The 72,089-nt window shown below is 40.5% G+C and overlaps 1 protein-coding gene and 1 pseudogene across 2 annotated transcripts; both read left to right on the forward strand.

Moving 5' to 3' along the window:
- The first annotated feature begins 17,749 nt into the window (after positions 1-17,749).
- LOC308517427 (cell surface glycoprotein CD200 receptor 2-like) lies at positions 17,750-40,754 on the forward strand. The gene is made up of 4 exons (XM_081088574.1): positions 17,750-18,061; positions 18,177-18,425; positions 39,588-39,711; positions 40,255-40,754. Exons 1-4 carry the CDS (start codon positions 17,923-17,925, stop codon positions 40,265-40,267), a joined length of 525 nt encoding a protein of 174 aa, XP_080944700.1. The 5' UTR covers positions 17,750-17,922; the 3' UTR covers positions 40,268-40,754.
- On the forward strand, positions 32,998-33,942 carry LOC308516880 (nuclear transcription factor Y subunit beta-like; annotated as a pseudogene). The gene is made up of 2 exons: positions 32,998-33,463; positions 33,834-33,942. The product of its transcript is annotated as a nuclear transcription factor Y subunit beta-like (transcript).
- Positions 40,755-72,089: the final 31,335 nt, after the last annotated feature.

Below are 72,089 nucleotides of genomic sequence, written 5' to 3' on the forward strand. Positions count from 1 at the left end.
CCATTATTTTATCAATTTTTTTTTTCTGCTCTGTTTTCTCTTCCTTCTCTTTGTGGTAACCTAACCCACATGTTAATCTTTTTTTTTTAATGTCCCACCTATTGCTGAGGCTCTGATTATTTTTATTCTTGTCTCTCCATTAATGATTAGACTATTAATATTTATCTTTAAGTTGAATAGCTATTTTTCATCTTCATTTTGATAAATTAAGTTCATTCAGTGAATTTTAATTTCCAATATTGTAATTTTTTATTTCTAGAGTTTACATTTCTTTTTTAAAATAGTGTTTTATATATCTTCTGTGATATCCTAATGTTTCATTTAATACTATCACATATTTCTTTAGCTACTTGCGAATAATTTAAACCCTTTAAGATATTTGTTTGTTGAGTCTCACATTTAGAGAATTTCAAGGGCAGTCTTTATTGTCTTTCTCTTGAGATTATGATTTTTAAAATTTTGAACATTGTGAATGACATATGGTAGAGGCTCTAATTCTCTGTTCTATTTCTCTAGTGAGTACTGCTTAATTGATTATTTCACTATTTTTGGCAAACAGTTAACTTGGATTAACATAAACTACAAACTTTCTCTTCCTTGCATTGGGTAGCAACTAAAATTCCAGACCAGTTCTTTTAGTCGTAAATTTAGCTACTTGGATTCTGTCTTCAACATATTTAGGTCAGGGATGAACCAGTGTTCTTGCACAAAATTTGGGGATCCCTCCCTCACACTGTTTTTTACTTTCCAGTTATTTATATTTTGTCTGGTTCTTTAAGTCCATAGGTTTTTCTATCAGAGTTTAACCGAGTGCAGACTTGGGCCTCAGGTCCAAAGTTTTAAAAATCAGAAATCCATTCAGTTTCATTTCCTTTATCCAGTTGTTGATCCACCCAGGACGGAGGCTTCCCTCTGGCTGCTGACACCTGGGCTTTCCCCGGCTGCTGGCAGCTGGTCCCGCTCCCCAGCCGGCAGCTGCCTTGGCCTGGTGCTACCTGCATCCACTGCCATCCCTCCCTTCCCCCTTGATTGATCGCCATGCCAGCCATTGGCCTGGGCCTCCCTCTGCAGGGCGATCATGGGGTGATGGTGGAGTCCCCTGACCAATCATATCACACCCCCCTTAGCTGGCCTGGCGCTAGTTTGTGTCATAGCATGGTCATCCAGAAGGTTGTCCCGATGGTCGTTCTGCTGTTCGGTCATTTGGCCTATTTGCATATTATGCTTTTATTATTATAGATACTTCCGTCTCACCTCCTACAGCCACTAATCTATCCTCCATTACTGTAATTTTGTCATTCCAAGAATGTTATATAAATGGGATCATAGTATATGTAACCTTTTGGGATTGCCTTTTTTCATTCAGTAAAATTCACTGGAGATTCAAGTAAGTTGCACCTAAGGATCCTAGTTAATGGCAGCAGTTCTCACTGTGATTTCTGACTTTCTGAGAAGAGCAACCACAGAGTTCTTAAATAATGTTGAGGTTTTCTTCAGAAACATTTCTCACAGTCATGGTGAAAGGTCACCAGGGTGAATGAGCTGGTCTTACATGATAATTATAATTTAATATTTCAATATCCATTAGTCTTTAGATACCTCCCTCTACAGTATACCAAGGCAGTTTTGGTATTAATTTTCACTTAGTATAGGCCACCATTTGGTCCATATTTTAACCCATCAAATGAATAAACTATTTCAGTCTTTTCTTACCCCTCAAGCTACTGCATTCAATCCAGAATCTCTGCTTAGTGGATCATATAAATACATTTAGCCTAATTTTATGCTTCTTTCATCATTATCTCGCATATTTAATATCAAATCCCACACTTATTCTTAGATTTATAAGTATATAAATTGGAAAAATTATATAGTGTGTAGTGCACTTTCTTGTGGGATACACTTTGTACCTCCTTTTAGAACCTGGCTGGGACTTGAGTCTAGTTATCTATACTAATAAAAGAGTAATATGGTAATTAGACTGGGAGACCTTCCAGAGACCTTCCGGATATCCTTCCAGACAAAGCCGGGGGCTTAGCTGGCCTGTAAACCACCCCCAAATGGCCCTCAACCCCTCACCCAGGCCAGCCCTGCCCCCAGTGGGGACCACCACCCTGATCTGGGACCCCCTTCAGGGCAGACCAGCCAGCCCCCACCCATGCACCAGGCCTCTATACTAATAAAAGGGTAATTTGCTAATTAGACTGGGAGACCTTCCTGACAACCTTCTGGACAAAGCCATGGTGGTGGGGCCGAGGCAGAGGTAGTTGGGGTGATCAGGCCAGGAGGAGAGGGCAGTTGGGGATTATCAGGCCAACAGCAGGGGCAGTTAGGGCAAGCAGGCGGTCAGGGGGGGCCAGTTGGGGGCAAGCAGGCTGGCGGGGGAGGGTGGCAAGCAGGCTGGCAAGGGTGGCAGTTGGGGGCAATCAGGCTGGTGGGGGGGCAGCTGGGGGTGAGCAGGCGGACAGGCAGAGTGGTTAGGGGCAATCAGACTGGCAGGCAGGTGAGCGGTTAGGAGCCAGCAGTTAGGATTGCGAGAGGGATGTCTGACTGCCATTTTAGGCCCGATCCCTGTGGCAGTCGGACATCACCCAAGGGATCCCAGATTGGAGAGGGTGCAGGATGGGCTGAGGGACACCCCTCTGTGCATGAATTTCAGGCACCGGGCCACTAGTAGGTCTATAAGCAGAAAGGAATGAGTGGGGAAGGCCTTGAATAGAACAGCAATGTCTTTCAAGGCAACTACTTCAAGGAAGGCCATTTGCATTTTTTTAGGCCAAAGGAAGGTTAACCTCTTCAGACAGGGTTACAAAGGCTGCTACTATGGACAAAGAAGACTCAGCAGAATTTAGGGATTTGATGTCTCTAACTTCACTGGAATCGGTTCATATATCCCCATTCCAATTTTCAGGATCCCATTTATTCCTCTTAACGGAAGATAGTCTGCAAGTTTGAGAATTTGTGTTGTAATTCAGCCATTCACAGAATAAGGTTTATCTTATTTTTTAGAAATCTCAGCCTTGCTGCTATAGGAGATATTTCTTCAGGGAAGACATTGAAACTTTCTGGTCATTTATACAGCTCTTAAGCTGGGAATCTGATGCTATGACTTCATCTACTTCCCCCACCCCCACCCCACCCCACCCCACCCCAATTTCTCCAGTGCAGTTAGGAGAAACCAGCTAGACTCAGTATACTAGAATGTCCTAAAGTCAAATACATGGTCATTGAGACCTTTTATAAGTATTTGGTTAGGAGTATCCAATAGTGGTATTTTGTATATCTGTAATGCTGCATCATATCATGGACCGTCACTATTCTCTTTACCACTAGAAATAGAGCCATAAGTGCCTTTTAGTCTAACCAGATTAGAGAACCAATTCCAGAAATCCTAGAACCACCCGAGAAATCACACCCTTAAGAATTTGTTTCTCCCCAGAGACATAGAAGCATGAGCAGACTATTGGACATCAGAGGGAAGTCAGGGGAGGGTGGGTGGGAAGAGATTAACCAATGAATTTGTATGCGTATATGTGGACACAGACAATGGGGTGGTGAGGGCCTCGGGAGGGGGTGACTGAAGTGGGCTGGAAGAGGTTAATGGGGGAAAAAGGAGAGCATATGTAAAACCTTCAACAATAAAGATTAAAAAAATAAGAATTTGTTCCTCTAGATGTAGCACTGGTTTCTAATCCACTCATCTGCCGATGGGCACTTAGGCTGTTTCCAGATTTTAGCTATTGTAAGCTGTGCTGCTATGAAAATAGGGGTGCTATGAACATAGTTGTGCTTTCTGATTGGTGTTTCTGATTTCTTGGGATATATTCCTGGAAGTGAGATTACTGGCTCAAATTGGAGTTCCATTTTTAAGTTTTTGAAGAAACTTCATATTGTTTTCCACAGTGGCTGCACCATTCTGCATTCCCACCAGCAATGCACAAGGGTTCCTTTTTCTCCATATTCTCTCCAGCACTTGTTGTTTGTTGATGAAAGCCATTCTGACAGGTGTGAGGTGGTACCTCATTGTCATTTTGATTTCCATCTCTTAGATGATTAGTGACTTTGAGAATGTTTTCATATGTCTCTCGGCCTTCCTTATGTCCTCCTTTGAAAAGTGTCTGTTTAGGTCCTTTGCCCATTTTTGATTGGATTATTTATCTTCCTTTTGTTAAGTTGTATGAGTTCTCTATAAATTTTGGAGATTAAACCCTTATTGGAGATAACATTGGCAAATATGTTCTCCCATCCAGTGGGCTTTCTTGCTGTTTTGTTGATGGTTACTTTTGCTGTGCAGAAGCATTTTATTTTGATGTAGTCCCATTTATTTCTCCTTAATTTCCATGGACCTAAGAGCTATATCAGTAAAGATATTGCTATAACATATGTCTGATAATTGGCTGCTTATGGCTTCTTCCATGATTTTTATGGTTTCCTGTCTTATGTTTAAGTCCTTTAGCCATTTGAGTTTATTTTTGTGTATGGTGTAAGTTGGTGGTCTAGTTTCATTTTTTTGCATGCATCTGTCCAATTTTCCCAACACCATTTATTGAAGAGACTGTCTTGACTTCATTGTATGCTCTTGCCTCCTTTGTCAAATATTAATTGAGCATGATGGCTTGGGGCAATTTCTGGGTTCTCTGTTCTCTTCCATTGGTCCATATGTCTGTTCTTATGCCAGCACCAGGCAGTTTTGAGAATAGTGGCTTTGTAGTATAATTTGATATCTGGTATTGTTATCCCTCCTACTTTGTTCTTCTTTTTCAGGATTGCTGAAGCTACTCAGGGCCTTTTTTTTATAACATATGAATTTTTGGAGAGTTTGTTCTATGTCTGTGAAATATGCCATTGGTATTTTAATGGAGATTGCATTGAATCTATAGATTGCTTTGGGTAGTATGGACATTTTAATGATGTTGATTCTAGCAGTCCATGAACACAGTATATTCTTCCATTTGTTTAGGTCTTCCTCTATCTCTTTTTTCAATGTCCTGTAGTTTTCTGAGTACAGTTCTTTTACATCCTTAGTTAAGTTGATTCCTAGGTACCTTAATTTTTTGGTGCAATGGTAAATGGAATTGTTTTTTTAAATTTTTCTTTCTGTGAGTTCATTATTGGTGTATAAAAAAGCCATAGATTTCTGGGTGTTCATTTTGTATACTGCTACATTGCCAAATTAATTTATTAAGTCCAAAAGTTTTTTGATGGAGTCTTTAGAGTTTTCTAAGTATAGTATCATGTCACCTGCAAATATTGACAGTTTTACTTCTTCTTTTCCAACTTGGATGCCTTTTATTTCTTCTTGTCTGATCGCTATGGCTAGCACTTCTAGTACTATGTCAAACAGGAGTGGTGAAAGTGGACATTCCTGTCTTGTTCCTGTTCTTAGGGAAAATGGTTCTAGTTTTTGCTCATTGAGTATGATATTGGCTGTAGGTCTGTATGACAGGGTTTTTATAGAGGGTATGATCTCTTTATTCCTATTTTACTGAGAGTTTTTAATCAGGAAAGGGCATATTGTGTCAAATGCTTCTCTGCATCAATGGATATGACTATGCGATTTTTATCTCTCAATTTGTTTAGGTGATGTATCATGTTTATTGATTTCCGAATATTGTACCATCCTTGCATCCCTGGGATAAATCCTACTTGGTCATGGTGTATAATCTTTCTAATGTAATGCTGAATCCGATTTGCTAGAATTTGTTGAGGATTTTAGCATCTATGTTCATGAGGGATATTGGCCTGTAATTTTCTTTCTTTGTACTGCCTTTTTTTCTGGTTTGGGGATTAGGGTAATGCTGGCTTCATACAAACAGCTTGAAAGTGCTTCTTTCTCTTGAATTTTTTGGAATAGTGTGAGGAGGATAGGTTTTAGTTCTTCTTTTAGTGTTTGTTAAAACTCCCCTGTGAAGCTGTCTGGCCCCGAGCTTTTGTTTGCTGAAAGTTTTTTTGATGACTGCTTCAATTTTCTCCTTAGTTATCAGCCTGTTGAGATTTTTTTGATTCTTCCTGATTGAGTTATAGATGGTTGTATTTTTCTAGGAATATTTCCATTTCCTCTAGATTGTTTAGTTTGTTGGAATAGCATTGTTCATAGTATTTTTTTACAATCCTTTGTACTTCCTTTGGGTCTGTTGTTATTTTGCCTTTTTCATTTCTGATTTTGTTTATTTGGGTCCTCTCTCTTTGCTTCTTGGTGAGCCTGGCTAGAGGTTCATCAATCTTGTTTATTTTTTCAAAGAACCAGCTCTTGGTTTCATTAATCTTTTGTATTGTTTTTTGTTGTTGTTGTTGTTGTTGTTGTTTTGGTCTCTATGGCATTTATTTCTGCTCTGATCTTTATTATCTCCTTCCTTCTGCTCACTCTGGGCTTTTCTTGTTGATCTATTTCTAATTCCTTAAGTTGTAGAGTTAGATGGTTTATTACTAGGTTTTCTCTTTCTTTCTCTTTCTTTTTCTTTCTTTCTTTCTTTCTTTCTTTCTTTCTTTCTTTCTTTCTTTCTTTCTTTTTTTTTGGTGGGCCTGTAATGCTGTGAACTTCCCTCTCAGGACTGCTTTCACTGTGTCCCATAGCTTTCGGATTGTTGTGTTTTCATTGTCATTCATTTCCAGGATGTTTTAAATTTCTCCTTTGATCTCTTTGGTAACCCATTCATTGTTTAACAGCATGCTATTTAGCCTCCAAGTTTTTGAATATTTTTTAAAATGTCATGTTATTTTTAAAAAATATATATTTTTATTGATTTCAGAGAGGAAGGGTAAGGGAGAGAGAGAGAGAAACATCAATGATGAGAAAGAATCATTGACCAGCTGCCTCCTTCATGCCTCACACTGGGATCAAGCCCACAACCTGGGCATGTGCTGTTGACTGGAATAGAACCTGGGACCCCTCAGTCTGCAGGCCAATGTTCTATACTCTGAGTAAAACCAGTTAAGGCAGTGTTTGAAATTTTTTATTGTTTTTATGGTAGTTTATTTCTAATAGTATGCCATTGTGATCTGAGAAAATGATTGATATAATTTCAGTCTTCTTGAATTTGGAGAGATTTTGCCTGTGTCCCAATATGTGGTCTATCTTTGAACATGTCCTATGTACACTTGAGAAGAATATATATTCTGTAGCTTTGGGGTGAAATGTTCTGAAGATGTCAATTAAGTCCATTTGATCTCGTGAGTTGTTTAGGATTGGTGTTTCTTTATTGATTTTTTGTTTAGAGGATTTATCCAGTGGCATCAATGGGGCATTAATGTCCCCTAATATGATTGTATTGCTGTCAATCTCTCCCTTGATATTTTCCAGAAGTTTTTTTATGTACTTGGGAGCTCCTGTATTGGGTGCACATATGTTTACCAGAGTTCTATCCTCTTGCAGGAGGCAGCTGATCAATGTTTCTCTCTCATTGATGTTTCTATCTCTCTATCCCTCTCTCTTCCTCTCTCTCTCTCTCTAAAAAAAATCAATAAAAACATATATAAAAAAGAAATTTATTACCAACAAAACAGTGTAAATAAAACTTTACTGGAACAAGGCCACACCTATTTGTTTAAGTATTATATGTGGCTTCTTTCTTGAGGCAACAGCACAGATGAATACTTACAACAGAGACTATAAGGACCGCAAAGCCTCAAATGCTTACTTTATGGCCCTCTATGGAAATGTTGCAGATCCTGATTTTTCTCTTCCAGGACTCTTACCCCACCTTACGTATACCCCTTTTTCCTAATAAAACTTTAAAATTTCCTCTTGACGCTTCCAAATGGCGCTACAATGATACCATAATCAAAAGTACCCACATCCTAATTTTCTTCCGTTACAAACACACAGTCTTGGTTGGTGGTGAATCCGAAAATGGAAGGAACTGACAGACCCCAGAACCCTTGCAAGCTGGATGTGGTGGGATGGGAGAGGTCTGGGAGGCTAAGCTATATTGCGTGCTATGGATTTTAGAGCTTTAGCATCTAGAATATCGAAGTCATAGCTTGATCTGGGTAAGCCCTCTGAGGTCAGCTCTGACCTCTTATCTGTTTCTGGAACAGATTCTTGAGCCCAATATAAACTAAATATAATAGAATCTCAATAATAGCCTGCCTTCATCCCAAGCTAATTACAGCTGCCTAGAAAAAGCCAAACTATTTCAGAGGCCTGTTGTTGCTCATTTATAAGCTCTTTACCAAATTTCTTTGTTTATTTTAAAATGTGGTAGAACTGGGTACAAAATTAGAATGGGGAGCAAGAGTATATTTTTATAAGCAAAGGACTGGTAAATGCTTATTGAGTGGTTAAACTCACAGGAAGAACTTTTTTTTAGGCCCTTAAATAATAAGAAATACTTAAAAAAATCTTTGCTACAAAACACAAGTTTTTCAGAATCAAAGTTGAACTAGATTAGGACTACTTTGATTGTCTGAAACTGTAAAACCCAAAGGAAAATATGCATAGGGATCTTGGAACTACGGAATTAGAAATTTTAGCTAGGTAAAGACTGTCATCTCTCTCTCTCTCTCTCTCTCTCTCTCTCTCTCTCTCTCTTTCTCTCTCTCTCTCTCTCTCCCCCTCTCTCCTGCTTGCCCCTACTCTGCTTCTATTTTCCTCTTCCCAAAGTAGACATATTAGTCAGGTTCTCTCAGAGAAACAGAACAACAGGATTGTATGTCTGTGTATGTGTGTGTGCATGTGGAGGGAGAGAGAGAGAAAGATTTATTTTAAGGAATTGACTCATTTGATTATAGAAGCTTGGCAAGTCCAAAATCAGCAGGGTGGACCAGCAGCCTAGAGGCCCAGGAAAGAGTTTCAGTTCAAGTCTGAAGGCAATCTTCTGGTCAAACTCCCTTTCCCAGTTCAGTCTTTTTTTAAGTCCTTCAACTGGTTGGATGAGGCCTACTCACATTATGGAGACTAATTTGCTTTACTCAATGTTTACTGACTTAAATATGTGAATCTCATCTAAAAGTGTCTTCACAGAAACATCTAGAATAATTTTTGACTCAATATCTGTGAACCATGGCCTAGCCAGGTTGACATAAAATTAACCACCAGAGTAGAAAAAAATGGGGAATGAAGAAGAATGAACTATTCTTCTTAGTTCTGGTCCAAAATTCTTGAGGAAGTACTGTAATTTGTTCAGGTAGGTGAGGTACCCACCACTGGGCCAAACAATTTTAATCAGGAGTGGTGTCTGGAGAAAGGATTGCTCATTTGAAGTGCCCTGATTGGCAAATCTATTGTGCTAGGGAAAGGGTGTAGGCAGGTTTGCCTCATACAAAATAGTAGTCAAGTACAAAAGAAGGTGTTTCATAAGTGGGAAATCATTGATCAATAGCTTGTGAATGTAACTTTAAGATGTTAACATATTTTTTTCATTTAATGATGAAAAAACTCATTTGTTTTGCAGTGCTTTAAAAAAAAGATTATGTATTTATTTTTAAAATCCCTACCTGAGGATATGTTCCCATTGATTTTAGAAAGAGAGGAGGAAGAGGGAGAGAGAAACATCAATCAGTTGATTCCTGTATGTGCCTGGATGGGGAAACTAACCCAAAATCTAGGTATGTGTCCTGAACAGGAAACAAACCCACAACCTTTTGGTGTATGGGATGACACTCCAACCAACTAAGCCACCCAGCCAAGGCTGTTTTGCAAGGCTTTTAATGTAAGTTAGTTATGGTTAACTTATATTCTATCATTTTGTACATAAATTTTAGTGGAGAAACAATGGCTTTCTTCATTTAAGTACCTAAAATTGATTTCATTTACCTTTCTCTGAATATTTTTCTAGCTTCATCTAGAAACCTGAACTCTTCACAATCTCCTACAGAAGGTAATATATGTTTTTCTTGTGTGTGTGTGTTTGTATTTTTTCCCCTAGAGACCTGTTCTGAAGGGATGGAGTATTGAACTTTCTTATTAACATAATGGATGGTCTGGTCCGAGGGCCAGCCTTTTGCCTAGCTGAAGAATATGCTGATCTGAATGCTGTGGGGTGAAGGATCCTGAATGAACCTGCCCCTTCATCCCCAAAGCAGTTGAATTCCATTTGAAAATTATGGAGCTTGCTCTATCAAGCACTGTTCTAGGCTCTTCAGGGAACACAAAGATGAGCAAGATGAGTAAGACTATGAGAAAGCCCTCAGGGAGCTCAGTTTTATGGGGGCTCACAGACATGGGCACAGCTGTCATATCAAGTGTGCCAGGAGTCTAGAGGAGGGAGCTCTGAGCACCCAGGGTCAGAGAAGGCTTCACAGGGGATGTATCATTGGGATTGGGTCTTAAAGGAAGAAGAGTATTAAAATAAAAAAGTCAAAAGATTTACACATTCTGAAGAGAAACACTAGATTAAGGAGTATTACTAGTACAGTAGACTAAGAGCATTGTGTAGGGCATGCCAGACCACAGGAACATATGAGAAAAGACACAGAAATGCAATTGTGCTTGGTGTTTTGTTTTTTTTCTGAAGTGGGGGAACACTGTAGGGAGCGATTGGATTTGAAAGATAAGTAATTTTGATAAAGAGGGCTTTCAAAGCAAAGCAAAGGCATTTAAATGTTTTCTTCAGGCAGTGTGAGATCTCTGAAGGATTTAGAGTTGAGTGAATCACATCTGTGCTATAGAATAATGTACCTGGTTGCAATGTAAGGTATGAATTGAAGACAGGAGAGTTTTGGGACAGAGATAGAATTAGGAGGCTTTGTAGTATCTAGACCAGCCGTGGGCAAATTATGGCCCACAGGCCGGGTCTGGCCCGTTTGAAATGAATAAAAATAAAAAATAAAAAAGACCGTACCCTTTTATGTAATGATGTTTACTTTGAATTTATATTAGTTCGCACAAACACTCCATCCATGCGTTTGTTCTGGCTCTCCAGTCCAGTTTAAGAACCCATTGTGGCCCTCGAGTCAAAAAGTTTGCTCACCTCTGATCTAGACCAAGCATGTCAAACTGAAAGGCTAACATGGGCCAAATCACCAAGGTCTAAGTTTATGTGGGCTGCAAAAGAACAATAGGTTCAATTTTCATAGAAGTGCAGGTTTATTTCGATAGACATGCAAATACAAAGGGCTGAAATTAATGACTAATCCTATCTAGTAAAAGAGTAATATGCAAATTAACCATCACTCCATCACAAAGATGGCGGTGCCCATAGCCACAAGATGGCGGTGTCCAGTCCCCTCAGCCCTGCCGCTGGAGTATCAGGGCCTGTCAACCTGGCCAGGGACAGCAGGGGCAGAATGGCGAGGCTGGATCCGCTGCCTGAGGGGGCAGATCTAGCCTCACCACTCCACCGCTGCTATAGTGTCTGGGCCTGTCAGCCTGCCTGGGGGCCACGGGAGTATTATGAAAGCAAAGGTGAGAGACATCTTACCTAATAATAGAAAAACATGCAAAGTGACCATACCTTCGCTACACCCACCAGCCAATCGAATGAGTATGCAAATTAACCAAACAAAGATGGCGGTTAATTTGCATACATAGGTGGCCAGCAGCAATAGGAGCCTGCAATCAGAGCTGAGGGGTCTCCGGCCCAGGCCTAATGCCTTGAGGAGTTAGGCCTGGGCAGGGGCAGAGTTGGCGATGGCAGGGAGCAGGGAGGGCGCCTGCGATGGCGGGGAGCAGAGAGGGAGCCAGTGATGGCGGGGATCAGGGACAGAGCTGGCGATTACAGGAGTTGGGGGTCCCCTGTCCAGGCCTAACACCTCAGCCACAGGCATTAGGCCTGAGCAGGGGCAGAGCTGGCAATCACGGGGAGCAGGGGCGGATTTTACGATTGTGGGAGCTGGGGGTCCCCTGCCCAGTCCTAAGGACTTGGCCACACGCATTAGGCCTGGGCAGGGGCGGAGCTGGCAATGGCAGGGAGCAGGGAGGGAGCCAGCTATGGTGGGGAGCAGGGGCAGAACCAGGGATTACAGGGAGCAGGGGCAGATCCGATGATTGCGGGAGCTTGGGGTCCCCTGCCCAGGCCTAACGACTCGGCCACACACATTAAGCCTGGGCAGGGGCAGAGCCAGCAATTGCGGGGAGCTGGCAGTCCCCTGCCCAGGCCTAAGGCCTTGGTCAAAGGCCTTAGGCCTGGGCAGGGGTAGAGCTGGCAATGGCCAGCTCCTGGGGAGCAGGGAGGGAGCCAGCGATGACAGGGAGCTAGAGCTCCCCTGCCCAGGCCTAATGACTCACCACAGGTGTTAGGCTTGGGCAGGGGCAGAGCCAGGGATCACGGGGACCAGGGGCCAAGCCAGTGATAGCAGGGAGCCCAGGCCTAATGCCTAGGTCAGAGGCATTAGGCCTGGGCAGGGGCCTAGCTGGCAATTGATGTGAACTACAGAGGAAAGAGGTTTTCTGACTGCTCATTGGCTAAGCTCCCTGTATTCCACTGGTAATATTCTTAGTAACTTGGGTAATAAGAATCCAATAAGGTGATCTAGGGTTTTTTACCACACTCCTGGAGAAAAAAGGAAGGTCTGCTGCTGGAGGGCTAAGAAATGACATACCCTGCCCTAGCTGGTTTTTCTCAGTGGATAATGCCTTGTCCTGCCCACCGCAGGGTCTGGGTTTAATTCTGACTAAGGGCATGTACCTAGGTTGCAGGCTCCTCCCTGGCCTGGGCCCAGGTCAGTGCTCATGCAGGAGGCAACCAATCAAAGTGTTCCTCTTGCTTTGATGTTTTTCTCTGTCTTTCCCTTTCTCTTCCACATTCTCTAAAAATCAATGGAAACATATCCTCAGGTGAGGAAGAAAGAAAGAAAGGAAGGAAGGAAGGAAGGAAGGAAGGAAGGAAGGAAGGAAGAAAGAAAGAAAGAAAGAAAGAAAGAAAGAAAGAAAGAAAAGTTATATCCTATGAAAGATAACATCTTGAAAATGCCTAAAGAAAGCTGTCATTTTTTCATGGTGAAGGAACTGGAATCCATGTTGATGAAAACACCTTGGTGGCTACGGTGACTGGCAGTGGCTGCAACAGCAGGGTGATGGGGCTGGTGCCTTCCCCTGATCAGCCCGGTCGCCTCCCACAAAGGGAGGCCAGACTGTGGCTTAGGCCCTCTCCCCAAGGGGAGCAGGGAGTGGGCCTAAGCTGTCAGTAGGACATCCCTGAGGGCTCCCAGTATGTGATAGAGGGCAGGCTGGGCTGAGGGACTCCCCCCTCCTGTGCACAAATTTTTGTGCACTGGGCCTCTAGTAAGTAAAATCAGAGTGTCTAGGAAAAATTAAAGGGAAGATATCCTAAAACTTCCAGGAAATCTCCACCAATGAAGCAAAGAATTAAAAAATGCCTCTATTATTCTGTGAGCAACAAACCAAACTGGGTTGGGGGGTCTCAGACAATTCGCTCATATGATTGCAAAGACAGACAGAAACTCCCAGATTGGAGAGGGCTCCCCTGAGGGCTCCCATATTGGAGAGGGTGCAGGTCAGGCTGAGGGCACCCCACCTCTTACTCCCCCCACCTCCACCCCTACCCTCCCCACACCCCCCACCCCACACCTCCTGACCCCTCCCATGCACGAATCTTCATGCACCAGGCCCCTAGTTGTTAAAATAATAGAACATTTTAATAAAAATTAATGTTTCTTCTTGAACATTAACTTACTGGACATGGAATAACTGCACAAATTAATAAGCGTAATGCAAATAAACGTACTTTTCTTGTTCTCCAAAAGTGAAATATTTCCTGCTGCCCACACCAAACAAGTCAGTCCAAGACTAATGACATGGCAATGGGCTGCTAAAATATTCACTGCTAGTATTAGTGGAGAGAAATGGTGTGCCTGCGTGTAAGGCTCATAGGGAAATGAATGCAACATAATTATAGTAATCAGTCATTCGTAAACGTTGTATTTTGTTATTAATAATTATACATAACAGGATATTGTAAAAATTAGGTCCCCAGATTTTTATTAAAACGTTTCTTACATACTGTTATATTGGGCCGCAAACATATACGTTGTGGGCTGCACGTGGCTGTGAGCTGCGAGTTTGACATGCTAAATTCTAGATGAATGGTAATGGGGACTTAAACTAGGGGATGGTAGCTGGGTGAGACTGGGAGATATTTGTAGACAAAGGATCCAGAAAAGATGGGATATGACTGCTGGTTCTGGAATCTACCCTCTCTCTCCTCAATGCAGTAGGAGGTGAAATCACCCTAGCTGATCACAGGAGTGTATGGAGAATAGTAGTCTTAGACAGGTGCCAAACCCACTGAGTGTGAGGGAGTAGCTAGCTATTGTTAATTATCACTACAGGCATTAAACAGAAAAAAGAATGGTAGAGAAAAAATAAAATTATAGCATTTCCATAAGAACTATCATTATAAAGGAGAAGGGTGATTGATTTAAAGTTATAGCATGGAGGAAGGTGAAAGAACATAGAATACTTACTATGCTTAGATTCCTCACCATTTGAGTTAATACTTTGGGTACTTGGCCCTGTTAAAATTCATGTTTATATGATTACCTAGTACTTTATTTGAAAAAATAGAGTCATATCTTGAGGCTAAATATTAGTCAAAAAACATTAAAACCTTATAATGTTTACAAGCTAAAGTTCAAACTCCTGAGAAATTAAGAGAGCCTTCAAATTTGCCTCCTCACCAGTCTCTTTTATTTTTAGTTTTATCTTCAGCATCTTTCCCTTGTGTACATGTAGCTTACCCACATCTAACTCTAGTGGTTCCCAACAAGCCAAGTGTTAGGTAAGAAACATTGTACATCATGGCGTTTCAGATAATCAGATTTGGGACTGAAATAAATGTCTCTTTAAATTTAATATTTAACTGCCTCTCAGATCTGCTTTAAATTCCCCCTCTTCCTCATCTAGTTAAGTGATCTTTATTTGGCTGTGAAATTCAAAGGCTTGAGTACTTCACAGAAAAGGCAAGTGACACCAACACAGAAGAGAGATTAATGCAGAGTTTAGCACAAGCAAGCTTCATTCACATAAAAATTTTGCCCCACCATACAGTTAATGTTAAAAATGTTGAATTTACAGGCATCATTGTTACAGGTGACCTGTAACAAGTATACCTAGCAAACCCCTACCAGTCATGGACACATTATGTCAATTTATGGGGAAAATGTGAGATTCCATGTTGGAAAATACTTGTAGGTTGCAGGAATCAATTTTCACTTTAAAAGATGGAGAAAAAGAGTCAACGTGTGTGTTGAATCCTCATTTTTAGAGTGATTGTATGGCAACAAAATCTGTGAGACAAGTTTACAGTTGAATTCTTTGGAAGTCTGTATAACTGAGAAGGAAGGAATGAAGAATCTGTTAGTTTTGCTGACTTTCTGATTCTCCACATAAAAATAAAAAACTTAAATTTTTCCAGCTTGCTCAAACTGAATGCCATCTTATTATTTTTAATACCATTTACCTTGCGTATTTATTTTTGCCTGACGTGTCACCCTTAGGGATGGGCTTTTAGATTTTATATTACTGATTTATTCTCTCTCATCATACCTGAGAAGGAAACAACCACATCATTAGTTATTCCATTTTCTACCCCAGGAAGCAGGAGGTATAAAATAAATATAATAGTCTCTGACCAAAAGATTCATTGTCATTGTCTTTTAGTTGAGAAATGAGTTTTCTTGTGTTTTTTTTTCCCCATGGATATCAAAACACCTGAATTAATTTCAAAATACTTAAAAATGTTTTCACATATATAATACATACTGTTTATCTAATAATACATAATACTAGTATAGGAGAAAATGCGTTAATCTTTGGATTAGGTTTAATATGTTATATATACAGTGCATCCCAAAAATGTATACACACCTTGACTGATCATACAATCAGAGTTTATTAACATACAGCTCAATTTCAGAATTTAGAAGCATCTACAGAAATGAATATATTTTTTTTTTGTCAATGCCTGTTTTTATCTGATGACCTTTCATTATTAGGCACTGCTAATAATGCGAAGCAATGGAATCACAAACATAAAGAATCATTTAGTTTGTTACATTCCACAAATGAGTGAGATCATGTGGTATTTATCTTTCACTGACTGGCTTATTTCGCTTAGCATAATGCTCTCCAGTTCCATCCATGCTGTTGCAAATGGTAAGAATTCCTTCTTTTTTACAGCAGTGTAATATTCCATTGCATAGATGTACCACAGTTTTCTAATCCACTCATCTGCTGTTGGGCAGTAATTGAGTTAGGAGATGGTTAATAATACACAAAGATTTAGATAGTATTTTTAAAAAAGAATAATTTATTTCGGTATTTGTGTGCCCTCAATTCATTGACTGTTGCAGGTTTTGAACTGTAAACTTTATCTTTTATGTATCTCTATTAAAAAAAAACCTAGTGGCTCTTTAGGATACATTTTCTTTGTTCAAAATGTAGCCTGGCTTCACCCATTATTTCAAATCAATTAAACCTGAAAAGGAGTGAAAAGTGAGTTGTCAACTGTTAAATCATGTATACATTTTTTGGGGGGACACCCTGTATTTCGGTAATGTTTAATTTTTTCAATGTAAGTCCAATATTTTTGGAATAAGACCACCAGCAAAATAATGTTCTAGTGCAACATTATGTAATACCAGAGGCCCGGTGCACAAAAATTTGTGCACTCAGGGGGATCCCTCAGCCTGACCTGTGCCCTCTTGCAGTCTGGGAACCCTCAGGGGATGACCACCTGCTGGCTTAGGCCTGCTCCCCGGAGGATTTGGCCTAAGATGGCAATCAGACATCCCTCTGGCAGCCCGGCAGCCCTCAGGGATGTCCACTTGCCAGCGGGGAGCAGACCTAAGCTGCAGTCAGACATCCTTAGCGCTGCTGAGGAGGCAGGAGAGGCTCCCATCTGTACTGGCAGCCATCAGCCTGGCTTGTGGCTGAGCAGAGCTCCCCCTGTGGGAGTGCACTGACCACCAGAGGGCAGTTCCTGCATTGAGCATCTGCCCCCTGATGGTCAGTGTGTGTCATAGTGACCAGTCATTCCCAGTCTTTCTGCTGTTAGGGTCAGTTTGCATATTACCCTTTTATTATATAGGATAGAAGCCTGGTGCACAGGCGGAGGCCAGCTGGTTTGCCCTGAAGGGTGTCCTGGATCAGGGTGGGGGTCCTGCTTGGGTGTGTGGCCAGCCTGGGTGAGGGGCTGTTGGCTGTTTGCAGCTGGTCACACCCCCTTCAGGGTGGGGGTCCCGACTGGGATGCCTGGCCAGCCTGGATGAGGGGTTGATAGCTGTTTTCAGGCTGCCCACACCCCGTTTAGGGTGGGGGTCCCACTGGGGTGCCTGGACAGTCTAGGTGAGGGGCTGAGGGCTGTTTGCAGGCTGGCTGGCGACTGAAGCTCCAAGCCTCTCTTTTTCTTTTTCTTTTTTTTAAATTCTGGGATTTACCTTCTATCATTGAAACTTTGTTGCTGTCACTGCTCTGAGGCCACAGCCTGCTGAAAGCAGGTACCTGGGGTTTGTTCAGCTTCTATAATTGAAACTTAGTTGCTTTCAGAGCTCATAGCCAGGCCGCAGCAGGCGGGGAACCTTGGCTTCCTCCATCACTGGAGCAAGCAAGCCTCCTGCTCGCTTCAGCTGCCTGGCTGCCGGTCGCCATCTTGGTTGGCAGTTAATTTGCATATCGCCCTGATTAGCCAATGGGAAGCATAGCAGAGGTACGGTGGATTACCCATTTTGTCTTTTATTAGATAGGATGATGTGAAAAATGTAACACGTGAATTTCTTACCAAGTTTTTCTTTTTTATTTTGTGTGTGTTTGTGTGTGTGTGTGTGTGTGTGTATGTGTGTCCAGTTAATACTTCCCTGCCTGTACTGGTGGATACAAAGGCTGTGTTCTCTTGCCCTCCTATCCTGTTGACAAGTGTGGTCATAACAACATGGGAAATAATCCTCAGAGACAAGCCTCTCTGCATCAAAATCTACTGGAGAGACACAAATGAGACCACAGAAACAAACTGTACTGACGAGAGAATGACCTGGCTCTACAGACCTGACCAGATTCCTGCCCTTCAGATTGACCCAGTGGCCATCACTCATGAAGGGCATTACAGGTGTACAGTGGCAACAACTGATGGGAATTTTCAACATGGATATCAACTCCAAGTGCTAGGTAAGGAACATTATACATCGTGATGTTTCAGAAAACCAGATTTTGGACTTAAAGGAACATCTCTCTAAATTCCATGTCTAATGTGTTAGGACTAAAACTTTCTTCATCTCTGCAGTGGCCCCTGAGGTGACCCTGTTTCAAAGTGAGAGTAGAAGTGCGGTGTGCAAGGCAGTTGCAGGGAGGCCGGCTGCCCGGATCTCCTGGACGCCAGGGGGAGATTGTGTCCCTGCTTATGAATATTGGAGCAATGGTACAGTGACTGTCCAGAGCACATGCCACTGGGAAGATGGCAATGTGTCTATTGTGTCCTGCTCTGTCTTCCATGAGACTGGCAACTGGAGTTGCTCCATAGCGCTTAATCAAGGTAATTCTAGTTTTGTGTTTGATTTTCCATTCTTTCAGAGGAGTTGTGGTAAGAAGGAAAAAAGAGTGTGCAAAGAATCCTTCTCAAGGATGTTCTCTCCACCTTCTGTGTTATCTCCTTCTCTTACACCAAGTAAGTGGGATATGTAGAAGAATAATGCAGAAATTTGTTGTAAGGAGCCATATTTTAAAAGAATGAGGTGTATTCTTTAATAATTAAAATAAAAAAGAATTTAATGTTCACTTCTATCTAGTAGTAAATTGGCTTGAGTAGTGTAATTTCTCTGGCATACAATATCTACAACTTAGGAGTTCAATCTTTCTTTACCTTGCATTTGATTCATTCATAATCTTTGATGGTTGTGGGTGCAAGCAGTGGCTCTGGCTCCAGCAGTGGGTGCAAGTGGGGTCAGTGCTGGCAGCAGATGCGAGCACCAGGCGGGACCGTGGCATGCAGGAGCAAAGAATTTTCAGCAACCAACATAGGCTCTCCCTGATGACAGCAACCAGTGCCCCGCCTTAGTCTGGCACCCCCACTCACCGGCTCCACCATCCTGCCATGGCCAACACCTGCCATGTTACACGCGTGTCCCCTGTTGGTCAGCACACATCATAGTGATCAGTTGTTCTGTTGTTCAGTCTATTTGCATATTAGGGTTTTATATATATAGATTTCTTTATTGACATTCTCTGGTGAGATATTATTCTCCTGGTTTCCCTAAGTTCTTTGTGCATAGTTTTCTTTAGCTTTTTGAGCATATTTAATATTATTTATTTAAATCCTTTTGCTATTAAAAAAAAAAAGTGTTTCTTTAGCAACAGATTCTACTTATTTGTGAGCATTGGCTATACCTTTTTTTTTTCTTTTTAGAAAATAACCATATTTTATACACACATATGTATGAGAACCCAGCATACAAGATAGAGTCAGAGACCCTACATGTGTGAGAGGTTCTGGCCATACTTTCTTGATTTTTTTGTATGCCTCATAAATTTTTTGTTGAAAACTGAAGGTTTTAAACATTATAATATGACAATTCTGGAAATAAGATTCTCTCTTTCTGCGTGGATTATTGTTGCTACTTGTTATAGTTCTTTTTGTTTGGTTAGTGACTTTTCAGAACTAATTTTTTTTTTGACATCTTTAGTCTTTGTTGTGTGTGGCCTCTGAAGTCTCTGTTCTATTAGCTTTTCAGTCAAGTAGTGATGTGACAGTAATTCCCTTAAACATCTAGATTTTTTTTTTTTAAATCTAGTTTTTGCCGATGGATTTTGTGTGTGTATGTTAGGCCAGACCTTCAACATTTGCCAGGAAGTTTACACCTCTGTATTAGCCCTCACTTCCTGCTTGTGCAGAGCCTGAATATCAGCCAGAGGTGAGAGCTTGTGGGTGGCCTTCAGGTTCCCCAGTAAACTAGTACATGGGAGCTTTTCAAGGTCCTTAGTCTCCCATCTATTGCTTTATCCAGATTATTCCTTCCCAAGCTTTTTTGGTGTGTCTGCTGCTTGCCCAATCTTGTATGCCTTCCTCTAAGTAGCTATATATTTGTCTTAAAATGCTTTAACAAATGCCACCAGGGAGATTTTTTCAGTCCTGAGATATTTCCAAGGGAGGGGAAACAGGGCAAACCTCTGAGCCATTTCTTCAGAGAGCCACTAAACAGGTCAAAACACAGGACCACAGTTCTCGGACAACAACATCTTATAGTGGTCACCGCATTGTTACCTTGATTTAGTAAGAGACAAGTTTTCCTTCTCCCTCTTTTGTCACCTGAAACCAGTTCATCAATGCATTCACAAAGTATGTATTAATGTTATTTATATGTTTAAAAATGGTATTAAAAACAAAAAGAGGTCCATGTCCTCATATTTTTCCAGAGCACAGCCTTTGGCATAAAATGGCTTCTCATTTATCAGCAGCGTGACCTTGAACAATATTTAATATTAATAAATGTTAGTGCTGATATTTATTATAATAATACACATTAGCTATTATACTTGTTATTATAGTTCTCATTAAAAATTATTATAGGTGAGCCCTGGACAGTTTGGCTCAGTGGATAGAGTGTTGGCCTGTGGACTAAAGGTTCCCAGGTTCGATTCTAGTCAAGGGCATGTACCTCAATTGCAGGCTCCTCCCCAGCCCTGCTGGTACTCATGAAGGAGGCAACCAATCAATGTGTTTCTTTCACAACAATGTTTCTCTCTGTCTTTCCCTCTCTCTTCTACTCTTTTTGAAAGATCAATGGAAAAATATCCTCGGGTGAGGATTAAAAAATAAAAATTAAAAAATTACCTGAAAAAGAACAAAGTAGGTGGGATCTCAATACCAGATATCAAGTTGTATTACAAAGCCACTGTTCTCAAAACTGCCTGGTACTGGCACAAGAATAGGCATATAGATCAATGGAATAGAATAGAGAGCCCAGAAATCGTCCCGAACCAATATGCTCAATTAATATTTGACAAAGGAGGCAAGAACATACAATGGAGCCAAGATAGTCTCTTCAATAAATGGTGTTGGGAAAATTGGACAGATATATGCAAGGAAATGAAACTAGACCACCAACTTACACCATACACAAAAATAAACTCAAAATGGATAAAGGACTTAAATGTACGACAGGAAACCATAAAAATTCTAGAAGAATCCAAAGGCAACAAAATCTCAGACATATGCCGAAGCAATTTCTTCACTGATACAGCTCCTAGGGCACTTGAAACTAAAGAGAAAATGAACAAATGGGACTACATCAAAATAAAAAGCTTCTGCACAGCAAAAGAAACCATCAACAAAACAACGAGAAAACCCACTGTGTGGGAAAACATATTTGCCAATGTCATATCTGATAAGGGCCTAATCTCCAAAATCTATAGGGAACTCATACAACTTAACAAAAGGAAGATAAACAATCCAATCAAAAAATGGGCAAAGGACCTAAATAGACACCTTTCAAAAGAGGACATTCAGAAAGCCAAGAGACATATGAAAACATGCTCAAAGTCACTAATCATCTGAGAGATGCAAATCAAAACAACAATGAGGTACCATCTCACACCTGTCAGACTGGCTATCATCAACAAATCAGCAAACGACAAGTGCTGGAGAGGATGTGGAGAAAAAGGAACACTTGTGCACTGCTGGTGGGAATGCAGACTGGTGCAGCCACTATGGAAGACAGTATGGAGTTTCCTTAAAAAACTGAAAATGGAACTCCCATTTAACCCTGTGATCCCACTTCTAGGAATATATCCCAAGAAACCAGAAACACCAATCAGAAGAGATATATGCACCCCTATGTTCATAGCAGCACAATTCACCATAGCTAAGATCTGGAAACAGCCTAAGTGTCCATCAGTAGATGAATGGATTAGAAAACTGTGGTACATCTACACGATGGAATACTATGCTGCTCTAAAAAGGAAGGAACTCTTACCATTTGCAACGTCATGGATGGAACTGGAGAGCATTATGCTAAGTGAAATAAGCCAGTCAATGAAGAAAAAATACCACATGATCTCACTCATTCATGGATAATAGAGACCATTATAAACTTTTGAACAATAATAGATACAGAAGCAGAGTTGCCTCAAACAGATTGTCAAACTGCAGCGGGAAGGCCGGGGAGGGTTGGGTGGCAGGAGGTAGGGGGGTAAGAGATCAACTAAAGGACTTGTATGCATGCGTATAAGCATAACCAATGGACATAAGACACTGGGGGATAGGGGAGGCTGGGGGACTGACTAGGGCAGGAGGATAAAATGGACACATATGTAATACCCTTTGTAATACTTTAAGCAATAAAAAAAAATAAATAAATAAAATAAAAAAAAATTAAAAAATTAAAAAAATTATTATAGCTGGAAGCGGAGCTCTGCACTGAGACTGGGTCCTTCATGGTCATTTTCTGTCCAAGTAGATAGCTGAGTAGAGACTGGAGCCAACCAGAGCTGCAATGGAAGTTGAAACTGTGCAAAGATTAGACACAGATTTAGACGGGTGTTGTTTATGTTATTTTATTTTATTTATTTAAATTTATTGAGGCAACATCCTATCTAATAATAGAGAAACATGGTAATTAACCGTAACTTTGCTACCCTTCCCATTGGCTAATCAGTGAGATATGCCAACAAAGATGGTGGCTGGCAGCCAGGCAGCTGAAGCGAACATGAGGCTTGCTTGCTCCAGCGATGGAGGAAGCCAAGGTTCCCTGCCTGCCGCAGCCCAGCTCTGAGCTCCGGATGCAACAATGTGCAATTATAGAACCTAAACAAACCCCAGGTACCTGCTTTCAGCCGGCAGCGGGCTCAGAGCTTAGAGCACCAGTGATGGTAACAGAGTTTCAATTATAGAAGGTAAACAAACCCAGCCACAGCCTCAGAGCTGGAGCCGGCTCTCAGCTCCAGTGAGAGCTATCGAAGGTAAATAAATCCCAGAATAATAATAATAAAAAAGAGGCTGGGAGCTTCAGTCACCCGCCAGACTGAAAACAGCCCCCAGCCCCTCACCCAGACTGTCCAGGCACCCCAGTGGGGACCCCCACCCTGAAGGGGGTGCGACCAGCTGCAAACAGCCAACAGCCCCTCACCCAGGCTGGCGAGGCACCCAAGCGGGACCCCCACCCTTATCCGGGACACTCTTCAGGGCAAACCAGCTGGCCCCCACCCGTGCACCAGGCCTCTATCCTATATAGTAAAAGGGTAATATGCAAACTGACCCTAGCAGCAGAAAGACTGGGAATGACTGGTCACTATGACACACACTCACCACCAGGGGGCAGATGCTTAATGCAGGAGCTGCCCTCTGGTGGTCAGTGCGCTCTCACAGTGGGGATCTCTACTCAGCCACAAGCCAGGCTGATGGCTGCCAGTACAGCAGTGGTGGTGGGAGCCTCTTCTGCCTCCTCAGCAGCGCTAAGGATGTCTGACTGCAGCTTAGGTCTGCTCCCTGCTGGCAAATGGACATCCCTGAGGGCTGCCGGGCTGCCAGAGGGATGTCTGATTGCCATCTTAGGCCCAATCCCCTGGGGAGCAGGCCTAAGCCTGCAAGTGGTCACCCCCGGGGGGTCCCAGACTGCGAGAGGGCACAGGCCAGGCTGAGGGACCCCCTACCCCCAAGTGAACAAATTTTTGTTCACTGGGCCTCTAGTTGGTTAATAAGATCATATAGGTTTTAAGTGTACATTTCTATGATACATGATCTTGCATTGTGTACCCACCACCTAAAGTCAAATCATTTTCCTTTTTGCCTCCTTTACCCTTTACAACCCCCTTCCCTCTAGTAACCACCATACTGTTGACTGTGTCTATGAGCTTAAGTTTTATATCCTACATATGAGTGAAATCATATGGTTCTTAGCCTTTTCTGACTGACTTGTTTCACTTGGTATAGTGTTTCTCAAGGTCCATTCATGTATGGCAGTATTTCATCTTTTGTTATGGCTGAGTAGTATTTCATTGTATACTAGTATATGCACCACATCTTCAATTATCTATGAAAGGATACTGGTTGCCTCCATGTCTTGGCCACTGTGAATAATACTGCAATGAACTCAGGGGTGCATATATCTTTGTGAATAAATGTTTTCAAGTTTTCTAGTAGAAACCCAGAAGAGGGATTGCTGGGACATCTGGTAATCTTAATATATATATATATATATATATATATATATATATATATATATATATATATATATATATTGTTTAAAGTATTACGTATTACACATAGTAGTACATATATCTCCTTTTTTGTTTTCCCCATTGACCTTCCCCCAGCCTCCCCTAGCCCCTGTCGCATGCCCTTTTCCCACCCCCTCAGTGTCTTGTGTCCTTTGGTTGTGCTTACATGCATGCATACAAGTCTTTTGGTTGATCTCTTCCCTCCCCCCCCCACCCCAACACTCCCCAGGCTTCCCACTGTAATTTGACAGTCTGTTTGATGATTTACTGCCTCTGTATCTATCTTTTTGTTCATCAGGTTATAATGTTCTGTATTTCTCATAAATGAGTGAGATCCTGTGGTATTTTTCTTTCATCTGTGGTATTTTTCTTTCATAGCCTGGCTTATTTCACTTAGCATAATGCTCTCCAGTTCCATCCATGCTGCTACAAATGGCAAGAATTCCTTCTTTTTATAGCAGTGTAGTATTCCATTGTGTAGATGTACAATAGTTTTCTAATCCACTCATCTGCTGATGGGCACTTAGGCTGTTTCCAAATCTTAGCTATGGTAAATTGTGCTGCTATGAACATAGGGGTGCATATATTCTTTCTGAAACTTCATACTGTTCTCCACAGTGGCTGCACCAGTCTGCATTCCCACCAGCAGTGCTCCAGGGTTCCTTTTTCTCCACATCCTCACCAGCACTTGTTGTTTGTTGATTTGTTGATGAGTGCCATTCTGACAGGTGTGAGATGGTACCTCATTGTCATTTTGATTTGCATCTCTCAGATAATTAGTGACTTTGAGCATGTTTTCATATGTCTCTTGGCCTTCCTTCTGTCTTCTTTTGAAAAGTATCTAATTAGGTCTGTTGCCCATTTTTTGATTGGATCATTTATCTTCCTTTTATTAAGTTGTTTGAGTTCCCTGTAATTGTTGGAGATTAAGCCTTTATCAGTGATAACATTTGCAAATATGTTCTCCCATACAGCGGACTTTCTTGTTGTTTTGTTGATGGTTTCTTTTGCTGTGCAAAAGCTTTTCATTTTGATGTAGTCCCATTTGTTTATTTTCTCTTTAGTTTCCATTGCCCTAGGAGCAGTATCAGTGTAGAAATTGCTTCAGAATATACCTGAGATTTCTCTGCCTGTGGATTCCTCTAGTATTTTTATGGTTTCCTGTCTTATGTTTAAGTCCTTTATCCATTTTGATTTTATTTCTGTGTATGGTGTAAGTTGGTGGTCTAGTTTCATTTTTTTGAATGTATCTGTTCGATTTTCCCAACACCATTTATTGAAGAGACTGTCTTGACTCCATTGTATGTTTATGCCTCCTTTGTCAAATATTAATTGAGCATAGTGGTTTGGGTTGATATCTGGGTTCGCTATTCTATTGCATTGGTCTATATGTCTGTTCTTGTGCCAGTACCAGGCAGTTTTGGGAACAGTGGCTTTGTAATACAGCTTGAAATCTGGTATTGAGATTCCACCTACTTTGTTCTTCTTTCTCAGGATCACTGCAGCTATTCGGGGTCTTTTTTTATTCCAGATGTATTTTTGGAGAGTTTGTTCTAGGTCTGTGAAATATGCCATTGGTATTTTAATGGGGAGTGCATTGAATCTAGGTTGCTTTGGGTAGTATGGATATTTTAATGATGTTGATTCTACCAATCCATGAATATAGTATGTTCTTCCATCTGTTTATGTCTTCCTCTATCCCTTTTTTCAATGTCCTGTAGTTTTCCAAATATAGGTCTTTTACCTTCTCAGTTAAATTTATTCCTCAGTATCTTAACTTTTTTGGTGTGATGGTAAATGGGATTGCTTTTTTAGTCTCTCTTTCTGTAAGTTCACTATTGGTGTATAGAAATGCCATAGATTTCTTGACGTTAATTTTTTATCCTGCCAAATTTTTTATTTGGCATTTCAAATGCCAAATTCATTTATTAAGTCTAATAGTTTATTGATGGAGTCTTTAGGGTTTTTTTGTACAATATCATGTCATCTGTGAATAAGGACAGTTTTACTTCTTCTTTTCCAATTTGGATGCCTTTTATTTCTTCTTCTAGTCTAATTGCAATGGCTAATACTTCCAGTACTATGTCGAACAGGCGTGGTGAGATTGGGCATCCCTGTCTTGTTCCTGTTATTAGGGGAAATGGTTTTAGTTTTTGCCCATTGAGTATGATGTTAGCTGTGGGTTTCACATATATGGCTTTTATTATGTCGAGGTATGATCCTTCTACTCCCACCTTGCTGAGAGTTTTTTAAAAAAATGGGTGTTGGATTTTGTCAAATGCTTTTTCTGCATCAATTGATATGACTATGTGGGTTTTTTTAAATCTCTCAATTTGTTTATGTGATGTATCATATTTATTGACTTGCGGATATTGTACCATCCTTGCATCCCTGGGAGAAATCCTACTTGGTCGTGGTGTATGATCTTTCTGATGTACTGCTGGATTCGATTTGCTAGAATTTTCTTGAGGATTTTGGCATCTATGTTCATGAGGGATACTGGCCTGTAATTCTCTTTCATTGTGTTGTCTTTATCTGGTTTTGGTATTAGGGTGATTCTGGCTTTATAGAATGAGCTTGGAAGTGTTCCTTCCTCTTGAATTTTCTGGAATAGTCTGAGGAGGCTAGGTTTTAGTTCTTCCTTGAATGTTTGGTAAAACTCCCCTGTGAAGCCATCTGGTCCTGGGCTTTTGTTTGCTGGAAGCTTTTTGATGACTGCTTCAATTTCTTCCATAGTTGTTGGCCTATTGAGATTTTTAGATTCTTCCTGATTGAGTTTTGGAAGGTTGTATATTCTAGGAATATATCTATTTCCTCCAGTTTGTCCAGTTTCTTGGAATAGAGTTGTTCACAGTATTTTTTAACTATCCTTTGCATTTCTGTGGGTCTGTTGTTATTGTTCCTCTTTCATTTCTGATTTTGTTTATTTGGGTCCTCTCTCTTTGCTTCTTGGTGAGCCTGGCTAGAGGTTCATCAATCTTGTTTATCCTTTCAATGAACTAGCTCTTGGTTTTGTTGATCTTTTGTATTGTTTGTGTTTGTGTCTGTGTGTGTGTGTGTGTGTGTGTGTGTGTGTGTGTCTATGTCATTTATCTCCACTCTATCTTTATCATTTATTTCCTTCTGCTTACACTGGGCTTTTCTCACTGTTCTCTTTCTAACTCTTTGAGCTGTAGGGTTAGGTAATTTATTACCATTGTTCCTTTTTTTTTTTTTTTGCAGTAGGCTTTGTAGAGCTATGAATTTCCCTCTCAAAGACTGCTTTTGCTGTGTCCCATAGATTTTGGATTGTTGTGTTTTCATTGTTGTTTGTTGCCATGATGTTTTTTATTTCTTCTTTGATCTCTCTGGTAAGCCTGTCATTGTTTAATAGCATGCTATTTAGTCTCCATGTGTTTGATTTTTTGATTGTTTTTATTGTAGTTGATTTCCAGTTTTATGCCATTATGATCTGCGAGGATGCTTGATATGAATTCTATCTTCTTGAACTTGAAAATACTTTGCCTATGACCCAATATATGGTCTATCTTTGAAAATGACCCATGTGCACTTGAGAAGAATGTATATTCTGTGGCTTAGGAGTGAAATGTTCTGAAGATGTAAATTAATTTTATCTGATCTAGTGAGTCATTTAGAATTGACATTTCTTTGCTGATTTTTTGTTTAGAGGATTTGTCCAATGGTGATAGTGGGGTATTAACATCCCATACTATGATTGTATTGCTGTCAAGCTCTCCCTTGATATACTCTAGAAGTTTTTTAATGTATTTGGGAGCTCCTGTATTGGGTGTGTATATGTTTAACAGAGTATTTCTTCTTGTTGGATTGCTCCCTTTAGTATTATGAAGTTGCCTTCTATATCTCTTTTTATATCCTTCACTTTGAGATCTAATTTTTCAGATATAAGTATTGCTACCCCAGCTTTTTTTTCACTTCCATTCGCCTGAAAAACCTTTTTCCATCCCTTCACCATCAGTCTGTGTGTGTCTTTTTTTCTGAGGTGGGTTTCCTGTAGACAGCAGATATATGGGTCATGTTTTTTTATCCACTCAGTTATCCTATGTCTTTTGATTGGGGCATTTAATCCATTTACATTTAAAGTTATTATTGATAGGTACTTGTTTGTTGCCATTTTTATTCTTTACCCCTGTGTTCCTTCTTTGATTGCCATTTTGTCTTTTTACAGCAGACCCTTTAGCATTTCTTGCATTGCTGGTTTGGTGGTAATAAACTCCCCTAGTCTTTTTTTGTCTGTGAAGCTCCTGATTTCACCCTCAATTTTGATTGCTAGCCTTGCTGGGTACAGTATTCTTGGATTCAGACCCTTCCTTTGAATGACTTTGTATATTTCATTCCATTCCCTTCTTGCCTGATGTGTTTCTGTTGAGAAATCAGTTGCTAGTCTGATGGGGGAATCCTTTGTAGGTAACTTTCTGTCTCTCTCTGGCTGCTTTTGAGATTCTTACTTTGTTGTTGGTGTTTGCCAATTTAATTATAATGTGCCTTGGCATCAGTCTTTTGGGTTCATTTTGTTTGGGACTCTGTGAGTTTCTTGGATTTGTGTGTGTTTTTTTCTGCTTCCCAATATCAGAGAAGTTTTCTGTCATTATTTCTTCAATCAGGTTTTCTATTCCTTGCTCAGTTTCCTCTCCTTCTGGCACCCCATTATGTGGATATTTTTTCGTTTTGTGCTGTCCCAAAGTTCTCTTAGGCTCTCCTCCTGCTTTTTATTTTTTTTTCTAGAAGCTGCTCTGCTTGGGTATTTTTTCCTACCTTGTCTTCTAGCTCACTGATGCAGTCCTCTGCTTCTTCTAGTCTACTGTTGATGCTTTCTATTGAGTTCTTTATAGCAGCAATGTCATTTTTCATTCTGTCTTGGTTCTTCTTCATTTCCTATTGGTTCTTACACATATTGTTGAATTTGTCTTCCATTCTTTTCATCCACCTTATGACCATTTCTATGAGTTCTTTCTCTGACAGGTTGCTTGCCTCCATTTTGTTTACTTCCTTTTCTGGTGATGCCTACTTTTCTTTCACATGCGGGTTGTTTCTTTGTCTCCCCATGATTTCTCTTCTCTGGGTGTCTGGTGATATAGTTCTCTCTCTCCTGCATTGACTTAAAGGCACAAAATACAACACAACAAGGCACAATGCACAAGGCACTGAACACAAATGTATTCATGATACTAATAACCCCAAATAAAAGTGACCACCAGAGAAAAGAGAATTAGGGGATAAGAAAGAAAGAAGAGAAAAGGAAAAAAAGAGAAAAAGAAAAAAGAGGAGTGCAAAAATGAAATTGGGAAAAGGAAAAAAAGTAAGAGAGAAAAGAAAGAGAATGAAATAGAAGAGGGGAAAAAACTATTTATATGCAGAGAAAACTCCAATAGAACAGCAACTAATTCCAGTAAATGCCAGCAACAAATACCTAGAGAAGAATGAAAACTACAAACAACCACTAATATCAAGTGAGGCAAGGGAAAACAGAAGCAAAATATAAACAAAAAGCAAACCAAAAACAAAAAGAAAAAGAGAAGCAATCTCACAAACAAACAAAAAAACCCAATATAATCAGCAATCAAGCAAACAACAAAACAACAGAAAGAAAAGAAATTTGGATAGTGAATAAAGAGAAGAGAGAGGTGTCTATGGACTTAGAGCAAGGGATTGGAAATTAGATATATAATTAGGGTGAAATTTTAACAGGGAGTAAAAAGAAGGAATAGGGAAAATCTAAAGCAGGAATAGGGTAAGAGAAACAGGATAACAAAAGGGGAAAAGTGAGGAAGAGAGTGTTGGCATAAAGGTAAAGTTGAGATAGAGTAAAATGATGCTAAAGGAAAGATGAAAATAGAATGTAGATCACTAATCCCAAAATAAAATAAAGAGAAAAAAAAGGTAAAATAGTAGTGGTAATAATACTGATTAAAAATAAAAATGTAATAATTAAAAAGGTAAAATCAAGTGAGGAAAAAAAATTTAGTTTCTTAAGTAAAAGATTTAAAAAAATAAAAATAAAAATGTGCAGTAGTGAAGGTCATTCCCTTCCTCTACTGTTCTGTTTGGCACATCTATTTCCTAGTCAGGACAGTACTGAAGTTCCTGCGTTCCACTGTTCCTCAGTGTTGTAGGCCACAGTCCTGATTTTCAAGCAGGCAGTACTTCTTTGTTTCTTATGCTCCTTTATTTGTGTTTACATTAGAGTCAATTTGTCATTCAACCCCTGGGTGGCAGTGTTTCTGGATTGATCTCTGGGTCTGTAGGTCCTCTCTAGCTAATGTTTAGATTTTGTTTTCCCTGTGGCACTTAATACTGGTTTGGGGGAATGGGCTGCCCCAGAGCTGGTTCTCTGATCATTATTCCCGCTCTGATACCCCGGTTCTATAAAAACAACTTTCCTCTGCAGTTTCTTAGAGTGTCCCCAATTGGGTGAGCCTATGTATTGGGCTTAGTAATCTAAAACAAGGATTTAAAGAGGAAAAAAAAGAGAGAGAGGGAGAGACAGAGAGAGAGAGAGAGAGAGAGAGGGAGAGAGAGAGAGAAAAGGCGCTGCGGTTCAAGTCTGTGCAGTCTTTTTTCCCCTTGGGTGTTAAAATTTTTAGACTGCCCTTTTGCTCCCAGTTCAGCTATGGCTTGCTTTTTAGAGTTCCCTTCTGTTAGCAGCCTTGCTGATCCCCTTCCACATTCGCAATCATACCAGCCCCAGCGGCCCGGGACTTTTCTGGGCGCAGACTTCCCTGGATTCCCCAGCTACCACTGTGCACATTTCTGTCTCCTGTCCGGACCACAGATCTCACCTTATTCCCGGGCGAAATCTGACCTTTCCCTGAGGGGGTGCAGAGCTCCTCCAAATCCGCATGCTCGCGCTGTTTGGGGATCGGTGTTACCGCATTCACAGCTGTTTGCTGGGTGTTGTTGTTGTATATTCCCGGGATTTTCAGGCTTCCGACAACATCCGCTCTCCCCTTCAAGATGGCATGGTCTCCGTGTCAGAGCCGGTTGGGATCCCAGCAGCAGTGGAGGCTGCCTGGTCAGGGTAACCCCGACCGGCAATTCCCTACAGTCCCCTGGAATATAGCTGACCCTCAACTCATAAACAAACACTCCCCGTGTGACCACAAACTCTCCCTTCATTCTCTCATGCTCTATCTTGCAGTCTGCCTTCCTGTCGGCAGCCATTTTCCTTCTCCTTAGTCTTATATTTTTTGAGGAACTGCCATACTGTTTTCCAGAATGACTATACTAGTTTATATTTCCACAAGCAGTGAATGAGGGTTCCTTTTTCTCCACAACCTCTCCAACACTTATTGCCTGTCTTATTTATAAGAGCCATTCTAACAGGTGGGAGGTGGTATCTCATTGTGCTTTGATTTGCATTTCCCTAATAGCTAGTGAAATTGAAAATCTTTTCATATATTTGTTGGCAATTTGCATGTCTTCTTGAGAGAGGTGTCTGTTCAGGTTCTCTGCTCATGTTTTAATTGAATTATTTGTTTGTTATTCAATTGTATGAGTTCTTTATATATTAAACCTCTTGTTGGAGGTTTTCTTTACAAATATCATCTTCCATTCAGTTGGTTGCCTTTTTGTTTTGTTGGCAGTTTCTTTTGCTGTGCAGAAACTTTTTAGTTTGATACAATCTCATTAATTCATTTTTGCCTTTACTTCCCTTGCCTTTGGAGTCAAATTCATAAACATGTTCTCTACAACCAAGGTCCAAAAGTTTAGTACCTATGTTTTCTTCTATGTAATTTATTGTATCAGATTTTATAGTTAAGTCTTTGATCCATTTTAAATTACTTTTTGTACATGGGGACAAACTGTAATCTAGTTTCATTCCAATTTTCCCAGCACCATTTATTGAAGAGGCCTTTTTTTTTTCTTCTCTCCATTGTGTGTTTCTGGCTCCTTTGTCAAAAACTATTTGCCCATAGACATATGGTTTTATTTCTGGGTTCTCAATTTTGTTCCATTGGTCTGTATGTCTGTTTTCTGCCAATACTATGTTATGTTGATTATTGTATAATTTGAAGTCAGGTAGTATGAAACATCTAGCTTCATTCCTTTTTTCTCAGGATTGCTTTGATTATTTGGGGTCTTTTGTGCTTCCATACAAATTGATGATTTTTTGTCCTATATTTTAAAAAAATGACATTGGAGATTGCATTAAATCTGTATATTGCTTTAGGTAATATGGCCATTTAACTATGTTGATTCTTCTAATCCATGAACACAAAATATCTTTCCATTTCATTGTGTCTATCAATCTCTTTAAATAATGCATTGCAGTTTTCAGTATATAAATCCTTCACTTCCTTTGTTAAGTTTATTCCTAGATATTTTATTATTTTTGCTGCAATTGCAAAAGGAATTCTTTTTTCTATTTTTTTCTGAGTTTTCATTGTTAGTATATAGGAAAGCAGTGGATTTTTGTACATTGATTTTGTATCCTGCAACTTTACTATATTTGTTTATTGTTTCTGATAGTTTTTTGGTAGAGGCCTTAGGGTTTTCTCAATACAGAATCATGTCATCTGCAAAAAGTGACACTTCTATTTATTCATTCCCAATTTGAATGCCTTTTATTTCTTTACCTTGCCTAATTGCTCTGGCTAGAACTTCCAGAACTATGTTGAATAAGAAAGGTAAAAGTGGGCATCTTTGTCTTGTTCTGATTTTAAAGGAAAAGCTTTTAGTTTTTCACCATTGAGTATGATATTAGATCTTTCAATTCTTTATGATTCAGACTAGGAAGGTTATATTTTTCTAGGAACTTATCCATTTCTTCTTGGTAGTGCATAGTCTTTGATAGTATTCTAGTATGATCATTTGTATACCTGTGATTAGATGGGTGCTCTTGAACACTATTGATGCCACGGTTCTGACAGTATTTCATGACAAGTGACAGTGAAAGTTATACAACAGATGCTTCTCAACTAGAAATTTCTGAAGATTATATTGGAGGAAGTCATTATGTTATACAGCCTCATGATGATACTGAGGACATCACAAATGGTTCAAAAGAAAGTTTCAGAGAACAAGATATGTATCTTCCAATTGCAAATGTGTCAAGGATAATGAAAAAATGCCATACCTCAAACAGAAAAGATTGTAAAAGATGCCAAAAAATGTGTTCAAGAATGGACATGAGTTCATCAGCTTTATTCCATCTGAAGCAACTGAAGGATGCCATCAAGAGAAATGGAAGCCAACCAATGGAGAATATATTTTTTTTGCCATGTCTATCTTAGGTTTTGACAGTTATGCAGAACCTCTAAAATTTATACCTTTGGAAAATCAGAGAGGCAATGGAAGGAGAGAAAGGAATTGGTAGAGCAGTCACAGCTACAGATGAACTAAGTAAAGAGCCAATAGATCAGTGGTTCTCAACCTTCCTAATGCTGTGACCCTTTAATACAGTTTCTCATGTTGTGGTGACCCCCAACCATAAAATTATTTTTGTTGCTACTTCATAACTGTAATTTTGCTACTGTTATGAATCGTAATGTAAATATCTGATGTCCAGGATGTATTTTCATTGTTACAAATTGAACATAATTAAAGCATAGTGATTAATCACAAAAACAATATGTAATTATATATGTGTTTTCCGATGGTCTTAGGCGACCCCTCTAAAAGGGTCGTTTGACCTCCAAAGGGGTCGCGACCCCCAGGTTGGCGACCCACAGGTTGAGAACCGCTGCAATAGAGGGAGGCATTTACTAACTAGTTACCAGCTGGCTTAATGATTGCAGATAGTCAACAACAGAATGTTATGGTTTACACAAATAATATCAACAGATTTCTGGTGTTCAACAAATTCAGTTTGCATGATTTGAAGAAATGATGGAGTGGGGAATATAGAGAAGCAAGCAGAGTCATCAGAAGGAAATGACTGGTGAAAGGATGTTTCTTTGTATATAAATAGCTGCAATGTAGCTTCCTGATTCTTCATTATTTGAGATGTTAGTACTGAACTGATAATTTTTTTTCATAAATTATTTTAAAGAAAAATTGGATTTTTAAAGGTATTATAATATTTTTGTTTTGGATGAGAGTTTGTTGTTTTGTATGACTCCTGTATGCAAATTGTATATTGAAATGTATTACTGTCAGAGATTTGTAGACAGTTTCTTATTTTCATACTGAATCATGCTACTTGTGTAATTCAAGTAAGCAGCTGTGTCAATTTATGATGTTTGGCCTTTTAATAAAATATAATAGTAGAGTTTAAAATATAATCATATTCTATTAATTATTCCCCATAACATCTCTTATATTTATTTGCTTATTTCTCAATAGCTTTATTGAGATCTAATTTACATATAATTCATCCATTTCAAGTGTACAATTCAATGGCTTTTGGTGTATTTATTGAGTTGTGCAACCATCACCCTATCAATTTCAGAGCATATTCACCCCTCCAAAAAGGAAACCTGTACTCTTTAGCTTGTCCTCCCAGCTTCAGGCAACACTAATCTAATGTCTACTTCTATAGATTTCCCTATTTTGAACCTTTCATATAAGTGGAACTATTATTACATGGCTTTTGTGACAGGCTTCTTTCATTTAGCATAATGTTTTCAAGAATCATCTATGTTGTAGTATGTATCAGTATTTTCACATCTATTCTCTATTTTCCATTATCAATCTTTCATGAATTCTAGGCTCTTGTTGTCTATTTCTTGTATCTAGACCTATGCAGTTATCTCCAGTCCCACCTGACTTTCCCTCCTGTAGACCAAACATTCAACTTATTCTCTAAGTCGCTTTGGAATAAGTCCTTCCATTACCTTAAAGGCTTTGGTTCACTAATTATTTTTGCCCTCTTTTGTTCATCTGATGTTATACAAATTCTTTCTATAAGGCTGATTATGTAAAATGCTTGTTTTTCTCCCAAGGTAAAAACTAGATGCTGCCAAAACCGGTTTGGCTCAGTGGATAGAGCGTCAGCCTGCAGACTGAAAGGTCCCGGGTTCGATTCCGGTCAAGGGCATGTACTTGGGTTGCGGGCACATCCCCAGTAGGAGATGTGCAAGAGGCAACTGATCGATGTTTCTCTCTCATCGATGTTTCTAACTCTCTATCTCTCTCCCTTCCTCTCTGTAAAAAATCAATAAAATATATATTTTAAAAAAACAAAACAAAACCAAAAAAAACTAGATGCTATGACTTCCTCAAACTCTTAGTTAGCTCTTGCCTTCTACTCACCTGTAAGATTTTAAAAAGAAGAGTCTATATTCATTGTCTCTTCCATGTTACCTTACATCTACTCTTTGATTTACTTGTATCTTCTGAACAGAAAATGATCTGATATAAAGCATCAAAGATCTCCCAGATGCTAAATACTATATAAAATTGTCATCATTCTTTGTTAATAATTGGCTTCTTTACGGTATTTCATAAGTTCTCTTTGCCCTGCTCATTTGTCATCCTGCCATTTTCAGTTGGTTCTTTTTTTTTTAACCTTAAATCAAATTCTTAGTTTTCTTAAATAGATTCTTTTTCATCTCTTCCCACAAAGGAAGACATTTCTATGGGTTCCATCATTTGCCCTTTCATCTTCTAACCTTTCCCCTTATTCCTTGAGCAATCTCATCCATACACATGGCTTCAACCACTGCCTAACTCTTTACTCTCACATGTGCATTTTTAGCCCAGGTTTCCCTCTTTAGCTATACCACCATCAAAAACAACTTTCAACGGGACAGCTTCAGTTGGATGCATCAAGGGTACCTCAACTTGCATATTCATGAAATAGTATTTTTTTCCTCTAGCCTTTTATAAACTCTGCACCTATATTTTATATCTTGATAAATGACTCAAGTCAGAAAATTAAAGATATTATATAAATCACTCTTTATTTCCCATATTCAAAATCACTTACTATGTTTTGTTACCTTAAAAATCTTTCTGAAATCTGGACCTTTCTTTTTCTCCCCACTGCTTTAGTTGAGAACATATTTATCTCTCACCCAGATTATTGCAAGGTCCTGTGACAGGACTTCTGCTTCCTAGTTTACCTTCCTCCAATTATCTCCTGCATTGTTGTCAGAGTAACCTTTCTAAAATGAAAAACATGCTACTCTCCTACTTAAATGCGCCCAGTGGCTTCCCTTTGCCTCATGGAAAGCTAAACTCAGGGGTGCCAATCTCTATCTGCTGCTCTTCTTAGCCTCATATCTTGCTGTTTTCCAACCTGCACCTCATGCATGTGGGCCTTGTTGGGTTCCACAAAATTGGTATGCTCTTTTAGTCCTCTTTTCTCTTTTCCATGCAATTTCTACTTCTCCATAATGTACTTTCTTTCTCACACTCTCCTCTTCCATTCCATTTGATCAATTCCTATCGAGGTTTTAAGACTTGGTTTGATATAGATCTGGGGTAATTTTCTCTCACCCTACAGTTTGTTCTACTCTGTACTCACCAAATACCTCTTGCAAGCCTCTGCGTGAGCACTTCCATGGTTCTGTGATGGACTTCCCACTTCTCTGATTCCCAGTACAGTCTAAGCTCCTTAAGAATAGGAACCACATCTTTCATTTCAATATCCTCAGAGTCTGGCCCAGTACCTGACACATACAAATGACTGCAGAATTAGGTTCAAATCATCACAGATTTCATTTCTATATATCTCACTCTATGCTCCAAATATTAGTTGTTTGCTCATTTTAAAATATTTGCTTAAATGGTTTCTTTTTCTTGAAAAGTCCTTTTTTCTCTTAACCTAATTAATCCTGTTACCAATGAGGCCCAGTTCAAATCCTACCTCATCCTGACCTCCCAGTTAGAGTTCATTAAGCTTTCTTATTCCTTATCCTATCTAATAAAAGACAAAAGGGTAATTGACCATACCTTTGCTACGCTTCCCATTGGCTAATCAGCAAGATATGCAAATTAACCACCAACAAAGATGGCGGCCTGCAGCCATGCACCTGAAGTGAGCAGGAGGCTTGCTTGCTCCAGTAATGGAGGAAGCCAAGGTTCCCTGCCTGCCGCGGCCCAGCTCTGAGCTCTGTAAGCAACAAAGTTTCAATTATAGAAGCTAAACAAACCCCAGATACCTGCTTTCAGCAGGCTGTGGCCTCAGAGCTACAGCGAGCAGGAGCCAGCTCTCAATTCCAGTGACAGCAACAAAGTTTCAATTATAGAAGGTAAATAAATCCCAGAATAAAAAAAAAGAAAAAAAGGAGAGGCTGGGAGCTTCAGTCGCCGGCCAGCCTGAAAATGGCCCTCAGCCCCTCATTCAGGCTGGCCAGGCACCCCAGTGGGGACCCCCACCCTAAAGGGGTGTGGCCAGCCTGAAAACAGCCATTAGCCCCTCATCCAGGCTGGCCAGGCATCCCAGTGGGGACCTCCACCCTGAAGAGGGTGTGACCAGCTGCAAAAAACCATCAGCCCCTCACCCAGGCTGGCCAGGCACTCAAGCGGGACCCCCACCCTGATCCTGGACACCCTTTAGGGAAAACCAGCATGCCCCACCTGTGCACCAGGCCTCTATCCTATATAGTAAAAGGGTAATATGCAAACTGACTCTAACAGCAGAAAGACTGGGAATGACTGGTCACTATGACACACACTGACCACCAGGGGGCGGATGCTCAATGCAGGAACTGCCCTCTGGTGGTCAGTGCGCTCCCACAGGGGGAGCTCTGCTCAGCCACAAGCCAGGCTGATGGCTGCCAGTACAGCGGTGGTGGTGGGAGCCTCTTCTGCCTCCTCAGAAGCACTAAGGATGTCCGACTACAGCTTAGGTCTGCTCCCCGCTGGCAAGTGGACATCCTCTGAAGGCTGCCAGGCTGCCAGAGGGATGTCTGATTGTCATCTTAGGCCCAATCCCCCGGGGAGCAGGCCTAAGCCAGCAGGTGGTCATCCCCCGAGGGGTCCCAGACTGCGAGGGGGCACAGGCCTGGCTGAGGGACCCCCCCACCCGAGTGCACAAATTTTTGTGCACCAGGCCTCTAGTATGACTTATAATTTACTAGAGGCCCAGTGCACAAAATTCGTGCATTGAGGGGGTGGGTACCTCAGCCAAGCCTGCACCCTATCCAGTCTGGGACCCCTTGGGGGATCTCTGACTGCCGGTTTAGCCCCAATCCAGGGGATCAGGCCTAAACAGGCAGTTGGACATCCTTCTCACAAACCTGGACCACTGGCTCCTAATTGCTCACCTGCCTGCCTGTCTGGTTGCCCATAACTGCCCTTGCCCCCACTTCCCTGATCACCCCTCACTGCCTCTGTGTGCTGGCCTGGTCGCCCCTAACTGCCCCCCACTGCTGGCCTGGTCGCTCTTAACTGCCAGCCCCCCCCCCCCCCCCCGCCAGCCTGGTCACCCCCAACTGCCCTCTCTGCCAGCCTTGTCTCCCCACGCAGTCTGTGTTTGGTCATCTGTCCAGTTGTTTTGGTCGTGATGGCCCCTGACTTTTTATATATTAGGATAATGCTCCCTTAGCACTGTTTGCTCTCTTATAAGTTATCTTTTCATTTGTATGGATTTGACTTTTCCAATTGGATGTGTGCTTTTCAAGGGCTGTGATGTGTCTTCATCTTCTTCCTTTACTGTGCCTCGGAGATTGTCTGACAGCATTCTAGTTTAGTATTTGAGCAGGTTATTTAATGGATGACCTGACCTCTTGGAGCCAAGAACCAGACTTGTACTTAGAGTTCACACTCTCTTTGGCTCTCATTTTCATAAGAGAAAAAGCTTCAGAATAATGGTCCTAGTTGGTCCCATTTTATCTTTTCAACAATTCCTGGGGGCATTTCAAAGATGAATAAATGAAAGGAAGACATAAAATGCCCCAGTAAAAGGAGAATTATAGCAACTCAGTGAAAAAATCACCTCACTGTGTGGAAAGTATTATTAGATAGTGTCCAAAATATTAAGAATAATACCCCAAAGGACTAATATTTACACAAGAAATTAGAAAGTATATATCCTTTTTTTTATTAATCCTCACCCGAGGATATTTTTTCATTGGTTTGTAGAGAGAGTGGAAGGGAGGGGGAGAGACAGAGAAACATCAATGTGAGAGAGACACATCAAATGGTTGCCTCCTGCATGCACCCCAACCAGGGCCAGGGATCAAGCCTGCAACCGAGGTAGGTGCCCTTAACTGGAATTGAATCCAGGACCCTTCAGTACTCAGGCAACACTCTATCTATTGAGCCAAACTGGCTAGGGTACATTTCCTTTATTTAAATTATAAAATTGGGAAGTATTAGAAATGCTTACTTGCACTTATTCATTCAGAAATAATTAAAGCAACTATGTGTAAAACACAGACATGATTCCTAAACTCCATCATGAAAGAGTGATACATTAATGACATTCAAATTCTAACCTAGAAAGTGTTTTGATTATGATAATCTGAACTTTTAGAAATATTTTAAAGGGCTCTTTTAAACTAGCGACTCTAATTTGTTTATTAGAAGAATCCTTGAAACGACTCCTTACCCCTGCCTGTGTTCCCTCTGTTTAAAGGTGCGAGAACCCTGATATTTCCAGTGTCACACTTACTGATCATACTCTATCTGAAATCCTCTATTTTCTTGGTTATCCTGATCATCGTGGGTATCATCTACTTCCAGAGGATAAATGATTGCAGGTAGGAACTGAAGACTGAAAAATATAAACCCATTAGAAAGAAGACAGATTATCCAATGAACTTATCTGCATATATGCATAGCCCATGGACAGAGAACAGTGTGGAGGAGGCATGGAAAAGGGGCAGGGCCAGGGTGGAGGGATCAATGGGGGTGGGGTGGGGGAAAGGGGACATCTATAATACTTTCAACAATACAGACAAATTAAAAACAAAACCAAACAAACAAAAAGAAGACATCATTGTGAAACTTTGAGTTTCCAGTGTCCTGGGTAAAGCTTGGTACATTTTTTGGCACATTTTGTTTATTCTCTCAGCTCCTGCTCTGAATTAAAGCTTTTTTAACAACTGAGAGCCAGGGCAAAGGTGGGCATTGCTGGAATAAGAGCTTCTGCTTTACTGTAGTTTTTTCCGAGGAGAAACCTATCCTAGACCACCCTTTGAGAATTCCATGGGAGACCTAAGTGTTTACTTCCAAGTTTCTATACTTCGGAAGGCTTGTATTTATTCCTGAGTAATTGTATGTCTTATGTTTCTTTTTCCTAGAGCACGAGAATAAAAAATCTGGACGTCAATTTAAATTTGATGAGATATCATAAAAATGCAGCCAGTTGAAATCAGCCTTCAAGTTCAACATCTAGCTCAACTGCTCCTGTTACTCTTTGATACCTTTGTGTTTATAAGAACCAATGTAATAATTTTCAAGGCCTGTTTCAAACTATATATATGCAAAACCTTGCTGCCTGCCATTATAAATGTCTAGGATGACTCATCTACTTTCACCTTTGCTCTGGTTAGTTTTATTTGAAAATGAGAAAGTACCCTGCTTCTCACCCTAAAGAGGAAGATGACTCAGCAAAAGCCTACAACAATTCTGTGCAGTTTTCTGTAACCCTTGGGTTCTTTAGACAGTGCTTTCATCCTAGCGCAGCGATTTCCCCGTGTGCAGTAAGAATTTTTAAAACATGCCTACTTGACTATTTACTCAGGGGCACTGACTTCTTTTCCTTTAGACTGTCAAATAAAAAAATGACAATCACCAACACAACAATAGCAGTCTGGTGTGAATGAATCAAAATTATACCTATTTTTTCTTGCAAAAAATATATTTTTTGGTGTGCTGCAGAATTTTAGTAATTATTTTATGTGTGACATGAGATAAAAGGGTTGAAAATCACTGTCCTAACTTCTTGTTTCTTTGGCCCATTTGAGATGCTAATCAATGTTGCAATGGCAGGAGCAGCTACACACACTGTCTTCAAGTCAGCTCACAGCTGACTTCCCATTCCCTCTCCCCTTACTTGCTGACAGTTAGTGGGGCTGTTGTATTGCATGTTTAGACTGATCATTGAATAAACAGACAGGAATTATTTCCAGCAGTATGTGCATTTGAAAAAATTATAAGTTGATCCCAAATAAGGAGTTATTAGAGTCATTGGAAGCAGAGCTGAGTATCACCTTACTGCTCAGAGTTCCAGTGTCTCAAGTCTCTTTCTCAGCTTTCCTTTATCTTCACTCCAGGTTATCATGGGTTAATGGTTCTAGGAGTAATAATCCTTAATGAAACCCTAGCATCTTCTAGGACCACTGTAAACTGAAACCCTCTCTTCACTGATACATATGGCAATCCTTTAGTAAAAAATGTTCTTTTTTAAAAATGTTTTTATTGATTTTCGGAAAGAGATGAAGGTTGAGGGATAAAAAAACATTGATGAGAGAGAAACATCCATCAGCTGCCTCCTGCCCCTGCACAACCCCCACAGAGGATTAAGCCCACAAATCCAGGCATATGTCTTGACTGGGAATCGAACTGGTGACCTTTTGATTCCTGGGTCGATGCTCAACCACTGAGACACACCCTGGCCATGCAAAAGTGTTCTTTTATTTAAATAAAAAACTTCTTATGTAAATTGGCAGGTGGTTTGGAATATTAATTTTATTTTTTTAGCAAAACTTTAAGGGAAGACATGAATGCATACTATTTGGAGGATACTATATATAAGTAGGATAGTGTAATTGCTGAAAAATCTCAGTGTATTTATACCACAAAACATTAATTCTTGCTCATTTCATATTCTGGTGCAGGTTTTTGAGGCTAGGGCAGGGGGCAAGAGTGGTTCTCTAAGTTAGCATTTATCCTATGTCTCTGCCTCAGAGTATTTCCATTCAGTGATAATTGGAGGAGAGGGAGGGAGAGAGAGAAATTTTATGGGGGAGATTTTCATGAACAAGACCTGGAGTACTAATAACATCTCTCACATTCCATTGGCTGGAGACTTATCCTATGGTCACACTAACTTCTATGGAAGTTGGAAAATGTAGTGTAGCTGTCTTGGATTAAATAGTCAGGTTTGGGGTACATTTAGCCATTTTCTGCCTAAGAATAGGCAAATGCTAAGATTAATACATACTCCATTAGTAATTGAACATGAGTCAAGAAATAATTAAATTAGTAAATAATGTCATATATGACTTGCATTAGCTCTTTTCTCTCTTTTCCTTTTATAATAATTTCCTCATTTTTAAAACAGAGCATAGGACAGAAAAATGTCTAGTAATACAATTCTGTAACAGACTAAAAATGCTGTAGCACAGATTGCCAGTTGCCTGGTTCAGTGCTCACCTTCCCCTTTTTCCTTGTGGTGGATGATTATATTCATGACTCCAAATCTTCACCTCTCCTTCAATTCATGTAATTTTTCAGTGACTTTAGAGTTCTTTCCATAAAAAGAGTGATATCCTCACCCCACCCCATGCAATGTAGTTTGGCCATTCAAATATGGTATAAGTGGTAGTGTACCAGTCTTGATCCAAACTCTCAGAGATCCTGCATATTTCTACATGATGTTCCATGAGAACATGTCTGAGCTAGTCTTCTGGAGGATGAGAAACATGTAGAGCAGAGCTAACTTTACCCTGGTCCTCCCACCCTCTCACCTTTGAGGCCAGCCTAGACAATCCAATAATTAGCCACCTTCTGGGCAAGAGAAGGAGCTCAGTAGGGTCACAAGAGCTGCCTATCTGACATTTGAGCACTGTGAACTCTGACTTAGACTGACTGGTTTCCCAAATATTTGAGCAATTCTTATCACAGAGGATTTATGGTTGTTTGTTACACAGCATTGTTGTGACATATGTCTCTGATGCATTGCTTAATAACATAACTCCAATTTTATTGAGTGTGAGGACATACTTGGCTGAAAGACATTTCTCAGTTTCCCTTGCAGCTGAGTGTGACCACCCAAAAAACTTTTCCCAAATGAGATGTGAGCATAAATCATTTGATTATTTTTGAAAAAGCTCTTTAAAGAGAAAGAAGAAGTCCTCTTTGGCTTTTCTTCCATATCACCTGGACTTCAACATTGATGTGATGACTGAAGGTCCAGCAGCCAACTTGGGCCAATGGGGACATTGAGGATGGAAGCCACCCACTAAAATTGTGGAAAACCAAGCTGGAAGAATTCTGGACTCTGATGACCATGGAGTTGACAGTTCAAATTTTAAATCACCTACATGTAAATTTCTTTTGTGAGAAAGTGAATAAACTATCTTGTTCATGCCACTGTTCTTTTAGTGAATTTAACAGTTTAACTTAATTCTGACTGATACAAATAACTAGTTTGCCAATCTCAAGGTTTGCTGTCAACATTGCAACAGCAGCTTATGCTCTATTCATGTGCATTTTTATTCTTCCTCTAGCAATAATGAAGTACATAACTTCAGAAGATAGAAATCACAAATATGAGAGCCATCTCTATGATAGCAGAATTGCTTGTTATGTAAATTTAAGGGATGTGGTGGTATGAAAAGGCTTGAGATCTGAGGTGTGTGCAAAGATCACCTAATAATCACATGTCTGCATGGTAGGATTGGGAAGATAAATACTGTTGTGTGCTCATAGGAAGGATGTGAGGATGTGAGTAGGAGAAACAGAGGAACTGAAATCTATGGGACTTTATTGTGTTAATGCTTTTTCCAGTGAAAGGACTCCATTCCTCTTGAAAACGATTTCTCTGAATTCATGCTCTTTATTGCATTCTCACTGTCATGATTTTCTAGGTGATGTTAGGTTAGAGGACAGTAAAAAGCTGCAGCTACTTCCTCTCAACTTCCTACCCCTGCATAAAGATAAAAAAAAACATATTTTCTTTTCTGAACACACATGTATATATGTTCAATAAATTAATTGTGGTCCTGAATTGAGAAAAATTGGGAACAACTTTAAACAAAACACAATTAAGAGCCACTAGATGGTGCTTCAACTTAATTCTTTTAACATTTTAAAGCAAGCTAAAATTTGTTAACCTCAGACAAAAATTCTGCATTTTTTTCTTTAAATTTTCTGCACAACCACCCCTCCATTTACTAATTTTTAAGTTCTTCTTGGGTAGTTTTGGAACAATAACAGAAGAAAGGAAAAATGTTTTAAATTATAATTGAGGAAAAAATTTTTTTTTCAGTTCCCAAACTTGAATTATACTATTCCTGTCACTTTTAATAGAAACATTTTGTTTATCAAATGAGATAGGGGTGGATATTAATAGTCTCATTTCAGGGAAAGGGGAAATATGAGGATTGCTTAGTGGTTAAACCAAGGTTAGTACTCACATATTTCTTAAGCTGAAGAGTTAAGATCACCAATCACTAAAAGGCAAATAGCTGCCTGTTATATTAATGGCAGCAGATGGTTGGAGCTACAAATATAATTAGCTGGCCTTCTCTACTTCCTGGATTCAACCCCATATCTCCTCCCCCATCAACTTATAGAGGCGATGTGTTAAAACTGGAAGGAAACTACGGATAAACTAGGCCAACTTCCTCATTTTACAAAAGGGGAAACAGACTCTCTGAGTTAAATGACCATCATGTGTTTCTAAGAAGCCAGCTGGAGTGTAAACTTGTTTGCTTGCTGATGAGAGCACTTACAAAGTGGACTTTATTGTGTTGTGTTTTTGTTTTTGTTTGGAGTGAGTCTTGCAGTTCAAGAGGAAATTTATGGGAGTCTTCATAAGTATCACAAGATGAAAAAGTAGAACAACACATAAAATGTTCATTAGATTATTACTTCAAGAAAGAGTTGGTTATTATTGAGTGTCACCATATACCAAGGATATCACATGTCCAGCTTTGACATGAGACATCACATCTAAACTTTGAGAATAAAAATGCAGTAAAGTAATTTCAAAAAGTGCTTGTTAGTCCCTTCTACAACTTGGAAGCAAGAGAAGAGGGAGAAAAGGAAAAAAATTATATGTTTAGGGAAATACACTCAAAGTTTAGATAGGAAAGTTAGGGTCCAAGTTGTAGAATGCATGGGAATCCAAAACAAAGGGAACTAAAATAATCACCATTAAAAAAGTGTTCTCTCTGGGCTCCAGAGATAGTAGTTATTGGGACTGTTGAGGAATCAGGTAAAAGAAGAAATAGATTGGTCCTTAGCTACAAAGAGAGAGTTGGTTGGTCATAAATTCTCTATGATGGGATAGCAGAGGAAGAAGGCACGCACAACATTCCGGGGAAATCAGTACAAGGAGGGCAACAGTTGGCAGAACTGGTGATGGGAAACCAATGATGACAAGAATTGGTCTTGGAGTCAAAGTTCAGGATGAGAGAGGATAAAAGCCAGCAAGGGAAGGCAAGTACTCCATCAGGCATCTTCAAAATGCTGGGGAGGTTGATGAACTTATCTAAATTGCACTGGTCACACTTCAGTTATTTTATTTAGACATTAAAGGAAAATATTTTTCTAGAAGGCTGGAACTCTTAGGGACCATTGGGAATTGCAAGGAACTTTAGAACAAGAAGCTCACAGTTTACCTATAGACTTATTATTTGAACTCTGAACATTTACTATATTTATATTATGCTCTGGTAGCAGGAAGAAGAATTCCACAATCTTTGAAGGTATGAGCTAGATCTAAAGTCAACTTTCCTGTGGCATGTAGCTTATGATTTTCTGGACTAGAAGAAAGTAATAAGAAGTCTAATCTGAATACTCAGAAATTATTAAATTCCCATAGAATTTTCTCCTCTTCTTTGTAATCTGCATTCTCTCTCCATTTCTAAATACCCACAACAGGCCAGAAAGATGGCTCAATAGATCTGCCCAATGACTCTGTGTAACCAGGCCTAGTGAGAGTCAGGGCCCACAGTGCTCAGATGGGAAGCAGCATCTTCTGTTATTTTTGCTCTTGGACGTGTGTCCAACTGCACTTCCTGGGAAGAAAGCTAAGCATTTTCTTGTCAGTACTAGTGTATATGTCTACACTGAGAGCTGTACTTCTGTTCACCAGCTTCCCACAGATACCTAGACAAAGTGGGAGATGGAAATGGTATCAAAGGGCCAGAGAGCCCTCAATTTACATTGTGGTGAGCAGAATGACAGTGTACAGGCAGTCCTCAGGTTACGTGGGACTTGTCATATGTCATTTTGTGATTACATCGCTATCTCCCATTTATTTATAAAAAAAAGTTCCTTCATTTCGATGTATGTACACATGTGCTTTATGATTTTTATTATTTACTGTATTTACCAGAAGTAAAGGTCAGGAATTGTTATCTTTCTTTTAAATTTCTTTTACTGTATCACTTCATTACTGCTGTGTATGTGCTTCATGTGAGTGACGTAGGTGCTTATGTAGGTGGGTTCCGATTTATGGCGAAAATCGCATTATGTCGCACCTTAGGAATGGATCTCTGATGTAACCTGAGGACCTGCTGTATCTCTGACTTCCTAGAGGTTAACATGGTGTCTGGCACGTTGGTAGATTGGAGAGATGAATGGACAGATGATGGATAAAACACAATCAGCCCTGGAAACAGGGTCCAGAGAGCTGGGTCTCAAGTGATTATTTAAATGTAAAAGCCACCTATGGCACCCACATTGATATGTACTAAGTAAATTCAGTCATTAACTCATTAAATATTTGCTAATTAATTGGTATATGTCAGCCATAACACTAAACTCTAAAAATAAATGTAAAATAAAATGTCGACCAAATCTATCTATATGTCAACACTAATAAAAGAGAAACATGCAAATTAACCATCACCCCGCCACTCTGCTAAGCCCACCAGCCAATCAGGAGTGAGTATTTAAGTTAACTCAACTAAGATGGTGGCAGCCACGGAGCTGGAGTGAGCAGGAGGCTTGGGTTGCCCCTGACGATGGAGGAAGCTAAGCTTCCTTCCTGCCCTGGCCACACCTGGGCTCCGCTCAAGGCTACAAAGTTTCAATTATAGAAGCTAAATAAATCCCAGATACCTGCTTCCAGCCCGCCCTGGCCTCCACTCAAGGAGGTGCTAAAAAATAAAAAGGAGAGGCTGGGAGCTTGGGTCACTGGGGGGTGTGACCAGCCTGAAAATGGCCATCAGCCCCGCACTCAGGCTGGCCAGGCACCCCAGCAGGACCCCCCCCACACACACACTGAAGGGACTGTGGGCAGCCTGAAAACCGCCCTCAGCCTCTCACCCAGGCTGGCCACACCCCCATGGGGTGAGGGTCCCCACTGGGGGGCTTGGTCAGCCTGCAAACAGCCATCAGCCCCTCACCCAGGCTGGCCAGCATCCCAGTGGGGACCCCCACCCTGAAGGGGGTGTGGCCAGACTGAAAACAGCCCTCAGCCCCTCACCCAGGCTGGCCAGTGCCCCAGTAGGGACCCCTACCCTGGAGGTGGTGTGGCCAGCCTGAAAACGGCCCTCAGCCCCTTACCCAGGCTGGCCAGGCACCCCAGCAGGACCCCCACCCTGATCTGGGACACCCTTCAGGGCAAACCAGCTGACCCCCACCCATGCACCAGGCCTCTATCTATACTAATAAAAGGATAATATGCTAATTAGACTGGGAGACCTTCCAGGTGTTCTTCTGGACAAAGCCATAGTGGTAGGGCTGAGGTGGAGGCAATTAGAGGCAAGAGGGGAGGGCAGTTGTGGATTATCAGACCAGGATGGGATGACAGTTGTGGGTGATCAGGCTGATGGAGGGTGGGGCCATTGGGGGTAGCAGACCAGCAGGGGGGCCAGTTGGGGGCAAGCAGGCCATCAGTGGGGGTCAGTTGGAGGTGATCAGAACAGCAGAGAGGGAAATTTGGAGTGAGAAGGCCAGCAGGGGGGCAGTTGGAGATGAGCAGGCCAGTGGGGAGGGGAGGTGGGGGCGAGCAGGGGGGGCAGTTGGGGGCAAGCAGTCCAGCAGGGGGGCAGTTGGGGGCAAGCACACTGGCATGGGGGGCAGTTGGGGGTGATCAGGCTGGCAGGGGGGCAGTTGGGGGTGAGCAGGCTGTCATGCAGAGTGGTTAGGGGCAATCAGGCAGGCAGGCAGGCAGGTGAGTGGTTAGGAGCCAGCATTCCCAGATTATGAGAGGGATGTCCGACTGCCGGTTTAGGTCTGATCCCTGTAAACTGGCAGTAGGACATCCTTCGAGGTGTCCCAGATGGGAGAGGGTGCAGGCCAGGCTCAGGGACACCCCCCCCCCATGCATGAATTTTGTGCACCGGGCCACTAGTATATATATAAAAGCCTAAGCAACCCTCACGACTGGTTGGTTGACTGAACGACCGGTCTACCAGTCTCTAGGATGTGCACGGACTACCAGGGGGTAGATACTCAATGCAGGAGATGCCCCCTGGTGGTCAGTGCACTCCCACAGCCAACCTCCCCTGGCCAGCCAACCTCCTGCAGTCCCTCCCCCTGGCCAGCTGGCTCCGATCGGCCTGATTGGGGCTGGGCTAGATGGGCCCCAATCGGCCCCTATCATGGGCCAAGCTGAGGGACTACACCTGTGCACGAATTTGTGCACCAGACCTCTATTATTAACTAAAATATGATCCTTGAAGATTTCACAATGAGGAAGATAGATATATAAGCAGATTGTTAAAATCCAATATTGGTGCTATAATACAGATATATACTAGTTATACACAATGCTAGAGAAATCTAAGGAAGGATTGTCCAATTCTGACTGGACATGTGGCTTGTAGTTCAGAAAAATCATTGGGTGAATGAGGAAGTTTTCAACTCCAAGAAACATAAAGCAGTGCTCTGACTTAATTGATAAGGATATTTATTATCTCACATAAGAAGGCATCCAGAAGTAGAGCCAATTTCAAGTCTGGTTGTTTCAATGGCTCTACAAAGCCTCAAGGGTCCTGGATTTAATTCGTATTTTTGCTGTTGCCAGTGTTTGCTTCATCCTCAGGCTGGAGGTGAGAAGATGGCAGTCATCTCAAGGCAATACATCATGTCCAAAGGAAGAGAGTTGACCATCTCTTCTTCAAACTCCATTTTACTAGTGAGGACCAAGAATCCCCCTATATGTGTCCTCTCTTGTCTGATTAGCTGAGACCACAGGATAATTCTTTATCCAATCTCCAGCAAAGGGATTGATATTATACTTACGTTGATTAGGCTTTCCATGAAGATGGGCTAAAGTCAACACCTTCACCAGCACACATCCTGGTGAGAGAGGAGTGGAGACCTGAAAAAAATTGGGGCTCTGTTAAGAAAGCATAACTAGAGAATGCATGTAAAGCCTTGATGAAAGAGATGATAATAGTCCAACTGAGTTTTAAGAGATGCAGAGGAGAACTGCAGGTGGACAAGGTCAGGGAAGAAAGGCATGCTAGGAAGAGAGGCACGGGTAAAGGCAGGGAGCTGTGACAGGGTGTGTCTGTTTCAGGGTGATGGGGAAACTATTGGTATTATCTTCTCACATTTTGTGAAGTCATCTGGGGACAGAAGACTGCTATTCTATTAAGAATGCCAGGAGTGTTGTACAGATCCAGCAAATCTTGATGAATTTATAATGTTTTCTGAACAGAATGTCCACATTTTCTGACTGATTCACTCAACACTGATTTTAAGATCAAATAAGGAGCCAAGAACATTGGTTTGTACACAGTGAAGATGACAGAAAGGCCTGGGGAGTTCAGGCTGGAGAGGCAGTGGGTCTGCTGAATGATGGCACCCAGCTCTGGAGAGCAGGACTCCATTTCTGAGCTGGATAAAACTGACAGAGGCGAGACACATCTTATTCTGGTTTCCTCTCATGAAATATGGAAGTAATTCTTGCTCTTAGAGAGGGTTTTGAGTATAATCTTTATAGATTTATAAATGTCCTTGGGAAAGGTGCTATACAAAACACAAAGTCTTGTTATTCATTTCACCTGCTTCCCAATGACCCTTATGCACATATTGGCATGTTGAGAAATTTGACATGTTCTTCCATAAAACTTCTCTTCTTACCTAAAACACAGAGGCACCACAAACAGATTCCCATTTCTAGTTGTGTCTTCTCTACTCTAATAGTCCGAGCTCCTCACAGGTATGGCAATCACCAGAGAGGAAAGAAATGATCATCTCTGCACAGATAGAGGGTGGTCATGGGACTAATAAAGAGAATTTGCAAGTTTAACAAGAAAGAAAGGAGAAACATTCACAGGCTCAAAATCAGAAAAAAATTAAATAAGGTAGACTAAGACAAGAATTGTAAAAGTTCCACCAAGTGTTAAGACCCTAGGCAAAAAAGGCGAAGGGATTGAGAAGTACAGATTAATAGTTAAAAATAATATTGAATGCAAACTGTAATAATTTTTTTTAATTAAAAGAATAAGACTCTTGGGGGAAGAAAAACGACTTGCTTTCCAAATGGCTGCTGTGACTTGCCTGTTAATAAGAATGCGATCCTCTTGGGAAAACAGTGGTATATGGTTATGAGATTAATCATTTAATTTTGCTCCTTAACAAAATGAGAATGTGTGAGTACGTCACATCTTTTCGGTTTCTCTGGTTTGTTATCTTTATGAAAACAGAGACAAGAGGCCTATTGAGCAAGGAGTTTGTGGCTAACCCAAGGGTTTTGCTGTGTTTCTGAAGGGCATCTTGTCTACTATGCCACTTCCTGGGGTTGTACGGGGCCCACGGAACCTGAGAAAAAGCAGGTCTCCTTCTGGGTGGGAGGACATGGTACTGGAAGGACTAATTTTGCATATTGCTGGGGATCCTTGGAATGCACATAAGCATTTTTGTATATTTGAGTGATACTCTGTGGCAGATGGGAGCCAGACCAGGTTATGTATTCTGTGTCTAACCATAAGAGCGTACAGCTTATTTACAATTTATACACTCCCAATTTAAGGCTTTTGGCCTGAGGATACCATTTGCGACATAACACCTTTTAAAAACTCTCCCACAGACTTCCCATACTCTGTGTAATGGAAAATCACCACACAGCATCATTTACAAGACGTTGAAAACCAGGGAGTGGCCAAGATGTCAGCTCCCAGAAACTACAGTAAATGTCTTGGGACTAGAAAGAATGATTAAACAACCAGCATTCCAGCAAGAAGCATCTGTCTTTTGTCATTCTCCCCAAAGCAACATAAAATGTGCAGAGGAAGGCAGCCATGTCGGTAGGGCTAAGAAGATCAGCTGTTTGTAACATTTTCCATCATTCCCTGACAACTAAAGCCCCAATCCCGTTATTTTCCAACTGCCTATCAAAGGAGGCTGTTTGCTGATGCAGCTCAAGGAAGCCTAATTTCTATCCATAGTAACCCATGGCAGCCCCTGCATCCTGGAGGCTGATTAAATGGCAGATCTGGATGTGAAACCTCATCCCTACGCCAAACTCACTTGGGTATTTAACATTTTTATTTTTACTTTTTTTCCCGATTTCTATCCAAAACATGCTTTCCTTGGCCACCTCCCCGGAGGACTGTGAAGTCATAGTGCACACACTGTCCAACTCTTACCTCTGCAGGATGGTAAAACAGACTTGAGACTTGCAGATTGCAGCTGTTCTCGGGCCAGGGCTCTGGCCAGGGGAAACAGCTGGCGCACTGGCAGTGCACACGCACATACTGGAGGGCTGTGCAACAATCCGTCTTCGGGCTGTCATCAAGCCTGAGGGCGAGGCTATCTGTGTTCATGCAATCACTCCAAGTCTCTCCTTAACTCCTCATGGTCAATAGTGCTCTCCTTTTCCTTGATGACTCCTTTTCAAGGAGACTGGGAGGTATTGGGTTTCTCACTGTATTTCTTACTTATGGATAGTTCCACCTTACCTTTTCACTTACTTAGGATAGTTCCACCTTACCATTTCACTTATTTATTAAATTTATTGGGATGACATTAGTTAATAAAATTATGTAGGATTCAGTGTACAGTTCTATAACACATCATCTATTTATTGTATTTTCACCACCTCAAGTTAAGTTTCCTTTCATCACATTTTACGTCCCATTTACCCTTTCCTCCTTCCTCCAACCCTCTATCTCTCTGGTAATCACCATACTGTTGTCCATATTTATAAGGTTGTTTTTTCTTTTGTGTGTGTGTGTGTCTTTTTTTTTTTGCTTACTCCCTTCATCTTTCCCACCCACCCCCCTTACCCTCTTTTCCTCTGATAGCAATCAGTTTGTTCTCTGTATCTATGAGTCTGTTTCTATTTTGTTTGTTAATTTATCTTGTTTCTTAGATTCTACATATAAGTGAAATCATATGGTACTTGTCTTACTAGGACTGGCTTATTTCACTTAGCATAATTATATCAAGGTCCATTCATGCTATTGTAAAAGGTAAGATTTCCTTCTTTTTTTATGGCCGAGTAATATTCCATTGTGTAAATGTAGCAACGCTTTTTTTTTTTAATCCACTCATCTATTGACAGATACTGGGGCTGTTTCCAAATCATGGCGATTGTAAATAACACTATGATGAGCATAGGGGTGCTCTGATGAAGACTTGGACTGATGGTAGTAATAGAGGCTTTAGCTTGATCTGTAATGTTTGGATTTTGTACCAAGAACACATCCATGTAGTTTGTAATTAAAAGTAGGTAAGAGTAAAAGGATTTGCCCACGCTTAGGGGAAGAGTTTAGAGCTGACAGGCTATTAAGGAAGAATCCAATAAGGCTGGGGTAGAACTGGCTGAATTTGACCTGTAGGAAATGGTGATTCTGCATTTTTATTTGTTCTGCATATAGGTAATTCCTCTAGCCTACAGATTTGTTGACCAGCTTGAAAATACCAGAATTCATGAGAATTTGTAACTCAAGAAGTAATCAAAGGCATATGAGGAGAAAGATGAAGCATTAAATCCAAGTCTGTCATGGATACGCCTTTTTAATTACATGGAAAAACAGTACAAAATATGATATTTATGAGTGTCTCATACTTTTATAGCTGGTTTCAATTCCAAGCACATTAAGTTGTGCATAAATTAAATTTCACTTTCTGTGTGTCTTTGCTTTAACTCGTATGGCTTTAAAATTAATTTATTTCTTAATGCCTTCTCTTTTTTGAAGTTATGAACACCTTGAAATAATTTTTACTAAATTAATAAACATGTAATTATAAGACTACTAAAGGATAAAAACTTAAGTGAAAAACATTTCATTTATACATCGTTAGTGTTTGAGGATCCTAAATTCCTGGTGTATTGATGCATACCTATAATAGTTTATCTTAGAGATCCTGTGCTCTATAACTTTTTCTTTCCATATCATGACTCAGTTTCTCCCTTCTAAATAAGTTGTGCCTTTAAAGACAGATTCAATTGTCTAGAACAAGGTAATCTTATCACTCAGGAAGTTCCTTTTGACTTCAGCCTTTTCATGTGTCTGATGCCTTTGTGATTTCCACTACACCCACCATGATGCAATATGCATATAGTAGATGATGATTTAAGCACAAAAGAAATTTATTAAGGAATATTGGTGAGCCCACAGAATCTCGTGGCTGGAAAACCAGTGTTGGAAAATGAGCAGGAACAAACAAGTCCAATGAGGAAGGCCACTACCACCATAGTTGTTGGTCCATAGTGGTCACCATAGTTTATAGTACCACCATTACTGTGAGCAAGTGCCCCTGAAAAACCATGCCTGGGCACCTGTCCAGCAGCTGCCAGAGGAACTTCATTTTCTGGCCCTACAGTGGGAAAAAATTCTCTGCCTGTCACTGAGACTCAGAAGAGACTTCACAAACATAGGAAGTTCAAAGGCTAATGAATTGTTAAAATCTAATACATGCTTATCACAGGATTGAGTTATCTTACCTTTCTTTCCTTCTTTCTCTTTCTTCCTTCTGCATTATTTATGGACCTGGAGAAACTGATAAACACTGGCTCTCTGAATATGAGGTTCCACATGCCTACCTGGGTGTATTAGTTTTCTATTTCTATATAACAAATCACTCTAAAACTTAACAGTTTAAAACAAAAAGCATTTATTATTTCATACAGTTTGTGTGAGTCAGGAATTCAGAGAAAGCTTAGCTGGCTTATGATTTCTCATGATGTTGCAAGCAAGATGTCCACTGGGGCTGCAGTCACCTGAAGGCTTGACCAGGACTGGAAGATCCACTTCTAAGGGGGCTCACAGCTCACTTACATGCTGACAGCTGATGTCTGGGGTTGGAAGAACTCTGCTCCTCCCATTCAGACCCCTCTAAAGGCTGTTTGAGTACTCTCATGATTGATAGTGAGTCAAGAGAAAGCAAAGCAGAGCTTCAGCATCTTGTAAGACATTTCTGCACAATATTCTATTTGAGGCATGAACACTAGGAGGAGAGGATCAGTGGAGGCTGGCTTATCACACGAAAGAAAGAAAGAAAGAAAGAAAGAAAGAAAGAAAGAAAGAAAGAAAGAAAGAAAGAAAGAAAGAAAGAAAGAAAGAAAGAAATTATCTACTTAATTTCATAATCCAAGTAGAAAGTCTAATAGATCCACTATCTGAGATATGTAGACACACATTTAGAATGAAGTTATCATAATTATTTTATTTGAAGACCAAACTCTTAGTTTAATTTACTAAGTTATAATGATTTAACAAACTCCAGAAATGGAAAGCATCTCACAAAATAGATTAAAGACCTTTATTTCTCAATGAAGCCAATTTGGAATTTTTTCATCAAAAGGTACTCTCTTTTACTCTTACAAAGTTGTCAGAATAGCTCTGGCTGGTGTTTCTCAGTGGTTAGAGCATCAGCCTGCAGACATAAGGGTCTCGGGTTCGATTCTTGGTCAAGGGCACGTACGTACCTGGGTTTCCCATTCACTCCCTGCCCCCAGTCATGTTGGAGGCAACCAGTTGGTGGGTCCCTGTCTCATTGACATTTCTCCCTTCCACTCTGAAAAGCAAGAAAATTAAGAATATTTATTCTTCTTGATGCATTATTTGGCTGAAGTGCTATTTTCTTGAAAAGTCCTTAAATTTTAAAACATTAAATTCTTTTCACCTAGAAACATGAGTAGTCATGAAGTTTTGGATATTGGTAAAATATAAGGACTATTATTTTTTATGTTAGGATAACTCTGAGCCTTTTTCTTGTTTAACACAAGCTTGACTCATTTTCTTCTTATCCTACTGCTCTCCCAGTTGAGAAATAGAATTTTAATAAGTTTTCTCTTCTTTGGTCCTAAATGAAATTATTTGTATATACATCCCTTTTGGTTTAAATAAGTATCACTGAATTTAAGATGCTAAAAAAATAAAAGAAAACTAGACTTATCAGGGGGATCACTTTGTAAGTTATATAAATGTCTTATCACTATGGTGTACGTCTATAACTAATATAACATTGTATGCCAACTGTAATTGAAAGGTAAAAATATTAAATTAAAAATAAATAAAGAAATGCTTCCTGATAGCTAGCTTTTCAGGGTTAGAGAGAATGGCTTACCATCCTGAGGATTTATACTGTAATCCTGGAAGGGCTTGGGAATTTACTTAGTGCTAGGTAATGTCAATCATTTCAGCATTGCAAATGGGCTTTAAACTAGAGGTGTCCATTAACTGGAAAAAGGACATAATAGAAAGTCCTACAAAGTTTCATGATGGCTACAGAATACAGGGAAACCCCCTTAAACAGGGAAGAAGCTTTTTAATGGAATCTATACAAGCCCTGTGCTGAAGCCAGCTCTTACAACTTGTGAGAATGATTAGTAAATGTTCAGGAAATTTATGCACTGGCTATTAAGCTATTGGTGCCTTAAGTAGGACATAATGGGACTATTGGCACTATTCTGTAAATCAGGGCTCCCTTGCCATAGAACCAGTTGTTATGGACTGAATTGTCCTCAACATCCATATGTTCAAGCCGTAACTCCTAGATCCCCATAATGTGATTATTTAGAGACAGAGTTTTTTCAAGAGGCAATTAAGTGAAAATGAGGCCATCATGTTAGACTCTAATTTGATCTGAATGGTGTCTTCATAAGAATAGAGAATTGGAATTACAAAAAGACACCAGAGGTGTGCCTGCAGAAAGGAAAGACTATGTAAGGACACAGTGAGAAGATGGACATTTACAAAAAAGGGAGAGGTCTTAGGAGAAACCAGTTTTTCTGACACCTTAATATTGACTCTTTAGCCTCTAAAACTGTCAGAAAATAAATTTTTGTTGTGTAAGCCACTAAATTTATGTTATTTTGTTAGGGTAGTCATAACTAATTCACCAGTGTACCAGGACACATAAGAGGCTCATAGTGGAGACCGCCTGAAAATGTGGTATATGATTTAGAGTTTGCACAATGGGTGGTAGTGGTGGTGGTGGTAAAAGTTGAGCTTCATCTGAAGGGAAAGCTCTTTGGGCCAAGTGAAGGCAATGGCCACAGGGTAAAGAGAACTAGTTCAGAAGATATTTAGGGGCCAGAGCCACAGAGAGTTTTGTAAAAAGTAAAAAATGTTACTGTAAAAGCATTTGGAAAATTTCAACACTCTTTCCTGATAAAAACTATCAGCAAAGTGGGAATAAAGGGATCAGACCTCAGCATAATAAAAACCTTATATGACAAACCTATAGCCAACATCATACTCAATGGGCAAAATCTAAACTCATTTTCCCTAAGAATGGGAACAAGACAAGGATGCCCACTTTCACCAGTCCTGTTCAACATGGTACTGGAAGTGCTAGCCATAGTGATCAGACAAGAAGAAGAAATAAAAGGAATCCAAATTGGAAAAGAAGAAGTAAAACTGTCCTTATTTGCAGATGAGATGATACTGTACATAGAAAACCCCAAAGACTCCATCAAAAAACTACTAGACCTAATTAATGAGTTTGGCAATGTAGCAGGATACAAAATTAACACCCAAAATCTATGGCCTTTTTATATACCAATTAGAGGTCCGTTGCACGAAGAGATTCGTGCAATAGGCCTTCCCTTTCCTTGGCTGCCGGCACCAGTTTTCCTCTGGCACCCAGGACCCAGGCCTTCGCTCCAGATGGAGCCTTCAGTCTTCACGGCTCTGTACAGAGCCTCCAGTCTCTGCTGCTTTGCCCCTACATGTGCAAATTAACTGTCATCTTTGTTGGGTTAATTTGCATATTCTCCTGATTGGCTGGTATGGGTAGTGGAGGGATGGTTAATTTACATGTTTGTCTATTATTAGGTAAGATAATGAACTCACACAAAAAAAAAGAAACTTAAAAAAAATCTCATTTACCATTGCACCAAAAAATTTAAGATACCTAGGAATAAACTTAACTAAGGAGGTAAAAGACCTGTATTCAGAAAACTACAGGACATTGAAAAAACAGATAGAGGAGGACATGAACAAATGTAAGAACATACTATGCTCATGGATTGGTAGAATCAACATCATTAAAATGTCCATACTACCCAAAGCAATCTATAAATTCAATGCACTCCCCATTAAAATACCAATGGCATATTTCACAGACCTAGAACAAACTCTCCAAAAATTCATCTGGAATAAAAAAAGATCCCGAATATCTGCAGTGATCCTGAGAAAGAAGAACAAAGTAGGTGGGATCTCAATACCAGATAGTAAGCTGTTTTACAAAGCCACTGTTCTCAAAACTGCCTGGTACTGGCACAAGAACAGACTTATAGATAAATGGAATAGAATAGAGAGTCCAGAAATCAACCTGAACCAATATGCTCAATTAATATTTGACAAAGGAGGCAAGAACATACAATGGAGTCAAGACAGTCTCCTCAATAAATGGTGCTGGGAAATTTGGTCAGATACATGCAAGAAAAAATGAAACTAGACCACCAACTTACACTACACACAAAAACAAACTCAAAATGGATAAAGGTCTTAAATGTAAGATGGAAACCATAAAAATCTTAGAAGACTCCATAGGCAGCAAAATAGCAGACATATGTCATAGCAATATCTTTACTGACACAGCTCCTAGGGCAATGGAAATTAAAGAGAAAATAAACAAATGGGACTACATAAAAATAAAAAGCTTCTGCACAGCAAAAGAAACCATCAACAAACAGCAAGAAAGCCCACTGCATGGGAGAACATATTTGTCAATGCTTTCTCAGATAAGGGTTTAATCTCCAAAATTTACAGAGAACTCATACAACTTAACAAAAGGAAGATAAACAATCCAATAAAAAATGGGCAAATGATCTAAGTAGACACTTTTCAGAAGAGGACATACAGAAGGCCAAGAGACATATGAAAACATGCTCAAAGTCACTAATCATGCGAGAGATGCAAATCAAAACAATGAGGTACCATCTCACACCTGTCTGAATGGCTACCATCAACAAATCAATAAATGACAAGTGCTGGCGAGGATGTGGAGAAAAAGGAACCCTCCTTCACAGCTGGTGGTAATGCAGACTGGTATAGCCACTGTGAAGACCGTACGAAGTTTCCTCAAAAAGTTAAAAATGAAACTCCCTTTTGACCCAGGAATCCCTCTTCTAGGACTATATCCCAAGAAACCAGAAACACCAATCAGAAAGGATATATGCACCCCTATGTTTATAGCAGTACAATTTACTACAGCTAAGATTTGGGAACAACCTAAGTGCCTATCAGCAGATGAGTGGATTAGAAAACTATTGTACATCTACACAATGAAATACTATGCTGCTATAAAAAAGAAGGAACTTTTACCATTTGCAACAGCATGGTTGGAACTGGAGAGCATTATGCTAAGTGAAATAAGCCAGTTGGTAAAAGGTAAATATCACATGATCTCACTAATATGTGGAATATAATGATCGACATAATTTGGTGAACAAGAATAGATCCAGAGACAAATGGCAGGGGATTGGGAGAGGGGGGTTAAAGAGCAACCAAAGTACTTGTATGCATACATATTAGCATAACTAATGGACACAAACACTGGTGCAGTGGGGGCTTGCCCAGGGTTGGAATGGTTCGGGGGGGAGGGTTGGGGTCAATTGGGGAAAAAGGAGACATATGTGAAACTTAAGTAAAAAAAAAAATGGTTACTGTAGACCAAAGTGGGATGATCCACAGTCTAGGGGAAGAGTTTAAGGTTTAATTAAGAAAAGGAGGGGTGAAACCAAGATGGCGGCATAGGTAAACACCGAAATTGCTGCCTACTACTACAACTCCACAAATACAACAAAAAGACAAAACGGACATCATCCAGAACTACAGGAAGGCTGGCTGAGTGGAAATTCTACAACTAGAAGGAAAGAGAAAAGCACACTGAGACTCAGAGGAGCTGCGGAAATAAAGTGCAAAGGTACGGAGGCTCGAGCGTGCGTGGAAAGGGGCTGGTACCTGAGGATGTGGCTGTCTTTTTGAATCGGGAGGGAGTCACAAACTCCCGACTGCTCTGAACTCCAGTTCCAGGAAGTATCTGGGGACCCAGGGCTCATATGGGGAGAAACTGGACTGTCTGGCATCGGGCAGAACTCGGAGCTCGAGGGCGGCTTTCCCTTAGATGTGCTTGCAGCAGTTAAATTACCGGGACACTGAGACGTGCGGTCCCTTAAGGCACGGGTGAGGAGAAAAGCAAACGACTGGATATAGAGTTCAAAACCACATTTATAAGGTTTTTCAAGAATTTTATGGAAACCGCCAATAAATTTAGTGAGACCCTGGAGGATATGAAAAAAGACCAACTAGAAATTAAGCATACACTGACTGAAATAAAGAATAATATACAGAGATCCAACAGCAGACAAGAGGATCCCAAGAATCAAGTCAAAGATTTGAAATACGAAGAAAAAAAAATACCCAACCGAAGAAGCAAAAAGAAAAAAGAATCCAAAAATATGAAGATAGTGTAAGGAGCCTCTGGGACAACTTCAAGCGTAACAACATCAGAATTATAGGGGTACCAGAAGGAGAGAGAGGGCAAGATATTGAAAACCTATTTGAAGAAATAATGACAGAAAACTTCCCCTACCTGGTGAAAGAAATAGACTTACAAGTCCAGGAAGCACGGAGAACCCCAAACAAAAGGAATCCAAAGAGGACCACACCAAGACACATCATAATTAAAATGCCAAGAGCAAAAGACAAAGAGAAAATCCTAAAAGCAGCAAGAGAAAGAAACTCAGTTACCTACAAGGGAATACCCATACACTGTCAGCTGATTTCTCAACAGAAACCATGCAGGCCAGAAGAGAGTGGCAAGAAATATTCAAAGTGATGAATAGCAAGAACCTACAACCAAGATTACTTAACCCAGCAAAGCTATCATTCAGAATAGAAGGTCAGATAAAGAGCTTCACAGATAAGAAAAAGCTAAAGGAGTTCATCACCACCAAACCAGCATTATATGAAACGCTGAAAGGTATTCTTTAAGAAGAGGAAGAAGAAAAAAGAACTCTTACCATTTGCCACAGCATGGATGGAACTGGAGAGCATTATGCTAAGTGAAATAAGCCAGTCAGAGAAGGATAAATACCACATGATCTCACTCATTTGTGGAATATAATGAACAACATAAACTGATGAACTAGTACTGATCCAGAGACGGAGAGGCATTGATTGGACTGTCGGGCCTTGGAGGGAAGGTAGGGGAGGGTGGAGGTAAGGGGGAAAGATCAACCAAAGGACTTATATGCAAGCATATAGGCCTAACCAATGGACACGGACAACTGGGGGGTGAGGGCATGAGCGGGGGGGGCGGGAGGTGGTGGGGGCGATAGGGGGTAACGTGGGGATAAGGACACATATGTAATATCTTAATCAATAAAAAATATATTAAAAAAAAGAAAAGGAGAGAGGAGACAATACTTATAGAGGCACCTGTTTTACATATCTTAATCATTTCAGCAATATGTCCAGGCAGGTACTTAACAATGGTTTTATCTCTTTTATAATCAAGAACATTAAAGCTCAAATTGAAGTGGTGGAAAGCCAAGCTTCTAACTTGGGGGTTTCCCACTATACTGGACCTTCTTTTAGAAAATTGGGAAAGGGAAAGGGAAGCAGAAGGGTAATTGTTCCAGGACCAGACATCTTCAGAGTAGCAGGAAGCTGTCACTAGTTAGTCAAGAAATACATAAAATTCAAGGAAGGAATATCTAAGCAGACAACTCCTGCCTCACCAAGAGAAGAAGGTAGGCTGACCTGAGAAATTAGTTGGTATCAAAGTTTCTACTAGAGAGCCAGGAAATTGTGTGTGTGACTAGGAGAACTGCAGTCTGATAGGTGCCAAAGGAGCAGTTTTATAAATTAGACCTGAGCCATCACAGGTAGTTGACAGGTCTATAGCTCTTATTGAAGGGCTCAGAGGTAAAGTGCACCTGCCCCCTCCCCCTTTAGTAGGCTTGAGACTTACTTGTCCTTATTGAAGGGCAGGGGTGGGGGGTGGGGGAGGGGAGCAGACTCCCTTTCAACTTGACTTTACTACCATTACCCTTTAAAGCTCTAGTTCTTCAAACTGGTATTCTCTGTGCATGAAAAAGGGGCATAAAGGATTGAAACTTTTTCTTTTTTAAATTTTTATTGAATTTAAGGGGTGACATTGGTTAACAAAATTATATAGGTCTTAGGTATATAATTCTATAATACATTATCTGTATATTATATTGTTCCTCATCTCAAGTCAAGTATACTTCCATCACCATTTACCCTCCCCCCTCCTTTACCTTCTCCTCCCTCCCTCCCCCCCACCCTACATGCTCCTGGAGGACAGGAACATGGTCTTCTTCTTTGGTATGTTTCATGACAGCATGACATATTGGATAAAAAAAACTGTTTATTAAATAAATGTGTTAAACAGACAACTAAAGTTTCTGCTAAAAATAAAATTGGCTTTGAATTCTCTAGTTCTACCTCTGTGCTCTTATTGCACAAACATGTTTTAGATTTAAGCTATTTAGGACATGTGTTTTGACCTATTATTTATAACAAATTGAATGAAAAATGCAACCAAAAGGCTTAAAGAATTTGCCTGAGGATTACAAATGGGACACATGCAGGCAGTGAGATGGCTAAGTTGTGGACCCAGGAATAATCAGGAATTATTCATTCAAGCTATGGGCTCTTAGCCCTGGAGTGTACTTTTTCCTTCCTGCTATGTAACTTACCCTGCAGAGGATCTGAGAACTTAAGCTCAAACTTTGTTAGAACTTCAAGCATTCTTTTTCATTGTGGTTCAAAATCCAGAAGATGTTGAGGCCAGAGCAGCCTTTGTTTATTTATTTCAGTATTATTGAGTTACTAGGGGCCCGGTGCACGAAATTTGTGCACTGGGTGTGTGTGTGTGGGGGAGAGTGTCCCTCAGCCCAGCCTGCCCCCTCTTACATACTGGGAGCCCTCAGGCATTGACCCCCATCACCCTCCGATCGCCTGATCAGCCCCTTGCCCAGGCCTGACGCCTCCGCCAGAGGTGTCAGGCTTGGACAGGGGACCCCCATCTCCCCCCGATCACTGGCTCTGGCCCCCGCCCAGGCCTGAGGCCTCTGGCCCAGGAATCATGCCTGGGCAGGGGACCCCCATCTCCCTCTGATCGCTTGCTCCACCCCCCACCCAAGCCTGACGCCTCTGACCCAGGCTTCAGGCCTGGGCAAGGGGACCATCATATCCCCCCAATCCCCGGCTCCGCCCCCCACCCAGGCCTGATGCCTCAGTCAGAGGAGTTGACCCTCATCACCCTCCGATCACCAATCACCGGATCGGCCCCTTGACCAGGCCTGAGGCCTCCTGGGCAGGGGAGTCCCAGCTCCCCGTGGTTGCAGGCTTCGCCCCTGCCCAGGCCTAACGCCTCTGGCCTAGGCGTCCGGCCCGGGCAGCGGGGACCTGCAGTGGCAGCGGGGGGCGCTGCGATTGTGGGCTTCGCTTTAGGCCCAGGCAAGGGACCCCTAGCTCCTGGGACTGCCAGCTTCGACCGTGCCAGCTCCCATCGCTGGCTCCACCCCTACTTCCTGCTATCACTGGCCAGGGCGCCAAAGGCGCCTGATTCTCCCATCATGGCTGGGGGGCAGGGCAAAGGCAACCCCAGGGCCGCCTTTGCCCTGCCCCCCAGCTCTTAGCTCCCCCCTGGGTTTCCGATCACTGTCAGTGGCAGGGGGCTTCTTCCTGCTTTCCCTTTCGCCTCCCTGCATTGTGCCTACATATGCAAATTAGCCGCCATCTTGTTGGCAGTTAACTGCCAATCTTAGTTGGCAGTTAACTGCCAATCTTAGTTGGCAGTTAATTTGCATATATCCCTGATTAGCCAATGAAAAGGGTATCGTCGTACGCCAATTACCATTTTTCTCTTTTATTAGTGTAGATAACTCACAAAATTTCAAGATATTTAAAGTATGTAATATGATGATTTTATATATCTGTATATGAAAGTATTCCCCCATCGAGTTAATTAACACATACATCACCTCACATATTTACTATTTTTTCTTTTGATAAGAACATTTATCTTTCAATTGAAAATTTCAATTATACAATACAACTTTATCAACTGTAGTCACCATGTTGTTATATGTTAGATCCTCAAACCTTACTCATCTTATAAGTGAAAGTTTACATCCACTGATCAACCTCTCCCTATTTCCCCCACCTTGCAGTCTGGCAACCACTTGTCTACTCTGTTTCTATGTTTGACCTTTTTTTTTTTTAAGATTGTATATATGTGGTGGGGGTCTGAGGATGGGGCTAGGGTGGAGGAGGTCAATTGTGGTGGGGGGAAATAGGACATGTGTAATATTTTCAAAAATAAAGATAAATTTTAAAAAGGAATATATCTATGAATTATTTAGAATTTAAAGAGAGTTAATTTTTTTTCCAATGGAAAAAGATAAATTAATTTGAGCATTTGCTATCCAAATAAACTAATTATTCTCCTGCAGGCAATGCTACATAAGCTTTCATGTATACCTCATGTTCTAGAATACCACCTAATTCACTGGTTCTGAACTCTTAAAATACTCAGGGTTTCATGAGCTTAAGTTTGATTTATCTAACAATTTAGCCATTTGGCTATAAAATTTGATTTATAGAGTATTCTGAAACTATTACTCAAACTCTTAATAAAGGTAGTCCTGGGATGTAAATTATTATGGAATTATTCCATCTTATTGAACTTGAAAGTATAAGATCACAAAAAGTGTTGGCATTTCTCCAAAGATGAATAATTATCTTAACGATGGCTGTTACCAGTATTCTGTTGTAAAGTTACTGTTTGCCTTTGCATATAAAATGCTCCCTTCCAGAAGACTGTAGAATTTCAGAACCTAGCTAAAATTCTTTCGATCTATTTCTTTTTGAAGGCAATAAACTCCATTAGAAGTTGGTAATTTGAGGAAACACATACATATTTAACAATGGTCGTTACTTTAAGGAACAAAAGGAATGTAGAATCTGAAGGTTGGGAAAACAGACAAACTTTTGCCCTTGCAATAATCCTAGAAACTGAGAGAATATATTATTATTATTATGCCCTGTTTTGCACATTAAGAAAATATTACCAGAACTCTGTGAGATATATATTATTATCCCTGCTTTATAAATGAAGAAATGAAAACCTAGAAATTAAAGTTTACTCATGCCATATTACAAGTTAGTGGCTCCAAGCACATTCTTTTCCCATTAATGTCAGGATTTTAGTATTCCCCCCAAAAGAGCTCTCATCAGCACATATGCTATCCTTGAACAAAGTTTATCCCCAAATAAGACACATGCCCTTTAGTTAACTACCTTGTGGGACACTTGTGAAGCAAATCGGTGTGGGTTAGAATGTTTTTTATATATGGCTGAGAGCCATCTGGTCATATTACTAAAACAAGCCATTTCTAAATAATGTCATGTGTGAGCCAACAAGAGATCTATTCTTTCACTCCTGCTCAGGGGCCTCTCAACCCCTTCTGTTGGAATGAGTGTAAGGGCTCCCCTTACGTTGACCCAGAGTAATTTGTTTTAATAATGTCTGAGCACTCTGAGGTAATGGTTTCTTGACCTCACCTAGTGCTTCTAAAGAAGAAAGAAACATGAATAAGTACAACATTTTTATTTCTTTCATTCCAAAGTTCAGAAATCACTAGAAAATGGATTATCAGAACAACAAATTAGAATGCATGTATTACCATAAGTCTCAGGAAAGTGATTTGAATGAAAGTATTTAATTACAGGGCATACTTGAAAATGGCAGCCATCTGGGGAAAAGTAAGAGCAAGAAAGAGAATCAGAGCTAACTTTCTTAGATTGGTGATTTATATAAATCTTGGTGACATTATTTTGAGGGTTTATTGCACGCCAGACACTTTGCATGTGGTAGTTTCCATCCTTATAAAAATCCAGTGAAGCAGATTTGTCTTACTAGTTCCATTTTACAGATGAGGAAAATTGAGGCTAGAAAGTGGCAAGGTTAGAATTCAAACCCAAGTCAATCTCTCTCTGGAAAGTCAGTGCCCCTTCCCCACTGTCTCCTAGGCTGAGGGCAAGAGCATGGAATCCACACAGTGAATTTCTGAGTGTTGTTGAAGAGAGGCCTGGGTTGTACATTGGGGCAGTGTGACATTCTTCCAGAATGAAACATTGTGAGTTGCCTTCATTGTTTCATCTGAGATATAAGTTTTCAGGAGCTCAGGCACAAGCTGGTCAAAAGAAGGCAATGTGTTCCAAAGATGCTTTAATCATTTGAAGGGGATTTATTTAAAATTTCTGAACTCCAGTTTCTGTGTCTGAAAGTGTGACAAATGCTGCCTTTATCCTGAGCCCTTCTTGTACATTAAATGTGACCATGTCTGTCAGCTAATGGTTACTATTACATCGTCATAATGAAACCCGCATCCAGTTGAAAAAGTGTTTTAAAATGCTACAACTTTTCAATGGAAATTCCCCCCGCCCCCTTTTAGAGGCACTTGTTGAGGATTAAGAATTTTTCTGAAAAAAGGTACAGTTCGGTGAAAATAGCAGAAAATTAGCTTCATAATAATCCCTTAAGTGCTACCAAATAGTTGGTAGTGTTGGAACTGTTGGTCTCGTCGGGTAACCCAGGTCCACAAGAACAGAGTTTATTAGGCTGGGCCTTGAAGACCAAGGGAACCTGAAAGTATAACCTGTTCACATTGAGGTGATAGAAGGCTAGCCCATGTTGCCCCTGGCAGAACATTTTGTTTGGCCACAATGTTTTTCAAAGCCACAGAACACTCTAGTTGTACACAATGTGGTTATTCTTTGACTTTGCCCAGCTCTATATCAAAGCGTATTTGTCTACCCCACGGATACCTCTAACACACACACAAACACACCCACTGTACACACTAATGCTAACAGCTTATAAATAGAAAGTAAACCTTTGTAAAATAATCGAGAGATTCTTTAGACTTCCCTTATCAACTGTGATCTGTCGGTGTCTACCAGAGACAGATAATTTTGCTTAGAACATCATGAATAACCTGTCTGGTTTTTTTAACAGGGAGTCAGCCTCTCTTAATGTTTAGAAGTTTAAGTCTTCTTCAAGCATCTAGCTTAAAATAACAAGTAAACCTAAATGTTTTGATGAAATGTACGTATTCACAAGGCTACACATGGGTAAAGACAACCAGAAATCTTAGTTCATAATCCTGGACTGTCCAGTCTACTAGCTGTGGTACCTGAAATGAGCCACTTAATCCCCCTGTGCCTCAGTTTACCTCTTCTGTAAAAGGAAGCTGCTAAAAAGAATAAGAAGGCAGAGGTCCTTTCAGCCTTCCAAGTTTGCCATCCTAGAAGGGAGAACCCCTCTGAGGTCATATGTCAGAGCATAAGCCTCCCACGCACCACGACAGCGGAACAAAGCGTCTGCTTCTGAAGACCGTCTCCCAGGTCATTGGGCCTGGAAAAGAGAAAGAGCAGCGGCTCCTTGACCTCATTTTCCCTACGCCCTGCTGTCTGTAAACAAGCGGTGTGCAGGAAATGTGAGGTCTGGTCAGTGCCAGGGGTCCTGCTGCTTCCTCCCGACACAGAAAGCTCTTGTTGCTGATTTCAAAGGCAGCTGCTCTGGCAGGAGTCAGGTAGAGCTGGGCCTGCCGTTGGCTAACTAACCAGAATTATTGCTGACATTCTTCTGGAGGGCAGGGGCTGGGGCAGGAAAATGTCTTCCTAAATGTTTACTTCTAAGAGATGGTTCAGGACTGTGTCCTCGCAGGCTCCTCTCCTCTCCTGAGGGGTGACTCCAAGAACAATATCCCTCAACTCAGGATTCTCTCAAGTGCATTGTGCTTCTCAGGTGGTGGAGTCATTCCAGAGATGGATCACTGTCCAGAACTGAGGAGTGCCAGAGGACTTATTTTAAAATCCCATTCCTTTGGGTGAAAATATTGTTACTTCCAGATATCTTTTTAAGGTTTATTGGGGTGACAATGGTTAATAGGGTCATATAGGTTTCAAGTGTACATTTCTATGACACATGACCTATATATTGCATTGTGTGCCCACCATCCAAAGTCAAATTATCTTATGTCACCATATATTTGACCCCCTTTACCCTTCACTACCTCCCCACTTTCTTCTCTCTGGTAACTGCCATATTGTTGTCTGTCTATGAGTTTCAGTTTTATATCCTACATATGAGTGAAATCACATAATTCTTAGCTTTTTCTGACTATTTTATTTCACTTAGCATAATATTCTCAAGTTGTCAAAAATGACAATATTTCATCTTTTGTTATGGCTGAGTAGTATTTCATAGTATATATGTACCACACCTTCCTTATCCACTCTTCTATCAAAGGACACATTGGGCCCAGCCGGTGTGGTTCAGGGGTTGAGCATCAACCTCTGAACCGGGAGGTCAAGGTTCAATTCCAGGTCAGGGTACATGCCCAGGTTGTGGGCTCGATCCCCAGTGTGGGACATGCAGGAGGCAACTGATCAGTGATTCTCTCTCATCATTAATGTTTCTATCTCCCTTTCCATTCCTCTCTCTGAAATCAATAAAAATGTATTTTTTTTTTTTTAAAAAAGGACATATTTGTTGTTTCCTCATCTTGGCCACTGTGAAGAATGCTGCAATGAACATGGGAGTGCATATATTTTGGGGAATAAATGTTTTCAAGTTTTTTTTTTTGGTAAATACCCAGAAGAGGAATTGCTGGGTCATATGATAACTCTATTCTTAAATTCTTTTAGGAACTGCCATACTGTTTTCTTGTCAAATACATATTTGAGTGTTTTGTGGAAGCATTAATTTTTATTTTCTTTTCATAGCATGTTTTCCTCTCCCTTTTCCAGGAAGGTAGTTTTGCCCTCTGAGCCTCTGCCTTGCCTCAGGGGAGGTTTGTGTTGTGGGTACAGAAAGCAAAAAATGACTATAGACAGTGGCTCTTCCTGGCTTTTATATCCCCAAGGACTGATTGATATCCTTGAAAGGATTGCACTAGGGAAATGGGGAAAAGGGAGTGTCCTTTGAGAAGTATGACTCCCCAAGACTGGAGGGAATGGAACTACGCATGGAAAATCCCACATCATGAAAGAGACCCCAGTTGAAGGCAGGACTCAGGAAAGCTGCACCTAAGGAGGCTGGATGGACATTAGCTCAGGACTCCAGCCTTAGCTACAATTTCTCCACCTACACCCAGCAGAGGAAACTTTGGAGTCATCAAACTTGAGGGTAAGCCAATCGGTGCAATGTACATCAGCAAGTCAGGATTGGCTGAGGCCAGTGACTTTTGCCTCTATTTCCAGGAACCACAATAGGCTCCTATAATAGTGTTGGCACCTAAAAAGAAGACGTTTCCCCACCAATCCCAATAATGATGAAAGTTGAAATTTTTTTACAATTTCATGAAGGGACAGAAACTTGGGTTTAATTGGAAGAAGATAAAGAAACAGTAAACTTTTCTGATACTCAAGTTTGTGGGGCAAGGTTCCTATAGGCTATAGATGCAAATGACCCAGGGATATAAAATACGTTCACTTATTACTAGTTATTAACAATTTAGGGAAGATTTGTTCATCAGAATAAAATCACAGCAGAACTTGCTTCCTAAAAGTGGAACAGATGAGAGGAAATTTGTGAAAGGGTTGAAAGAGATAGCAAGAGACAAAACTCCCTGCTGGCAGTTAGTAAAATCTTTTGGCCATTTTTAGGGGAGACTTTTTGTATATTCACAGCACAATGTGGGAAAAAACACACACTAATGAGTTTTTAGGAATTCCTGTGTGTACCTGTGCTTTCTTTCTGTGGGTATAGAAGTGTGTATAAAGCTCTTTATTTAAAACTAGAAGCCTGGTGCACAAAATCCATGCACGGCAGGGGGGATGGTTTCCCTCAGCCCAGCCTGCACCCTCTTGCAATCTGGGACCCCTCTGGGAATGTCCGACTGCTGACAGTTAGACATCCCTCTCGCAATCCAGGACCACTGGCTCCTAACTACGAACCTGACTGCCTGCCTGATCACCCCAAACCCCCACCCCTAACGATCAGGGCTGGGGAGGGACCACAGGAGGTCTTCAGGTGTGTCTGGCCCTGTCTCGCCCAGTCCGATTGGGGTGATTGGGGCCAGCCGGCCGAGGAGGGATGCAGAAGGTTGGCCAGCCAGGGAAGGACCATGGGAGGGCTCCAGGGCATGTCTGGCCCATCTCGTTCAGTCTTGATCAGCCAGACCTCAGCAGCAAGCTAACCTGCCAGTCGGAGCATCTGCCCTCTGGTCGTCAGTGCACGTCATAGCGACTGGTCGACCAGTTGACTGTCTTTCCCCTGGTGGTCAGTGCACGTCATACCAAGCGGTTGAGTCACCTTAGCATATCATTAGTATATTATGCTTTGATTGGTTAAACAGTCCATCGGTCACCAGAAGACCAAACACTTAGCATATTAGGCTTTTATTTTGATTATAGATGAGCCTTTCATTACTTGGTGAATACTTTACGGTAAATGTTCTTTTTAGTTTCCTTTTCAAAAAAATGTTCTTTCCTTGCTATATCTTTACCAATATGCATGTAACTTAAATATCTGCTGGTCTTCTATTTAGTCTCTTTTTTCAACCCCTCACTAACCTCAACATCTCTATGTTTCTGTACACCAGTAGCAACACAAAAATTACTAAGCAATGTATAGCTTACCAAAATTCTGGTAAAGAGAATAGAGGATCAAATTATCCTCACGCACTCAATAGCAAACTCTTTTAAGATATTGTTAAATAGCTGTTTCCCAAAGATCTCATTTTGGCTACACAGCAAACAGGGTGTTCTCCTTTTCCAAATATGATTCGGTTTCCTCTATTTTGCTGAGCAATTCCATTCTTGTCCTAAATTTGCATTCCCTACTCAGCTAGGCCCTCAACAAAGAAAAAAAAAAGTGCGTAGTAAATAGGACCCCTCCCTGTAGAATATTTATTACTATTTATTTGAACATGGACTTGAATGCCTCACTCTTCCCTACTCTCATCTCATCCCCAACATGTGTTGATAAAGTGTATTTTCTTAAACATACCGAGCAATCTCTCTTAGAAGAGTTCTGGTAAATATAATTTTCTCTGCTTGATTACATATTGTGACTGCTTATCAGGGCTATTAACTGTTAGCAAATTCTAGGAACACAGGGGTGTTGGAATGTTTGAGGTAAAGTGTTTCATAAAAGATGGTCCTTTCCTGAAGGTGTCCAGAAACTTCTGATTTTCTTAGTTTCTGAAACAGACTAAAGAATAGGAAGTAAAATTAATTCTGAAATAATTCTATTCTGGTTACTATTGTATAACCATTTACCACAAATTTCATGACTTCAAACAGCAATTTTATTTTACTCATTATTTTGGGGGTCAGAAATTTGAGAAGAGCTTGGCTAGGGGGTTCTGGTTTGGAGTCTCTCAAGCAGTTAGAATAAGATGTCCCTGGGGCTGCTATCATCTGAAGGCTAGACTGAGCTGGGTGTTTAAGATGGCTCAACCCAGAGATCACACTTGGTATTGACTGTTTGTTGGGAGTGCCACTGGGATGTTGAATAAAGAATCAGCTTGTGGCCATTCCATGTGGTCTGACTTCTTGACAGCATGGTGATCTCATGGTAGCTGGACTTCTTACAAGGCAGTTATGGGCTTCAAGTATACATGTTCTAGTGGAAAAGACAGAAGCTACATTGCCTTTTATAAATAAGAAGTCACATATCACTTCTGCTCTACTTTAATAATAGAAGTAGCCAGAAGTCCTGCCTAGGTTCAAACCAAGAGAAATTGCCAAGGTTATAAAGCTAGAGAGCAGGAGAGCAGGAATGATGGGAGATATTGTTGCAGGTATGTTTGGAAAATGTAATCTTTCTAGTTATGTGAAGGTCATGGCCAGATGCTCAACCATGCTGATTTAATAGCCACAATTTAATGAACAAAAATGAATATAGAATGGGTTTATCAATGTCCTTCCAGAAGAGCAAATTTTATAACCCTTTTTCATTGCCACCATCTCTTACTAAATCACTCATCATTGCATCATTGGAAATTCACCTGAGTAAATGTGGCTTGAATTCTTATGTGTCAGTAGAAAGATAGTGTTAGACATCTGAAGATATAAAATAGATGTCCTCCTTGATATTTAAGTTCATAGAAATGGAAATAATTTCGTTTGGGTTAAAGTGGTTGATTGAATCTAGGTGTACCTGGACATGGTCCCTCTATTTCATTACTTTTGTCTACTTAGGATCAAGGCAGTATTAGGCCTTTAGTCTATGGAAACCTACATAGTAGAGATGTGCCACATTATCTATAATACTAATATATTTCTCAAGCTATCTGTTACTAAGCCCACAAAATACCGTATTCTCAGATTTGGCTAAGCTAATTGCGTATCAGAAAAATGGTTTAGAGTTGTTTCTGCAAAATTTAGTACCAGGTTTGTCTTGTGCTGTGAATGAATATTTAATGTTCTCACTAGTTTATCCACTGAAAAACTCTTCAGGCATTATTGATTATTAAGTGGGCTACATGGATGGCTAGGATACAGAAAAAATGGAAGATACCTGTGTCTGTGTGTGTGTGTATGTGTTGTTTTGAATATGCAGTGCCTTTTTTCACTAAAGAAATTTTAGAATTTCCTCCTTTATCACATACAGATTTCTGAGTAATAGTGGGTCAACATTGTTTAGTGTTTGAACACTATTTTTCCTAAATGAAAATATAACTCCAAATAATAGTGAGAGGTCTCTTTATGTTTCTGCATAACTGAAGAGTTCAACTTTAGTTAATGGGATCTTTGAGCTCAGCATAATGGGA

The sequence above is a fragment of the Myotis nattereri genome (genome assembly GCF_964212035.1).
Source record: "Myotis nattereri genome assembly, chromosome: 3".
Classification (NCBI taxonomy): Eukaryota; Metazoa; Chordata; class Mammalia; order Chiroptera; family Vespertilionidae; genus Myotis; species Myotis nattereri.

Excerpts from the sequence above, each read along its gene's own strand:
- LOC308517427 (XM_081088574.1), top strand. The coding sequence starts at position 17,923 with ATGACCTGGCTCTACAGACCTGACCAGATTCCTGCCCTTCAGATTGAC. Across the intron at positions 18,062-18,176 it reads ATATCAACTCCAAGTGCTAG|TGGCCCCTGAGGTGACCCTG; the intron begins GTAAGGAACATT and ends TCATCTCTGCAG. Across the intron at positions 18,426-39,587 it reads CTCCATAGCGCTTAATCAAG|GTGCGAGAACCCTGATATTT; the intron begins GTAATTCTAGTT and ends CTCTGTTTAAAG.